At 32.3% G+C, this 72,089-nt stretch overlaps 3 protein-coding genes and 1 pseudogene across 3 annotated transcripts; 2 read left to right on the forward strand and 2 right to left on the reverse strand.

Annotated features, from left to right (window-relative positions):
• Positions 1-12,059: 12,059 nt before the first annotated feature.
• LOC108462333 (L-type lectin-domain containing receptor kinase IX.1-like) lies at positions 12,060-14,497 on the reverse strand. The gene has a single exon (XM_017762295.2). It carries the CDS (start codon positions 14,270-14,272, stop codon positions 12,227-12,229), a length of 2,046 nt encoding a protein of 681 aa, XP_017617784.2. The 5' UTR covers positions 14,273-14,497; the 3' UTR covers positions 12,060-12,226.
• Positions 14,498-19,198: 4,701 nt separating this feature from the next.
• Positions 19,199-49,678, reverse strand: LOC108462334 (L-type lectin-domain containing receptor kinase IX.1-like; annotated as a pseudogene).
• LOC108462335 (MADS-box transcription factor 23-like) lies at positions 49,451-57,620 on the forward strand. Its single transcript, XM_017762298.2, has 7 exons — positions 49,451-50,013; positions 54,645-54,726; positions 55,227-55,288; positions 55,722-55,821; positions 55,916-55,957; positions 57,186-57,273; positions 57,457-57,620. Exons 1-7 carry the CDS (start codon positions 49,832-49,834, stop codon positions 57,618-57,620), a joined length of 720 nt encoding a protein of 239 aa, XP_017617787.1. The 5' UTR covers positions 49,451-49,831.
• A 4,296-nt stretch (positions 57,621-61,916) lies between these two features.
• Positions 61,917-65,137, forward strand: LOC108461992 (uncharacterized). The gene is made up of 8 exons (XM_017762003.2): positions 61,917-62,237; positions 62,322-62,429; positions 62,523-62,676; positions 62,993-63,172; positions 63,422-63,556; positions 64,204-64,286; positions 64,398-64,497; positions 64,603-65,137. The coding sequence occupies exons 1-8, from the start codon at positions 61,984-61,986 to the stop codon at positions 64,678-64,680; spliced, it is 1,092 nt and encodes a 363-aa protein (XP_017617492.1). The 5' UTR covers positions 61,917-61,983; the 3' UTR covers positions 64,681-65,137.
• The last annotated feature ends 6,952 nt before the right edge of the window (positions 65,138-72,089 follow it).

The following is a 72,089-nucleotide window of genomic DNA, read 5'->3' on the forward strand; positions in this document are numbered from 1 at the left end:
AGTCTACAGATCTAAACCCCTAAGCAGTAGGGAAACAGATTAATGATGACAAGCCTTAACCCCCTAGGCAGTAGGGTAACAAGTTGAGAATCAAATATCTTCTCCCTGAAATGGCGTTGGAGCAGCTAAAAGCCACAGCAGATCTCCTTGAAGTTTTAGTGGATTAATCGAAGCTACAGCAGATCTCCTTGAAGTTTCAGTGGAACTGATTGAAGTCACGTGTCTTATCTCCATGGAGTTGCAGCGGAGCAGATCAAAACCAACCTTACCTTCTTGAAGTTGCAGTAGAGCAGTGAAGCGAAGCGAAGCAACAAGATTGGAATAAAGCTACCTGGAGAAAAGGAACGCTAAACAAGTCCAGACACAGTGAGACAAAATTGGTCTTTCTTAAGTCTTTGCTCTGTTCTCGTTACACGACAACAAGCAAAGAGGGGCAGCTGTACAAGCCCAATTTTGGACCCAAACCCAAGCCCACTAAATACCCATTGAACCCACTAAACCTAAAACCCAAATAACCTACCCAAAACCCAATTTCAAAGGAAACCCTAGGCCAATACATTAAATAAAAATAAAGGAAAACCTAAAACCCTAGCCGTCAGCACATGCTCCCCACCCCATCCACCACCGACGCCTGCAAGTGGCCTCTGCTCCACCACCGTTCACCTACAAAAATTTAATAAAGAAAAGGCAGAAAGCAATGGATGGTGGTAGTGTAAACAGCTATATAAGCCCGAACATACAATGTAAAAAAGGGGGCTCTCTTTTTTCTTTTTCTTTTTTTGATTCAAAAAACAAAGAACATCAATAAAAATACAAGGGAATAGCATCGTCAAAAAAGAGGCTTCAATATACTAAATCATCAGCAAGAAACATCAAAGGCCGAATCGAAGGTCTTGTGCCTTTTTATCTTTTTTTTTACTATATAATCTATATTCTATTAAAAACAACACATATATTACATATATATACATTAAAAAAAAACTACATTTTTACCCTTTTTTGGAATTTCGGCCACCGTGTACGGTGGCCGGAGGCGGCGGCGCACGGTGGAGCCACGGTGGGGGGTGGCCGAATCCCTTGGCCGGTTCTGGGTCTTCCCTAGAGAGAAAAATCCCCCTTTTCCCTTTTTTTTTCTCAAATGCAGGAAGAATGAAATTTTCAAAAAAATTTTGGCTTTTATAGGCCTTTGAAACGACAACGTTTTGGGGAGCCCTCCCCAGACGCAAAACGACGTCGTTTTGGGGAGGGAACCCGACAAACCGACCCGAAATGGCCTGGGATCCGCGTGTTTTTTGACCAAGGGTCTATTTGCACCCTTGGTCCTTTCGCTCTTTGAGGCTACTCCAATGCGGTCCTTTTTGCTTCTTTAATTTAGCCACGATTTGTTTATTCTTTTGCAATTTAACCCTCGAACCCCATAACTGACAAACCAACGAACGGCGCCGCTTAGAAAGGGTGGATTATTTGCTCCTTCAGGCTCTCCTGTTTGCTCGCTTGTTCAAATCAGCCCCCTTCTCCTTTTATTTATTTTAAAATTCGCCTCTAAGATTCTGCTTTCAACCCAATTTCGTCCTACCTTTATTTAATACTTATGTATATATGGTATACAGTATTTTTAATAGTTTAATATTATTTTTTTTTTATTAATGTATTTTTATGTTATATATATATTCATTTGATGTATATACATTGCACTACATAAATACGTATTAGCATTATTATGTACATTTGTTCCTTTTAAGTATTATAAATATGTATATGTATACTTTATGCATATTATGTATATATTTTTATATTTTTATAAATATTATATGTATATATATATTTTTAATATATTATGTACATACTATCATGTACTCATTTTAACATAAATGTATGTATCTAGGTAATATCATTAATATTTATTTTAAACATTATCATCATTTTTAGCATGTATATACTATGTAAATATTTTAAATATTGCATTTTATTATGTATACATATACGGATATATTTTTTATATATTATGTATATATATATATATTAATATTGTATTTTTATTGTTATACATATACCTTAATACTATATCATTTATATATTTTCATTTCTCATGTTATCTTACGGTTATGTTTTAAACTATATCTTGTATATTAATATCATGCACATCATTTTTCATTATGTTTATATATATATATATATATATATATATATATATATATATATTGTAAATATCATATTATTCATATTTTTATAACTATTATGTGCTTATTTCACATATGTATTCCGTACATATATTTTTAATGTTATATATACTTTTATTTCTATCATTACGTATATATTTTAATACCATATATATTATTATCATTCTATGTCATTATTATTTATATTATTATTTTTGTTATCGTTTTCGTTATCATTGTCATTTTTATTTTGGCATGTTTTATTTATTTTTATTCGATCATTTGCCTTATGCTCGTGTTTTATGTTTTTATATTGCTAGCCTTGTTTTCATCTTTTTATAATCGCTATATCATTGTTATTGATCTTTGTCGCACTTATTATTGTGTATTAGCACCATGATTTGGTTTTATGTTCTACAATAAATCACATCATATTTTTCACTCAATACCTTAAAATAATTCCTTCATAAAAGTGATATTCCGTATTTGGTAATTTGAGACAATCGTGCCCTAACTTACTGGGTTTCGATTTTTCTCATTTAACCTAAATAACGGAATACTCTTTTAAATCGCTATACGAGTTTTGAAAAATGCTTATTCTCGAAGATGCGAAGTGTTATGCCCTAACTTACTGGGTATGACATTTTGTCACCTCGAAATAAGAATTTGTTTTAAAATAAAGGCGATATTCGGCGTTTGAGAATTCGAGAAAACGTACCTTAACTTACTGGGTTTCGATTTCTCTCGTTTGCTCTAAATAATCGAATACCCTTTTAATAAAGTAAAATATGCAAATTTTATATAAAAGGCAAGCTCGCTTTCGAAAATTCAAGATGTCGTGTCCTAACTTACTGGATGTGACATTTCATATTTTGAGACGAGAAGGTCTTTAACACTTGAGCTTTTTATAAAGAAGGATCGTATTTCAAAATTCTTTCAAGTTTTTAAATTTTCGACACTAAGACACTAATTAATCAACTAGGTACCAATTTTGGGCGTGTCGAGGGTGCTAATCCTTCCTCGTGCGTAACCGACTCCCGAACTCATTTTCTGAATTTCGTAGACCAAAAGTTATCGTTTTAGTAAATCTTAACTTTTATTAAAATGATTAATTTAAGGTGATCCAATCACACCTCATCAAAAAGGGATTGGTGGCGACTCCCGTTCTTTCATTTTCAAAATCCGAGTCGATTCCCATTTTTCAAAAAAATGGTTACGACAACTAGTAATTCTTTTTTTCCCATTTTGGTCAAATTTTCACTTTACTCATATTTTTCAAAATTTATGATTTGATCCTTTCCTCATGTTTTCACTTCTAAATTTTTTTCATAAATTCTCTTATTTAAAATCACTTTATTTTCATAAAAATTCTTTTAATTGGCTCATTTTTCAATTTTCTCAGAAATTTAACATATTCACTATTAGAATAGTGCCATGTGTCTAATTAGAAAATTTTGAGATGGTACATATCTACTTGATTTTAGTGAGAAATCAAGGTGGGTTGAAGAAATTTGAGGTTGATCGCCAATATACACTTGGACCTAAAAAAAATGAAGAAATTAGTCCAAAAGTGAATTTTGTTATACTAATTCATATTCCAAGTCATTCTCCCGTTAAATAATCAAAATTACCTCATATTTCTTAATTTGGTGGAATTACATTTTAGTTCTCTAACTTTTTAAAATTTAAGATTTGGTTCTTTATCCACATTTACACATTCATAATTTTTATATTGATTTTCATTTCCAATATAAATTTAATTCCTTATGAATTCTCTTTATCTTACTCATTTTCATATTTCTTTAAAAATTCATTAAACACGATCACATATCAATATCAAATGTTGTATAGGAAATTTTGGGGAGTTACATGTTTCTCAACCAATAATTGGTTTGTTTCCTACTTCATAACCTGTTAACACTACTAGGATTGCAACCTCTAGCAACTCTGGAATCACGGAGAAAAGTGTTAGGGTCTATCTTTAGCTCTTATAATCTGTACATGAAGTTTTTCAACTAGCGAGATAAACTTACCACGGATGATTTTCCATTGAACCCCGAGGAGACCATGTCTTGCTTGATCGCCAATATACCCTTGGAGCGAAAGGATGTTGGTGCTCCATATCTGCCAATAAATCTAATGGGTTCTGTAATGACTCAAAATTCAGGGGCATCGGAAAAGTATAATATTGGGCCTCCTTCTTAACAAAATGGGTTCGTAAATAATTATTAGAAATATTTATGAGTCTAGTGGTGTGTTTATAATTAAGTTAATTTAGTTTAATTAAGGGTAATTAGGAAAAAAAGACTAAATTGAATAAGGGGTAAAAGTTGAATTATAGATTAATTTAGCTTAATTAAGGGTAATTAAGAAAAAAAGACTAAATTGAATAAGGGGTAAAAGTTGAATTATAGATTAATAGAAAAGTAAAAGGACCAAAATGGAAAATATGCCATTTAGCATAAGTTGAGACGGCATATTAAGTAAAAATCTAAGATTTTTACTTAGTTTTTAATTATAACATATATATTAGTAATAAATTATATTAAATTAATTTAAAATAATTAGATTTTTATATGATAAATATAATATGATTTTGACAAGTGGACGGTGATAAAAATATGCAAATGTAATAATAATATGTATTCAATTGTAACAAAAATATTTAATTACTTTTCATTTAAGCAAATAGATATTTTTATTATTATTATTATTATTATTATTATTATTATTATTATTATTATTATTATTATTATTATCAAATAAATTTAATTATGACAAATGTAAGGTGGAAATAAAATTCATGTGTAATAATATGTATAATAAAATTGTAATACATGTAATTTTTGTTAAAATATATATTTATTATTTATTTATTGTTATTAAGTAAATAATTATTATATAAGATTTTATATGAAAAACTAATTTAAAAGGTGACAAATGTAATATAAATATTTGTTAATAAATAGATATATGTATACTTGTTATAAAATAATTTATTTACTTAATATTAAAGTAATAGATAATTAGATTAAATTTTATTATTGCTAATTAAATAATAAAATTATAAGATTGATGTGTGAAAAATAAAATAAATGATGACAATTGTATGGTATTGATGGTGTACATTTGTATATATATATGATTAAATACTTAATAGATATTTAGAATAAATATGTTATAATATATGTTAAGTAAATAAATAAAATAAAGTGTGTATATATATATATATATATAGTAATAAAAAAACAAAAGAAAAGAAACAGAGAAAGAAGAAACAGGGAACAGACGAAAAGAAAGAAAGGAAAGGGAAAGAAAAAAGAGAGGAAGAATTAGGATTTAGAAGTTTCAAGTTTAATTGCTAAGTTAAATTAAGTCCTTTTCTCTTAAATTTGATATTTTAAAAGCTTTAAAATAAGGTTTTACTGAAATTAAGTTGATATTTTAAGAGTTCATAAGTTTTCAAGTATAGTTTATGTTAAACAAAAAGATGAATTAGGGATTTAATTGAATGAATTTTAAGTTAGAATTGATTAAGGGATTAAATTATAAAAGAAGCTATAAGTTTTATGTTAGAGGGACTAAATTGAAAGAAACTTGAGATTAGGGTTTTATTATAAATATTTGATGGTTAGGGTGAATATGATAGGAAATTGAATAGAAATGAAGTATGAATTGAGTTATAAAAGTAAATGAGTTAAATAGGATCAAATTGAAATCATGGTTTGAATTAAATAGAAATTCAATTATTTATTGTGAATTTATGCTGTAATTAATAGTATAATTATTTTAATTTCCGTAGCTAGCAAAGAACTTGAGGCATTGGCATCGAAAGGAAAGAAAAAATTTGACGAGGAGTAACCGAGTAAATTTGGGTTTGTATTACTATATATAATTCAAATCTATTTATTATTAATTGTTATATTTTAATTAAAATGCATGGTAGATAAATTTAGGAAAGTAATTGAAATAATGATATTGATTTGAATGAAATTGATTTAAAAGTGTTTATGGCTATTGAAATTAAATGTGAACAAATTGGAAATTAAAAGTGATTTGAATTGAATCAAAATGAATTGAATGAAGAAAATATGTGATTATTTGAAATGTATATTGATTGAAAAGTAATTAGTGATTTAAATTTGATTGGAAAATGAATTAAAATATGAATTGAATAAAAGTGAATTAAATTATGAACATGTGTGAATATATGAATTATGTATTGATTGAAAAGTGGTTTGAATTGAATCAAGTATGATTATTTGTGAATATATATCAAAAATATGTATTGGTATTGAATTGTATATTGATTAGAAAGTGGAAAGTGAATTTGAATTGGATTATGATTGAATTGTTGAATTGAAAGAGAATTTGGGATTTAAAGTGAAGTTGAATTGAATAAGAAATATGTATTAGTATTGAATCGTATTTTGATTGGTGAATGGAAAGTGTATTTGATTTTGAAAGTGGATTTTTGAAATAAAAGTGAAATTGTGATTTAAGTGGAATTGATGTGAATATTGATTGAAAAAGAGAGAGTGAATTAAGTACCCTATTAACTAGTCGGGCTAAGTTGGATATAGTTGGCATGCCATAGGATTGGAAGTGTTCAAGAATACTTCGACCTCGAGTCGATGAGACTCTGGGTGTCACTATTGTACTTGGGATAGATTCGATGAGGTACTGGGTACCACTTTACTTCGGCTAGGCCGATGAGACACTGGGTGTCAAACTTTGCTTCGAACTATCCGACGAGGCACTGGGTGCCATTCTGGTGTGTTTGGTTGGATCCGTGTATCCGCCAAAGCCCGGGTTTGTTAATAGGGTGAATAACTGAAATAAGAAAATTAAATAAATTTGATTAATCGTACTATTAAAAGTATGAGAAAGAAATTATGAGTTGAATTGTGAAATGAATTGAGATGTGAAATTTGAAGCATGAACATAAGATTCATGAATTTGCTAAAACATCAAATTATTAATATTGAAATCAGTTGAATAAATGAAATGAGAAAATCGAATGAATTTGATCGACTGAACTATTGAAAGTATGAGAAAGTGAAATTATGAATTAAAATATGAATTGAAATTGAGATATCGAAATAAGAGGTGAAAATGAAATGAATAGGAAATAATGAAATAGTGTATGAGTTAATTGAATATAATCATATGAATTAATTATAATTAATTTTATTGAAAAATGTTGGTTTAAATAATTATTAAAAGACTAATGTTACTGAATAATTGATATTATTACTAAATGATTATATTAAAATACTGAACAACTAATTGTTATTGATTGATTATGAATAGAAACGTGTAGCACCCCAAACCCGGCCCAGACATTATGGTCGGATTCGACATGCCACATCGAAGCATTCAAAACATTTTATATTATTGATCCAGAAAAACTTACTTAGTGTTTTAAAAGAAGATTATAGGTTAAAGTGGATGGAAGCTGTGCACCAGGTAGGAAACCGGAAAAGAGGTGGTGAGTCCATCGGACTGCTTAAGTACCAAGCTCCCTTCGGATCCAATCCTAGACATGCATACCGCCATTGCCACACCTTAAAGTCATGGATATTTCTAGGAAACCGATTTTGATTAAGTCATTTTTAGGAAAAGTGATTAATTTTGGAAAATACTTTCATTGCGGAAGCTTTGCTTGTTGTCGTATTATTTGGAAATCAATTGTTGTTTTTGAAAACGCGCCCTAAAGCTATTCAATTTCAACAGTTAAAATAAGTAATACCTATCTTAGTAATACATATTAAAACCATCAAAAATAATTAAGCGGCCTTATTACATTTAAAAAACCCAAAACTTCAAACGTAAATAAAAGGATGTCCAGTTCACCAGAAGAAAACCAAACTTTCAGAACGGGTGGCCACTCCGAGTTCCCTCACAGCTCCAAGCCCACTATGGTTGGGGATTTCCTGCGTGGATGAAAATAAAAAGGGTGAATTTGGGGAAACTCGGTGTGTAAGGAAAACCCATTCAAAGCCCAAGTCAGCTCAAGCCTATTGGGCCTAAGCCCATTCAGTAACAAGTGGTCTTGGGCGAGGCGCTTTCAGATTACAATAAACTAGGCCTTAGCCCTTATTCAGATAATGTATGGCCCATAGGCCCATTTCAAAATACATGCAACATCAATAACATATGCAAGCCCATTTGGGAGACTACTCAACCCACCAACCACTACACTCCACCCGCACCAGCCATACACTCTATGTGGGGAATAATTCAACCCACCCATTAACACTCCACGATTCTTGACCTTGTCTGCTGAAGTTATCGAAGAATTGAGGCAAAGCCTCCAAGATGTGGACAAGCCACTTTCAGTACTTCCTCCGTCAATATCCCAATCCCATGCATCGATAATAACAACATGGCATGCAGTAAATAACAACAATCAAACATGCATTTAGGTCAATTTAACCCTAGGGGTATTTGGTAATTTTGCACCTAGGGGTATAATGATAATTTTCCATACATAGGGGTATTATAGTAATTTAGCTGTTTTAGGGTTTTTCATGCATATTTCTACTTTTCACGTACTAACGTAATCACGCATCGAGGGTTCTTACCGAATTGGGCAGATTGGCCCATCATTCCAATTTTGGCCTATTAAGCCCAAAAATATCGAGGGCACGTAAATCATGCACTTTGCAGTCCAAATTTTACAGCTTACCAAAAACATTAATCGATTTACCTCACGAGCATTCGCTTTTCGCAAATCTACAAAATACCGGTTTTCGGCATTTCGCTTTTCGACTTTTGCCGATCCAGACTAAGAAAGAGGGTGTTAGTTACACACATTTGCGATGATATCTTGTGAGATCCACACACGAACCGCCTACAATTGGATTACTAACACGTTAATCTAACTATTCAAATACAAACTACGATTAACCCCTTACAATATTCGCCAACCACACTTACAGATCATAGTAAGCTTATAAGAAATCAATAAGCAACTCATTAACAAATTTTTGTCAATGTTTACCACATAATCATAATTTCACTGCAAGCTGTCTTCCTGAGCAACAGTCACTAAATTATTTATAACTGGAGCTACGAAACTCCAAATCAAGTTCCGTTAATTTTCCTGAAAATAGACTCATATATCTTCTATCCATAAAATTTTCAGAATTTTTGGTTTAGCCAATCAATACCAGAGTTTTCTCAAAGTTTCCCATGTTTCACTGTTTGACTAATCTGACCACTCTTCATTACGAATCAAATTTCTCATTGTACAGAATTCAAAATATGTTCTTGTTTATTTCATTAGAAACTAGACTCAATAAGCTTTAATTACATAATTTATTCAGCTTCTAATTCATCTCCCACAATTTTTGGTGATTTTCCAAAGTCACGTTACTGCTGCTGTCCCCAGCAGATTTATTACCAAATCACTCTTTCACACATACCTTGCATGCATGTTATTTAAACATGTATATCACCAATCAATCATCACATATCTATGATTTTACTTAATAATAATCTCCATTTCATCATTTTAAAGCACAACATGTTAGCTGATTTTTCCCTTTAACATCTAAGGCACATGCATGCTCATTTGTTTGGCTCAACTTCACCTATCTTCCATTTTTTTCATCAAAAGAACATGAAACAACAACCATTTCCTTCATTTTAATTCATGACTAAATGCTCACAACACAACTAAAAACCAAAATATGCTTCAAGAGTTAAGGTAGAATCAAGAAGAACTCATGAACATCAAGATAGAAGCCAACTACCATGAACTTACCTTCAATTTTCTTCCCCAAGTGACCGAACACTCAAGAGCTTTCTCCTCTCCTTTCTCTTCTCTAACTTAGCTATGATGAACAAAGATGGATAAAACTTTGTTCTTTTCACCCCTTTTTCTTTTAATAAAACTTCATATTTCATCCATTTAATTCTTTAATACAAAAGATATGAAATTATTATCATGAAACATTTACCTAACCCATTATCATGAAACATTTACCTAACCCATTATCATGGAACATTTACCTAACCTATTATCAATTTGTATCAATTTGTACTATAAATTATGGATATCAAGTGTACATTTTGTCTACAACAACATGATGGCTGGCCACTTCATGTAAAATGGGAGGTTTGTCATGCAAATCCTCCTATTTTGCACTCCTATTTATTTGGTCAATTCAATTTAGCCTATAGTATTTTCAAACATCTTCACATAGGTCCTATTTCATAATTTCACTTGCAAATGACGAAATTAAAGCATGAAATTTTGCCAACATTCACAGAATTCCCCAAAATTGGGGCGTTACAAAACGAATATTTTATTGAGAATAAGTTATTGAATTGAGATATAGAAATGAAATTTATGAAATAATGATTTATGAGATGGTTATTGATGAAATGCATGAAATGAATATTGATGTAGTAAGAAGATATATAAATTAAAATGAAGAAAAGCTATTTAAAATACATATTATTAAATTAAAAATTAAGTTTAAATGTATGAAAGATTTATTAAAGGTAAAATAGTGGTAAGATTTAATATATATATATATATATATATATATATATATTTTGTTTTACCTTAAGTATTTGAATTATAGTAATACCCTTGTGTGTATACTCATGTCAGACGGTTTGTTTTCGTGAGCAGATTAGGTGCAGGAATTTTTTTTGAAGAGTTGAATTTTAAAATTGCAAGCTTTCATCTCATTACATCTTTAAGCAATAATAGGGTATGTTTTAAAATTTTGAATAGAATGGCATGTACTTAAGAAAAATATTAAGTATGTTTCAAGTGTCCGTTTTTATGTTCTAATATATTAGTGATTAGCCAAGAATTACTTTGGCACCAAATGTGATATTCTTATATCAGATTCCTTGAGTCGAACATGGCATAAGGATGTTACAGAACTGTTTGAGAGAAAGTGTGCTAACCTTTATGAAGATGGCTAAGATCTGGTAGCATTGTCAGACTAAGGCTAAAAACTTGCTGCATGAAAGTAATGCGTTGAAGGCTTGTGCAGGAGTTGAAGCATATTTTGATTTCATGAATACCTCCAGCGAAGCATAGGAGAAATTTAGAGAGCAATTTCATGATAAAGTAATTCTTCCTCCTGCTACTTTGCAAGTTGAATTAGGAGAAGTATCGATGCTGAGGATGAAGGATTTTCATCCAACTAGGGTGTAACTGAGTTAAGCTGAGCCTGAATACTGTCAAACTTGAACTAGATTAAATATCTATTTTTAAGTTCTAGTTGACTCGAGATATAATTAAGTTATTTGAGTTTGAATTTAATTAAGCTCGTTTACTACTTTTTGCATTAAAATAGTTAATTAATGGAGTTAACTGTCTGTTAATTATTTGAAAAGCATTATAAAAATAACGAACCAAATTACATTAAACTTGAGTCTAATGACCAAAATTTAAATTTAAATTTAAGTATAATAGAAGGACCAAAACTCCAGGAAAAAGTTTTGGTCACTGTTCTAGATGGATAATTTTCAAATTTCCTTTTAAATTTATAATTATCTTGGAATTATAAAATAATTAAATTGTGTGTGAAAAATAAAATTATGTAACAAATATATTTATAAAAAATTAATATAAAAATAAATGAGGTTGTAGTTGAAATGGAAAAATAGAGATGTTAAAAGCTATGTCTGTATTTTTTATTTTTATAAAAAGATATAAAGAGATAAAAATATCTTTAAAATTATATAGTTCATTTTGTAAAATAATGATATTTTAGTCATTATTCAATTAAGTTGGTGTTCATTCAACTATAATTAAATAAACTATCAATTAAGAATGCAATAATCGATAAATACACTAAATTTATATTTGGTGAGACTTAAATTAATAATATCAACGAAATCTTTTATCATTATATTAACATCTTAGTATAACGAAATTGATAATATAAGGGGAAAATAAACATTCCAAGAAACTCTTTTTGGGTTTTATTAGTACATGGATGAAATTTGTGACATTTATATTGAAAATGTTGCGAAAATGAGTGTTGACAAGCAGAGTTAATGGAGTTATTCAAGTCCCCTATCTATACATATATTTAACGAGGGATTGTAATAGTTAAACATGAAAAACATGGCTCACTTGCTCTAACTTCAGAAGTATTTGGTGCATGATATGTCGGAATGGGCCTTGAACTTGGAAGTTCCGGCAACGGTGCCTCAAAGTTAAGAACCTGAATAGCTTGCCTTATTGACGGTCTTGAACTCGGGTCAGGATGAACACACCACAATCCGACGATCAACAAGCATTCGATCTGTTTATCGTCGAACTCCATGCATAGTTTCTGGTCCGCAACATCAAGCAGCCTTTGGTTTCCATATGAATCCCACACCCAGGCCACCAACCATGCCTTGGACTCTTCATATTCAGGCTCTGTTGATCGTCTACCGCACGCGATTTCGAGTGCCACAATGCCGAAGCTATAGACATCTGATTCCTTACTAACTTTTCCTGAAGAAATGCACTCCGGTGCCATATAACCGATGGTTCCGGCTAATCGAGTAGTTTGTGAACCTTTTGCATGATCAACTAGCCTAGCTAACCCGAAATCCCCGAGTTTAGCATTGAAATTTGAATCCAACATGATGTTGCTGGCTTTGATATCCCTATGTAGCACGCAATGATCGCCTTCTTCATGTAGATACAATAGAGCCGACGCCAAGTCCTGCACGATTTTGCATCTCACTTCCCAGTTCAGTAAGCTTTTGCCTTTGAAAAGATGGGAATCTAGGCTACCATTAGCCATGAACTCGTAAACGAGTAGGAGCTCGCGTTTTTCGTGACACCAGCCAATAAGCTTGACCAGATTCTTGTGTCTCAATCGGCTAATGATCTTCACTTCGGATGCATATTCCTTGATTCCTTGTTTAGAGGCCTTTGAAATCCTTTTAACAGCAACATGGGTATCCCAGTCCCTCAAGTACCCTCTATAAACTGCACCAAAACCTCCCTCTCCTAGCTTTTCACCTTTGAACATATTTGTCACTTTTGCTAATTCTTCCAGGGAAAATTTCCTCGGCGCCACTCCATGTTGAAAGTCGCTGTCGTGAAAGAACATATCCGATTCGTTATTGTGATTGTCTACGTTGGTGTCGTCCTCTCGTCTTAATCTCCTTAAAAAGAACCACAAGGACACACCGAGGCCAAAAATCAAACCACTAACTCCAACAATTAACCCCACCACTAACAAACCTAGGCCAAGAATCAAACCAGAAGCTCCAACAACTAGCCCCACCGCTAATCGTCTAATGTTTTTCCTACTTTTCGGGTGTTCTGAAGGAAAGGAATGTGGTGCAGGAGCAGCGCTTGGCGAGATTGCTCCGATGATTACATGATTGTCATGGTCTCCATTGGAGTTGTCCTTGTTTCTTTTTCTCCTTAAACAGAAGCAACATCCCAAACATAGGACAACAATCAAAGCACAAGCTCCGACAATTAACCCCACCACTAGTCCCATCAGGTCATTCCGATCAAAGGAATCTGATTCAGCAGCAGGGCTTGGCGAGATCGCTCCGATGAGTGACCAATTCTCTGGATGCTTAGCTGGAGGGTCATAGTTACAAACAATAAAAGTTCCCCCGTTATTACATCTCACTTTTGCACATCCGAGACGAATTGAATATTTCCAAATCACTTGAGTATAATAGGCACAGTCATAGCCTGGACTACAGCTATTTGATTCAAAGTCATAGTAGTGCTTCTCATCAATCCACAATTTCACAGCATCGGATCCAGAAAGGTCATTCTTGCTCCATGCAAGATTCTCACCGTAAGGCCCTCTAGACTCCACAAGCTCACACTGCGATATCCTCTGTTTGGCATGGTCTGCTGCGTACCTTGCCACCACATCGTCCCAAGTGAGGGGGCCAACACCGACTGCTGCACGAGCTGCGTTGTGTACATGCAAGTAGTCTTGAGGTGATGAACCATCCGCTGTGGAACTAGGGCTCGGTGCAGCTGCCACCGTCACGTTGGATTGGTTCGAACCTGGTTGATTGGCTCCCAGGGAACCATGTGTTTCCATACGGCCCAACAGAGCCAAGACGAACAAACAAATTGTTACCGAATTCTTGCATAATTTCATTTGCAAAAGAGGGATCAATTAAGCTCATCAAATTATCTATCACAAATGTAAAGTTACAGTAAGACCCAGCAAAAAGTCCACAACACAGCTCAGCCAAACCAGTGGCTTAAATTAAGAGCAATACCATGCGGCATTCGTTACCTTATCTTTCACGTCACCCAACACAAGGACACTTCAGAGCTTGTCTTCGGTAAGCAATTTTAAAACTCTTATCAGTATTTATCTCCATAATGGATTTATAAAAAGTGATGATTAGTCAATAAATTTGATTTTAGAAAATTGTGAAGTTAATGTTTCTAGTTTTTTTTTTAATTAGATTTTTAATTTTACGAAAATGGAAAAGTTAGTTCTATGAAATAGTACTAATTACTTTTATAATTATATAATTGGTTCAACAATTTATACGAAAGGTGTATAAAAAACAAATTATATGAAAGAAACTATAAAAATCAGCAATTCAATTATTTATGTGCAGCAAATTAGTAGTGATACTAGAATTAGATTAGATTAGTCGATTAAATCAGTTTGACTAGTGGCATAAAATTGAATATAGATCAAACCGATAGTGATAAAAAAACCAAAATTGGGATAAAAACCAACGATTGAATCAATTTATAAAATTTATACTAATTTTTAATTGTTTATTTTATTATTATTGAATTGACAATCAAACCGATCAAATTGAGAATTGATCGTCTAATTGATTCCACCATTAATTTTAAAGCTTTGCAACTTAATAAAAGTCAATAGTAATTATTTATTTTTAGATTTTAAAATTCAGGTATAACTATTAATATAATTAAGATTATTTTATTTATTTGAATTCCATTATGTCTTTTTTAGTTATATTTTATGTTTTTATTTCAAAATGACACACCAATAAATTTAACAGAGAAGTTTTAACAATGTTAACAATTAAAATTAAATTTTGAAATATGAAAAAATAGAATAAATTTCAAAAATAAAAATATAAAAAGGACATCTTTTTGACCTAATTTTTTCCGTCTAGAAATTCTGAAATTTCCAAGAAAGGAGGAGGAAGAGTGGAGGTGAGCAAGTCAAGCATCGTGGTCTTTACACAACTAAGTAATAAATAATGAATGGCCTCTCTTTTGTTTGTGTTTTGAAGGAAGCCTCTCAAATCAGGCTATGTTTGAAACACGTCTGATCTGACCCGTAATTGTATAATATTCCACATGCGGAATTTTCTTGGAAAAAAAAGGTTAATTTTATAAATATGTTGGAAAAATAAATTATTTGAGAAAATATATTGTTTTTTAATTTATCGATTTACACTATTTTTAGAGAGAGAAAGGAAAACATGTCTTATAGGACAAATTTTCACTAAAAATATATAATTTAGTTTTGTTGGTCTAGTTGTAATATCCTGATTTTGGGCCTAGTCGGAATAGCGGTTTCGTGGCCACAAAATCCCAGATAGAAATAATTATTTTATGATTATTTTAAGGTTTATGATATGATTGCATGATTGTGTGAAAATTTCGTGAAGAAATTTTATGCATAAAGTGCTTAAATTGAAATTAGGGACTAAATCGAATAATTTGCAAAACTTGCATTCTAGAAGTTTCTAGTATGAAATTGTTTTGAAATATTAATTAGGAGGTCTTAAATAGAAATTTTACCAATTTCTAAGTCTATGGACAAAAATTGGACATGGATGGAATTTTTGGAAAGTTTAGTAGTAAGGGCATTTTGGTCATTTAGGGGTAAAATGAATTAAAATACAAAATTAAAAGCCAATTTTGCTCATCTTCAACCCCATGGCCGAATATAGCAAGGAGAAACCATGGCTAGGGTTTTTCAAGCTTCCAAGCTCGATTGTAAGTCCGTTCTAGCCTCGTTTTTAATGATTTTTACGCTTTTGGAGTCCCTAGAGCTCGATTAAGCTTATGCTAGCAATAATTTAACCTAGGGTTTATATTTGGAAAAATACCCATAGGTGAAATTTGTGTATTTTGGTGTTTTATGATAGAATATGAGGTTTTAAATTATGTTAGACAACTTGTGCTACTCGATTTTAAGCGAAAACTAGCAAAAGGGCTTAATCGGTAAAAATACCTAATAGTCATAAGTACATGTTAGAGTGAGAATTTGATGTTTCCATAGAAGGGAAAAATGATCAGCATGTCATAAAACATAAGAAAATAGGTTGAAGTTTAATTTACGAGCTTTGGGGCAAAAGTGTAAAGATGCAAAAGTTTAGGGGCAAAACTGTAATTTTACCAAAATATGATTTTGGGTCAATTTGAATAATGTGAGTCCTAATTAGACTATATTTTAAATGATAGAGCAAGGAAAACTGAAATTCGGGCTAAAATGGAAAAATACCAAGTTGTGGATGAAATGGTAAAAGTAGCCATTTTCGCATACGAGGTAAGTTCATGTGTAAATAATGTAGCATAATTGTTATTTTTAAGTTATTGATGTTAATTATATGATATGCTGATTTTTTTTATCGTGAAATATTATGATTTGTGGTTAATGTTGAGTAATATGCAAATTATGTTTACTACTTGATAAATATGAATTGCTACCGAGTATCGGTTCCGATATTCCATGGAAGACGGCAATGTGAGATTGAGGAAAAAAGCCGGTTTGAACCTTAGGAATAAATTAGGATACAAGTGACATGTCACTAGGATGGTTGAGCATCCGAACTCGTTGAGTTGAGTCCGAGTTCACTTATGGATGCGAACGCCCGAGCTCGTTGAGTTGAGTCCGAGTTCACTTAGGGGCGGGTTACATGATTTCTTGATTACATATAAGGCACTTATGTGCAAATTATCCGTATCCGAGTTGTATTCGATGTGTTCAACGGGTGAAATTTCTAGTGAAATGAAAGAACACTTAAGATGCAAGCGACGTTTTGGTAAGTGTTGTGAAATGGACACTTGGACAGGTATGTTCTTAACCCTCGGGTTGATAATAGATACAACAACGATAAGGTAGTAAGATGATGAATGATGTTTAGAAATATGATATATGTTTTGGTGATACCATGCTAAAGTTGTTTGGTATATTTGTATTGTTATGTTACTTGTTATTTACATATGAACTTGCTAAGCATTTATGCTTACTCCTCCTCTTTATTTATTGTAGTTTTGAACAAGCCAGCTCGGGAATCAAGACGGGTCAAGGTTCGATCACACTATCCAAAGGACTTTCATCCGCTAAATGGCTTGTAAAACTTAAGTATGGCATGTATAGCAATATATTTATTTTGTGTAAATAATTTTATGATATGGCCATGATTGGTTGAGAAAATGTTTGATATTGATAAGTCATGGTGATGGTTAAATTTAGATCATGTTTGATATCATGGAAGTTTAATAGGTTATCTAGTTCATAACAACTCATGAAAAGATGAAATTTGCCTTAAAACAGAATATTGCTGCAGCAATGACATGAATTTGAAAATTCACTAAAAATAGTATAAATGGAATTAAATGATGAGAAAGTTATGAAATTGAAGCTTAATGAGTTTATTTTCATATGGATAAAAAAAAAATAGCATATAAATTGTACTTTATGAGATATTTGAAACCTTGTGAAACAGGGCCAGAGTGATTTCTGGATCCTCTGTTCTGACTTTAAAAATTCATAATAAATTGTAAAAAAATAATTATAAGTCATTCTTTATATTTACAGATTCTTATCGAGTCTAGTTTTAAGAGAAACAAACCTCGTAGTCATTGAAATTCTGTATAGAGAGATATCTGATTCGTAATACACAGATGTCAGAGCAGTCGAACCCTGAAACAGGGGAGACTTTAACTAATAAACTGTACTAATTGGCCCAACCAAAAATTCTAGAAAAAAATTAGTAAATAGATATATGAGTCTAGATTTAGGGAAAATTTACGGATCTTGATTTCGAGTTTCATAACTCGAGATATGATTTTTCTTGTAACTGTGACGCGAGTAGCTAGAAAGCTGTGAATGTAGAAACAAAAGATTTGAAGTTCTTAATTTGATAAATTATGTTCGGTAACTCCTCAAGCTCGACTCCGGCGACGGTTTCGGGCGTGGGGGCTTTACACTAGTAGTTAAATATTAGTGCTTTTTTTCTTAAGATTTTGACTCCTCTCTTACTAAGTCTGATTCCTTTTTAAGTATTTTAATATGTATTTTTTGTTTCAAGTTTTTTTATTTTTAATTAATAAATCTTTTATATGTGTAAAATTAAAATCTAATTAAAATTAACAAATATTATTATTTTTAGTAAATATAATTTTATATGTGTAATATTTATTTTTTCGCCTATATTATGAGGATATGGTGATTTATAATATTATAAGATCAAATAAATATTACACATATAAAAATTATATTTACTAAAAATAATGATATTTGCAATAATTATTTGATTTTATAAATAAAAGAGTTATTAATTAAAAGATGAATTAAAACTTAAAAACTTGAAAACAATATATTTATTAATTTTAAATATTAATTAAATAATAATAATAAGCTTGAAATAATATGAAATAAAAATTACATATTAAAATGCTTATAAGAGGAATTAAACTTAGGACTAAAGGATGAAATCATAATTATCTAACCATCCAACCAAAACAACTAATATATTTAAAGTATTAATCAAAAACATAAAAAGCTTAAAATTACAACATGAAATAAAAATTATATAAGAAATATTAAAATTTTATAGAATATTAAAATTACAATAAAAATTTGAATCTAAATTATTTTTAGAGGAGGTAAACACACAACTTGAGATTCATTCTCGATGAAATATTTTAACTCGAGACAATGCCACGTGTTTTTTTTTTACCCAAGAAGGAAATATTTTTCTTTAATTAGTATGATAGGTTAGATTTGTGGCATATTTCCATTGAAATATTGAGAGAATAAATTGATCCAGAAAAAATATGGAAAATATTATATTTAACGAGGGACGGTAATAGTTAAAGATGAAAAACATGGCTCACTTGCTTTAACTCCAGAAGCAATTGGTGCATGATATGTGGGAATGGGCCTGGAACCTGGAAGTTCCGGCAACGGTGCCTCGAAGTTAAGAACCTGAATCACTTGCCTTATCGACGGTCTCGAACTTGGGTCAGGATGGACACACCACAATCCAGCAATCAACAAGCATTCGATCTGTTTATCGTCGAACTCCATGCATAGTTTCTGGTCCGCAACATCAAGCAGCCTTTGGTTTCCATATGAATCCCACACCCAGGCTACCAATGATGCCTTGGACCTCTTCATATTCAGGCTCTATCGATCGTCTACCGCATGCGATTTCAAGTGCCACGATCCCAAAGCTATAAACGTCCGATTCCTTACTAACTTTTCCTGAAGAAACACACTCCGGTGCCATATAACCCATGGTTCCGGCTAATCGAGTAGTTTGTGAACCTTTTGCATGATCAACTAGCCTAGCTAACCCGAAATCTCCAAGTTTAGCATTGAAATTTGAATTCAACATGATGTTGCTGGTTTTGATATCCCTGTGTAGCACACAATGATCGCCTTCATCGTGTAGATACAATAGAGCCGACGCCAAGTCCTGCACGATTTTGTATCTCACTTCCCAGTTCAGTAAGCTTTTGCCTTTGAAAAGATGAGAATCTAGACTGCCGTTAGCCATGAACTCGTAAACGAGTAGGAGCTCGCGTTTTTCGTGGCACCAGCCGATAAGCTTGACCAGATTCTTGTGTCTCAATCGGCTAATGATCTTCACTTCGGATGCATATTCCTTGATTCCTTGTTTAGAGGCCTTCGAAATCCTTTTAACAGCAACATAGGTATCCAAGTCCCTTAAGTGCCCTCTATAAACTGCACCAAAACCCCCCTCTCCTAGTTTTTCACCTTTGAAATTATTTGTCACCTTAGCTAATTCTACTAGGGAAAATTTCCTTGGTGCCATTCCGGATCGAAACTCGCCGCCGCTAAAGAACACATCAGATATGTGATCGTGATTGTCTATGTTGACGTTGTCCTTGTGTCTTTTTGTTCTTGAAAAGAACCAGAAGAATAAACCTAGGCCAAAAATCAAACCACAAGCTCCAACAATTAACCCCACCCCTAATCCTCCCATGTTCCTCTTTGGGTGTTCCGAAGGAAATAAGTATGGTGCAGGAGCAGCGCTTGGTGAGATCGCTCTGCTGATTGATTGATTCACATCGATTGGAAGCTTACCGAAGTATGGTGCAGGAGCAGCGCTTGGTGAGATTGCTCTGCTGATTGATTGATTCACATCGATTGGACGCTGACCGACAAAATTACCTGGAGGGTCATAGTTACAAACAATAAAAGTTCCCCCGTTATTGCATCTCGCTTTTGCACATCCGAGACGAACTGAATTGCGCCAAATCACTTGAGTATAATGGCCACATACGTGGCTTGAATTACATATGTCGTAACCATTTTTTGAAAAAAAACGGGAATCGACTCGGATTTTAAAAAAACGAAAATTAGAAGTCGCCACCGATCCTTTTTTGGTGAGGTGTGATCGGGTCACCCTAAATTAATCATTTTAGTAAAAGTTAAGATTTACTAAAACAATAATTTTTTTTTTTTTGGTCTACGAAAATCAAAAAACGAGTTCGGGAGTCGGTTACGCACGAGGAAGGATTTGCACCCTCAATACGCCCAAAATTGGTACCTAGTTGATTAATTAGTGTCTTAGTGTAGAAGATTTAAAAACTTGAAAGAATTTAAAATACGATCTCTCTTTGTAAAACATCAAAATGTTAAAGACATTCTCGTCTCGAGGCAACGATACGTCATATCCAGTGAATTAAGATAAGGCATCTCGAACTTTTGAGAACGAGCTCGCCTTTTATTTCAAAATCGATGTATTTTAACCTCTTTTAAAAGGATATTCGGTTGGTTAGGGTGGTCGAGGAAAATCGAAACCCAGTAAGTTAGGGCACGTTTTGCTCAAATTTCCGAACCCCGAACATTGCCTTTATTTGCAAAAGATCTTATTTCAAGATATCAAAATGTCATACCCGGTAAGTTAGGGCACGATGATCTCGAATCACCAAATACGGAATATCACTTTTATGAAAGAATTATTTTAAAATATTGAGTAAAAACATAATATGATTCATAGTAATATATAAAGAGCAGATCATGATATTAATAATAATGTATAATAATGAATGACAATAACAAGCAATTATAAAAAGATGACATAAAAGCAAGGTTAATAATACGTAAATATAGACTAATGCGTGAGGGAAGTGAAATGGTCGAATACGCAAGCAAATAGATAAATAAATAAATAATGGCAAAATGAAATGACAATTATGGCGATGATAAGGATATAGAAGTATATACATATATGTATTAGGGTGCATACATAATAATAGAAGTAATAAGAAACATATGGGAAAAGTATATATGTACATAAATATAATACAATATTAAAAATGCATATGCATGGCGTACATATAAAAACATATACGTGATATAATAAAATATATAGTATATATATATACATGTTAGTAATAATAATAATGATGAAAGCAATAATGCAATAGTGACGACAATACAAGATATAGTAACGATAGTAACAAAGACAAAGATAATGATAATCTGAAAAAATATTACATAAACATATATTGAAAATAGACATACATATGACTAATAATACGAGCGATATATGCATACTTTATATAAAGGGTATATGTCCATGTATAAAATATAATAGGGTGAGAATAGATATAACAATAATATGATATAAAGCATATATATATTTATGTTATGATATTAAAAGACGATATATATTAGGAATAATAATAATGATAATAATACTATATAGATATGGTAATGTATAACACAATTATTAAAGATATATACGTAACGTATAGAAGAACGTAATATTAAAAGGATATATATATGATACACATATTAAATAATAATAATGTTAGAAAACAATTATTAAAGGTATTACCTAAAAATACATACGTATGTTAAAATAAAATAAATATATGGTAATATTAACAGATATGTGCGAATATATATTTGGATATTATACATAATATATAAAAGAATTTTATATCTATATATATATATATGGTATTAAAAGGAGAAATATGCATAATATATATGTACAGATGTATAAAATATAGACACAAGATAGTATTAACACATATATACATAACATGGAGCATAATACCTATATATTAAAAGAATACCTAGGTTATATACAAACATATTAATAAGAATTATAATACTAAAACTATTAATAATATCTTTATAACACATATTTATAAGTATCAAATAAAAATGATAATAATGATCAATTAATAAAGATACAACCATAATAAAATGCAATAAATAATATCACAATTAAATTAGCATAATGAGGAAAAAAGAAAGGACGAAATCGAACTAAAAAATGGAATCTTGAGGCTGATTTAAAATAAATGAAGAAAAAGGGGATTAATTTGGATACGCGAGCAAACAGGAGGGACCAAAGGGAAAATATCCTTCCCTAAAACACGACGCTTTATACAGACTAAAATGAAATAGAAGTAAAGTTATAGGGCAAAATTAAAGAAAAGGAAATAGCGAGACCCTATTGAACTAAGTCTCAGAGGCGGAAGGACCGAGGCACAAATAACCCTCACCAAAAACACGCGGATCCCGGGCATAGGCGGGTCAGTGTTCGGTCTTGAGTCAAACGACGCCGTTTTGGCGCTCAAATCAAGGCCCAAAATGACGTCGATTGTCCCTTTATAAATACCAAAATCTTGGCAAAAAAATCATTTCTCCAGCCTCTTTTAAAAAATCTCTTCTCTCCTCCGGCTAAACCCGTAAACCGCCAAGGAGGCCACCAACGCCCACCGTCAGCGCCATCAGTAGCTCAGCTGGCTCCGGCCACAGTGCACGGTGGTAAAATCGCCTTTGGGGTAATTTTTTCTCTTTTTCTTATTATTTTTTCTTATGTTTTTTATTTATATGTATAAATGAGGGAATGAGTCTAAGAACAAGAAAATGAAGCTAAATCACCTTGGATTCGCTACTTTCGTTCTCCGATCTCTGATATTGGACTCTTTTCCTGCTTTTGATATTGCTAGTGTCTATATTCTATTTTTTGTATATTGGAAAACTAATATTGCTTTTTATTTCACAAGTGCCGATCCCCTTACAAAGGTTTTGATTTTGCTCTTTTATAGCCATTTACATGTTTATTTACCATTTTTTTCTTCTTTGTATGGCAGACAAACGGCGGTGGTAGTGCCACTAGCATGAAGCGATGGTTGAGTTAGAGACCCTAGGTGCGGCGCACCTAGGGTTTGAAACTTTTATTATTGCTTTGGGCCACATTATTTTGGGTTGTAATGGGTTTTGGGCCCAAAAATTGGGCTTGTACAGCTGCCCCTCTTTGCTTGTTGTCGTGTAACGAGAACAGAGCAAAGACTTAAGAAAGACCAATTTTTGCCCGGTCTCATCGTGTCTAGACTTGTTTAGCGCCCCTTTTTCCGGTAGCTTTATTCCACTCTTGTTGCTTCGCTTCGTTTCACTATTCCACTGCAACTTCAAGAAGGCAAGGTTTGTTTTAATCTGCCCTACTGCAACTCTATGGAGATAAGACATGTGACTTCAATCAATTCCGTTGAAACTTCAAGGAGATTTGCTGTGGCTTTTAGCTGCTCCAACACTATTTCAGGGAGAAGATATTTGATTTTCAGCCTGTTAAGGCTTGTCGTCTTTGATCTATTTCCCTACTGCTTAGGGTTTTAGATCTGTAAACTCAACCTGTTACCCTACTGCTTGGGGGTTTAAGGTTCTTCGTCTTCGGTTTGCTCTACTACTGCTTAGGGAGATCAGATCTGCAATTCAACCTGTTACCCTACTGCTTAGGGGTTTAAGGTTCTTCGTCTTCGATCTGGTCCACTACTGCTTAGGGGGTTAAGATCTGTAAATCTTCAGCCTGTTACCCTACTGCTTAGGGGTTTAAGGCTTGTAAATTTAGCTTGTTACCCTACTGCTTAGGGGGTTAAAGCCCATCATCTTTGATCTGCTTCCTCTCGCAACTCTAGAGAGGTGAGATCTGTGATTTTCAACCTATTACCCTACTCGCTTAGGGGTTAAGGCCCATCTTCTTTGATCTGTTTCCCTACTGCTTAGGGTGATGAGATCTACAAATTCACTGATTCTAGGGACATGACCTTTAGAATCAGTTCCATGTATTTATGCTTATGTCAAAGAATTGGGATGTTATGATCAAAATGAATCAAATGTTCCTAATTAGATGCACTTATGAATGATCTATGAATGTATGAGCGCAGCATGTTGTGAGCGTGAATCCCTGTTTAGGTTGCCATTGCTCTTTGTTCATCAAGGTTCCTTCACTGAAATGGTATCATGTCTTCTTGTTCAGCTTAAATTTTGAATAGAAAACCCGAAGAGGTAGTCCCAATTTAAACTCTTTCTTCTCGAGATGCTTCCAATCTTTGAGTTTGGTTAGTTCTAAATAATAGTCCTGTTTGTGTTCTGTACTATTTAGAAACTTTCGAGTAATATGCGAACTCTTTTTGTGAAAATGGCTTTAGTCCATTAATCATCATTTCAATGCAAAATGCTTGAAAAGATCATGACAAAACCGAAATTTATCGAAACAACATTTGAAGGGAATATATTAATTACAGTCAACAAACATTTTTGGAATACAAAATGGATAAAAGGGAATAGGTGCCCAGATATCGCAGCGTGAGTTTCTCTCAGATCGACTTCTTGAAGGCTCCTTTTTTGCCCAATATGCGCTTAGGGATCTAGAGTACTCTTGCGATGCCCCAAGATGTAACATCTCTCCTCCTTGTTAATTTAGGTACCATAAGACCATCGCATGCCCCACCTTTGATCAAAATTTGAATTGCCCTTTATGGGTTTTCAATTCAAAATCCCTTTGGTCTCAAGATGCTCTTTGCGAGTTTTCACCCTGGCCTCTCTCCTTTTTTTTTTTTTTTTTTTTAGGCGAAGTATTTCTTAACCGAATCCGAATTCACGGGATAGGATAAGGTCTTGCCATCCATTTCAGCCAATATCAATGCTCCGCCAGAAAAGGCTTTCTTCACCACATAAGGCCCTTCCCAATTCGGCATCCATTTTCCTCTCAAGTCTTTTTGTATGGGCAGGATCTTTTTCAAGATTAGGTCTCCTCGTGGAATTCTCTCGACGAACCTTTTGTCGAAGCTCGCATCATTCGCTTTTGGTACATCGACCATGGTGAATAGCCCGTAGCCTCTTTTCTTCAATCAAATTCAACCGATCGATCGGATCGGATCCATTCTCGCTTCATCCAACTTTACCTCGACAAAACTCTAAGGAAAGGATCTCGACCTCGATAGGTAAAATTGCCTCCATTCCATAAACTAATGAGAAAGGCGTTGCCCAAGAGAAGTTCGATAGACGCTCGATAAGCATAGAGGGCAAATGGTAGCTTCTCATGCCAATCTTTATAAGTTTCATCATCTTTCCTACAATCTTCTTGATGTTCTTATTGGTCGCTTCGATCGCACTGCTCATCTTCAGCGATACGGTGACGAGTTGTGGTGTCGATCTTGAACCGACCGCAGACATCCGCTATCGTGCTATTATTTAAATTCAATGCGTTGTCGATATGATCCTTTCTCGCATTCCATATCGACAGATGATTTCCTTTTAGGAACTTGCTAATCGCCGATTTAGTGACATTGGCGTATGAAGAGGCCTCCACCCATTTGGTGAAATAATCGATGACCACAAAGATGAAACGATGCCCATTTGAAGCTTTTGGCAAATTGGCCCAATCACATCCATGCCCCACATCGAGAAAGGCCATGGCGAGGTCATGACATGCAGATATGAGGGAGGCACATTAATCTTGTCTCCATAGATTTGGCACTTATGATATCTTTTGGCGTAGTTAATACAGTCTCCTTTCATGGTGGACCAATAATAACCGAACCTCATAATTTGCCCGCCATTGTAAAACCATTAGCGTGTGTCCCGCAGATGCCCTCATGGACTTCTTCCAAGATTTTCTTAGCCTCAATGGCGTCTACACACCTTAATAGTACCGATCCTTCCTTCTTTTGTACAGGATCTCCCATCTAAGACATAGTCACCGCCGCCTTCTCAACGTTCTTCCGTCATTCTCGGTAGCTTGGTTAGGGTACTCACGATTCTTCACATATCGTAGGATGTCGTGGTACCAAGGGTGATCATCATTTTCTCTTCTTCTTCAAGGTTGTAACAATGAGCCGGGCCTCGTAAATGCTTATTTGGATTGGTTTCACATCTTCCGTTGGTTCACCTTGATCACGAAGCCAAAGTTGCTAGGGCGTCGACCATCCGATTTTCTTCTCGTGGGAGGTAGTAGAAGACAATATCATCGAACTCTAATTAACTCAAGGATTAACCTCCGTAATTGATCAATTTGGGGTCTCTTGTCTCCCATTCACCTTTGAGTTGATAAATCACTAGGCGTAATCTCCATATACCTCTAACACATTGATTTTACGCTCTATGGCCGCACGTATTCCCATGATGCATGCCTCAGATTCTCGCCATATTGTTCGTGCAGTCAAAATCTAATTTACTAGTGAATGGATAATGATCTCCACTCGGGGACACCAGAATCGCCTGATTCCGCTACCCATGGCATTTGATGCTCCGTCAAAGTTTAGCTTCAGGGTGACCCTCTTGAGGGTCTTCTTCGATGGTTGCTATGCACATTAGATCTTCATTTGGGAAATCAAAGTTCGAGGCTCGTAGTCCTCTAGGGCTCACTGGCTAAGAAATCTGCTATTGCACTCCCTTTACTACTTTCGGTTCACATAGACTATATCGAATTCGAAAGTAGAATTTACCATCGGGCCATTCTCCTGCTCAAGGCGCTTGACTCCATCAAGTACTTCAGAGGATCCATTTTAGAGATCAGCCAAGTTGTATGGTACAACATGTATTGTCTCGATCTTGGTTGTCCAAATCAAGGCACAGCACAACTTTTCAATGAACGAGTATCTCGTCTCACACTCAGTAAACTTTTTACTGAGGTAATATATCGCTTTTTCTTTCCTTCCCGATTCATCGTGTTGGCCAAGTACTCATCCCATAGAATTTTCAAATACCGTCAAATCTGATCAATGGCTTATCCGGATTAGGTGGTGTCAATACTGGGGCATTGGACAAATATTGCTTAACCTTGTCGAAAGTCTTCTGGCATTCCTCGTCCCAACCACCAGGGTTGTGTTTCTTAAGGAGACGGAATATGGGGTCACATTTTTCAGTTAGTTGTAAAATAAACCGAGCGATGTAATTTAATCTTCCTAGGAATCCTCAGACTTCCTTTTGAGTGCGTGGTGGAGGTAATTCTTGTATGGCTTTGACTTTATCTCGGTCAATCTCAATCCTTTTTCACTAACTATGAATCCAAGTAGTTTTCGGCACGGCTCCAAAGGTACACTTCGCTGGATTGAGTTTTAGCTGGAATTTTCTCAACCTCAAAAATAATTTCCTCAAGACTTGCACATGCTCCTCTTCAGTCCGAGATTTGGCGATCATGTCGTCAACATAGACTTCAATTTCTTTATGCATCATATCATGAAATAGGGTTACCATGGCTCTCGATATGTTGCTCCGCATTTTCAATCCGAACGGCATTACTTTATAGCGAAGGTTCCCACATGGTCACAAATGTGGTTTTATTCATGTCTTCGTGGATGCATTTTGATCCGATTGTACCTCGAGAAACCATCCATGAAGGAGAAAAGTGAGTAACTTTCTTTGTGTTGTCCACTAAGGTGTCGATATGAGGCAATGGGAAATTATCTTTCGGTGGCCTTGTTTAAGTCTCTGTAGTCTACACACATCCGTATTTTCCCATCTTTTTTAGGGACGGGACGATGTTGGCTACCCATTCGAGTACTTAACTACTTGTAAGAAACCAGATCAAATTGCTTCTTGACCTCCTCTTTTATTTTTAATGAACATCGGGCCGCATCCTTCAAGTTTTTCTCGAATCGGCTTGCATTCTTCTTTGATGGGGAGCCGTGTACCACAAGGTCAAGATTTAGCCCTGCATATCCCGATATGACCATGCAAAGACATCCTTGAACTCTTGGAGTAACTCAATAAGGTCCCGCTTTGTCTCTGTGGTGATGCAAGTTCCAATCTTTACTTCTCTTCTTTCTAGTTCATCTCCCAAGTTCACGACTTCTACGGTCTCTTCGTGGGGTAGAATCTGTTTCTCCTTGCGCTCTACCATCCTCGACAAATCGGGGATAAGTTACAATCATCGTCATCTCCAAAATCCTCGGATCCTCTAGACACATATCGCTCAAAGGGAGACTCGAATTAATAGCAAGGTCACTCACATCGTTGATATCTGGAGACCTGTTTTGGGCAGAAAGGAAGATGCAAAGAACAAAAGAATCTAAGAACAATGGCATGTACGGTATGATTATGAATGAAAGAATATTTGCACTGAATAAGACGAAAGGATGCATTTCATTGAAATAACGATTTCGAACATAGACCTATTTCACAAAAAGACACTTATTACTCCTAGGCCTAGGGTAATAAGCGTGTTTTGGGCATTACTCTGTGTTAGTTTTAAAGACTACAGGAATCTCTTCCGCAGTCTAATTATTCAAAACACTTTCTGGCTCATAAGGGCGAATGCCAGTCCCATCCTCTTCTCCAGTTCCTCCTTCGAACGTGGCATTAATGCTGAAGTTTTCCCTCATTTCTTCGGTGGACTCTTGGCCTGCCAATCTTCCTTCGGCATAAATAGTTCCTCCTGACACAAATGTTCTGGATATATGGGGAAAGGTCATTGGCTTCCATTTAACCTCTTCCCCGTTCAAACGCGCTCTTCTCCTTTCTCGTTTCTTCTCTTGCTCCTCTTTCTTTTGTCTTGCATCTGGCTTGAATCCTAAGCCAAAGCGGTCCCGTTTGTCTGTGAGCATAGGTACTTTGACCCTTCCTTGTAGGCTTCTTCCAAGTCCTTTTCCTGGCAAGGCTCCCTTCCCAACCATCAGTTGTAGTCCCATTCTTGTGGTTTTGGAAAGTCTGGGTGTTGGGACTTTATTTCCTTCGACAACAAAGGTCGCATTTACGAATTCCAACGATCGAAAAGAACATTCTATGGCTTCATCATCTGTCCCCACATATGGTGCGTTGCTGGTAACAGATGCAATGATGTCTTCCTCCGCATTTATGGTCACCAATCGACCTTCCGTTATAAGTTTAAGCTTCTGATGTAATGATGACGACACTGCCCCTGCCGAGTGGATCCAAGGTCTTCCCAATAGGCAATTGTAAGAGGGTTTAATGTCCATTACTAAGAAGTCTATCTCAGACGTGCTAGGACCGATTTGAAGGGTAATTCAATCCTCCCATTACGTTTCTTTCAGTACCGTCAAACGCCCTTACTACATTTTGGCATGTCTTCATATGGGAACTATCCACGGGCAACCTATTCGGTGTGGATAGGGTAAGACGTTTAGTGCTGATCCATTATCGATCAAGACCCATGTAATGTGTATCCCTTGCAACGCGTGGTAATGTGCGTGGCCTTTGTGGACCCCATGCCTCCTAGTGGTATTTCGTCGTCGTTAAAGAAAATAAAATTGTCGTCACGATATTGTTGACCAAAGCGGTCCGCTTTGTTGACAGAGATGTCATGCGCGACGATGTCTCGTTCAAGACTTTCATTAACGCATCTCCGATGCGTTTCGAGCTCAAGAGTAAGGCCAAGACCGAAATGCCACCGGTTGCTTATGTAGTCGTTCAACGACGCAGACTCACTGTGTTTTAAAATTTTAAGAATTTCGCTTCATTCTCGATTCATCGACTCATTAACTGGCGATTCGAACTCGACCATCTTTTCTTTCCTTTGCTCTACTGTCGGGACCTTTTCTTTGGCAATTTTGGTTCTTGTGCCTTCGAACATAACGTCTCCCATGCGTGTAAAAACCTACATCTTGGTTTTCTTGTGAAGCATCGGCGGGCTCTTCTTTCCCGGATCGTCACATTGCAACAGTAATTCCATGGTACCCTCTTGCTATCTTTATAAGGAAAGCAACGGCTTCGGATCATGACTTTGGGTGCGACTTGGGTCCCATCTTCATTAGTTCTTAAGCGTGATATGATAACCAATGGGTGGTTGATTTCGCAAGCGCTTTCGTCAACCCTTCTTCGGAGGCACATACGCCTCGCTTCTTCCGGTTCCCGACATATTCAAGAATTCCAGCTCCTTATTATCCATCAATCCTTGTACTAAAGCCCTGAATTGGTGCATTTACGGATCTCATGGTCCTCTTGATCGTGGAACTCACAATAATTCTTCGCTTCGAGGCTTAACCCCGAATTCGCACCATCAAACCTCTTTCCCCATTTTCTTCCATACTTCTTTCAACGGGTATTCACTACGCAACATTCATCTTAATTTCCTTCCCGAACTCTCGATTATGGCATTTATACCCTTATCCCCATGATTCGGTAATGGGTTTTCGCACTAGGTGTATCATCAAATTTCACGATGCCCATGTTGATGAGTCTTTCAACTAGCTTCTTGAAAGTGGTGCGCTTTTCTATCGAGTGCCTGTGGCTCTCGCATGGTATTCGCATTGGGCGTTTATGCTGTACCACTTGGGGAATGGGGTTGCATTGGCTTTAGATAGAAGGCGACACTACATGGGCATCGAATAAGCTCGTACAATTCCTTGTAGGACATCGAGATAGGAGTAAACCGGACTCTTTCCGTGTTAGGCCTTGGGTTGAAGTCCCGTCTTGCGGAGCCCTGATGGCTGGTAGTCACCACCTTTGGTTGGCTCATGGTGACTGGCTTATTATACATACTCATGTTGTTCACATCGTTCTCTTTCCTTCGGGGTTGATCTCTTAGCACTTTCCTCGCTTCAATCCTTCCACATCTTATCGCGTTTCTATCATTTCTCCGACATTACTATGTCCGGAAGCTTTAGTAGCGCCCCTAGCATGTGGTTAATGAATGGAGCCTTCAACAGTATTGATAAAGAGCATGGTCGTTTCTTTCTCCGTAAGAGGTGGTTGAACTTGCGTTGCTACCTCTCTCCATCTTTGGGCGTATTGCCTAAAACTCTCATTTTCTTTCTTCTCCATGTTTCGTAATGTGACTCTATCGGGGCCATGTCATCACGTGATATGATCGCTTCATGAAGGCTCGTGCTAAATCCTCCATGAGCTGATCTGTTGACTGACTCACCTGGTTGTACCACCTAGAAGCGGCCCCAACCAGACTTTCCTGGAAACAGTGGATCAATAGTTGGTCATTATTGACATAGCCTGCCATTCGTCTGCAGAACATAGTGATGTGAGCCTCGGGACAGCTAGTCCCGTTGTATTTCTCAAATTCTGGGGTCTTGAACTTGGGAGGAGTACCAGGTCTCGAACCAAACTTAATTCCTTAGCGTCGATTCCACCACGATAGTCGGTGTTTTCCATTTCTTTAAATTTTTCTTCCAACCATCTACATCTTTCCTCAAGCTCTCTCGGGAGTTCTACCCTTGTCTTTTCTGCTTCTATTACTTCATCGAGATTGAGGACCACGTGGTTGGTCGGATTGTCCCTGATTGGAGCCCGAACCGGTCGATAATTCATCCGTGCCGAGACACCGGTTTGAAATAGTTGAGGCCTGATTGTGACTGATGGCCTTCTTGGGTACACATCAGGTTGTGTCTGAACGTCTGCTGGGACAAACTCTGGAGGGTAGACGGGATCTTCGTTGTCATCTCCATTATTGATTATGGGGCTTTTCCCTTTTTCTAATCCACCAGCCAATAGACGCGTTAATTGATCCATCATACTCCTTTGGGACTCCAGCATCTGGTCCCTTACATCTTGCTGGATTTTGGCCAGCTGTTCTTGCATACGTATTTGTAGTTGATCCTGCATCTCTTTTTGCATTTGTTCCAATCTTTCTAACCTTTGATCCATTGCTTTTGTTTTCCCTCTTGTACCGTAACGATGTTCCAGGGTAACTGCCATGATTTTTAGGGTTTCTTGTAAGTTTTAGTGCGTATGATGCAATGCTGATGCATGAATGCAATGAATGAGATGGATGCAAAAACAGCGTTGATTCCAATTCGATTTCATTAGAGTAACTTTTCTAGAAAACAAGTTTCTTTACATAAAATAGATTACATATAAGGCTTGGCCCTGATACTTAAGGCCTTAACCTGTCTAAGAAGCCAAGCTAGCTTTTGGCCTCGGTCCGACTCTGACTCGTATTTTAAACTCAGCACATCGGCTTGTACTGCTAACGTTTGCAAGTGGTCAGCCACTTCTCGTACTTGAGTCAAAGCCTCACCCATGATGTAGTCTCTGCTCCTGACTTGGTCTTGGGATTGATGAAGTTGCTTCTTCCATCGCTCGTTATTTACTTCGAGGAGTTCTATCTCAAGTTCACGATTTTGCGTATTGCTTTTGAGTTCTTCTATATTCTTTTAAATTCTTCGATTACGCTCGACTAGCTTTCAACTCGATTGCGTAATTACGCGAGCGATCTTGGTTCAATAACCTTTCTAACTCGATATCCGGATCTTTAACCCTTCTTTCTCATTCGACTTTCTATCAAACTTCTTTTCGAGTACCTTCTCGAGCTTGAGCATCGCAAAATTTTTCCTCCCACCGGTTGGCTTTGCTTTGCTCTTCTTTAACTTCATGTCGCCATTGTTCGGATGTTTTTCCTAACCCAATGGTTCTCATTGATCTGCTGCACTTCTTATAGTCCGTTTTAAACCTGTCTAAGTCCTCTTGACCTTGTTTTTCCCTTTTCCGAGTCTTTCACTTCTAGTTTCGGGCATCGACGCCTAACCCTAATCGCATCTTTTCTTCTTCCAAATGCTTGATCCTTTTTCTAGCTCGCACTCTTTCTCTCGAAATCTTGCTCGATGATTTCCAGCTCGGATGGGATTACTTTCAAGTGCTCTTCTATTGACCGAGGATTCCTTGATCCGATGTAGGGATGTTGTCGTTAATCCTCCGATTTCACCATCGGTCGTACTCGGGAGTAGTCATGGGATTGGCAGCAAACTTCTTTATTTTACGAGTTTGGTTCCTGCATTTGATATCTCGCGAACTTTCTTTTGTAATTATTCCCGTGAACGTGAACTCGCACTTTGGGCTAACCCGTATGTTGGTGGTGTAAACCGTCGGATCTGTATTGTCGCAATGCAAGCAGAGGAGCGATCCGACGGCTCCCCATACTCCTAACAAGGAACCCAATCAAAATCTCCGTGATCGATATAATATTTCATCGGGGACCATCCACGGGCTCTCCATTCAACATCTTCTTCTCGCAGATTTTGAGAAGCTGTCATCCAATTTTCTTCATTACATCATCTCGCCTCGGTGTAGCCACTAACTCTTTCATGGAGAGTAATTTTCGAGAAGATACGATATGAGACCTTTTCCACTTTCCAAAAATGGTGTGGAACCAGGATAGCAAGAGTGTGCACATCCAATAAATCTCCTTCACCGCTTCTTCTACAAGCATTTAATGATCTGAAAGTTTCCGCCAAGATTGCGGTGCAGTGTGGTTCCTTTACCCAACTTATCAAAAGGTCAACAACAACCTCGTCTACATGCCCCAAAGCCTTGGGAAGATGACCATCCATAGATGCTCAAGGCGAAGACATCTACCCTTTTCTTCACGTCGGGTGCGCTAAGATTAGATCCTCAGTTCCTCCATGGGATGCATTTACAATCTCCTTTTGTTTGATCCGGTTGTCACCCATCGCTCGCTCATCCCGTGATGTTCATCGCTTTTTGAAAATCTTTGGGACGCTTGGTGTCCGGTATAAATTCATCTATCTCAATCTTTGGGCAACGGAGCAAGGTCGTATTCTTCTATAGTAGGTACCAAATCTACCTTCCCGAAAGTGAAGCAAGCGTAAGCGTAATTCCAATATTGGGTAAGGGCTCAAACAGTGCTCGTCTACCTTGACATCAAGCGATAAGGTAAATCACCGTAATGACAATAGAATAACTGCTTGACCTCGTCGTCCCATTGGTTCCATATTTCTTTCAACTCTTGGAGATTATTCGGTTACGCTGATCCGAGTGAGATTCCATAGCTCGACACATACCCTTGGTAAGATCTGTCACCTTTCTCTTGTTGTGTTGTCTCACCCATATCCGGACAATAGCGTTGTCTTCTACTTTATCAAAAACCCTTTTCCATGATAAGCTATCTATTTAGGAACCGAACACGAATCAACACCTTTTATGATGAAAATGCCATGCAAATACAAATGAAAGTAAAACAAAGCAAGTCGGTGTTTATGCACGTTCAAAGCAAACGAAGAATAATAAATATAGCACTTGCTCAGTAACCACTAGGGTTTTGAGTGGCTCTACCTAGGTGGGTTCTTAAGGCTCGCTACATGGGGTTTGATTCTAGAATAAGGGTACTGAACCAGCAGATTCCTCGATCTTCACCCATTATAGGCTCATATGCATCGAGTTCGGTTGGGGAATACATTTCCCTATGGCTGCACGGAGATGAAAATCTCACGAAGACGTAGGTACGGATGTATCCCAAAAGCGATCCACTATCCTGCACGGAGGTGAAAAACTCACGAAGGAGTAGTTTCTCACTCTCACTTAAAGGGGTGTGACCACAGCGGCCATGCAATGCAATATGCAAAACTATTTAAAGACTCGAAACAACGCAGCAGGTATTGTACCACAAAAATAGCTGATGAAATGTAATGAAAGGATCGTATTTCAAAACCAAATTTTCAATTTTCGATAAAAAAGACAAGAGTTAATCAACTTGCGGCTTGACTCTCTCATTCGCTTCCCCAGTAGAGTCGCCAAGCTGTCGTAACCATTTTTTTGAAAAATGGGAATCGACTCGGATTTTGAAAATGAAAAAACAGGAGTCGCCACCAATCCTTTTTTGATGAGGTGTGATTGGATCACCTTAAATTAATCATTTTAATAAAAGTTAAGATTTACTAAAACGATAACTTTTGGTCTACGAAATTCAGAAAACGAGTTCGGGAGTCGGTTACGCACGAGGAAGGATTAGCGCCCTCGACACGCCCAAAATTGGTACCTAGTTGATTAATTAGTGTCTTAGTGTCGAAAATTTAAAAATTTGAAAGAATTTTGAAATACGATCCTTCTTTATAAAAAGCTCAAGTGTTAAAGACCTTCTCGTCTCAAAATATGAAATGTCACATCCACTAAGTTAGGACACGACATCTTGAATTTTCGAAAGCGAGCTTGCCTTTTATATAAAATTTGCGTATTTTACTTTATTAAAAGGGTACTCGATTATTTAGAGTAAACGAGAGAAATCGAAACTCAGTAAGTTAAGGTACGTTTTCTCGAATTCTCAAACGCCGAATATCGCCTTTATTTTAAAACAAATTCTTATTTCGAGGTGACAAAATGTCATACCCAGTAAGTTAGTGCATAACACTTCGCATCTTCGAGAATAAGCATTTTTCAAAACTCGTATAGCGATTTAAAAGAGTATTCCGTTATTTAGGTTAAATGAGAAAAATCGAAACCCAATAAGTTAGGGCACGATTGTCTCAAATTACCAAATACGGAATATCACTTTTATGAAGGAATTATTTTAAGGTATTGAGTGAAAAATATGATGTGATTTATTGTAGAACATAAAACCAAATCTCACGAAGATGAAAATCTCACGAAGACATAGGTACGGATGTATCCCGAAAGCAATCCACTATCCTGCACGGAGGTGAAAACCTCACGAAGGAATAGTTTCAAGGCCCCACTTAAGAGGGTGTGACCACAACGATCATGCAATGCAATATGCAACACTATTTAAAGAATCGGACCAACGTAGCAAGTATTATTTAGACCACAAAAATAGCTGATGAAATGCAATGAAAGGATCGTATTTCAAAACCAAATTTTCAATTTTCGATAAAAAGACAAGAGTTAATCAACTTGTGGCTTGACTCTCTCATCCCAATCCCCAGTGGAGTCGCTAAGTCGTCAGAACCATTTTTTGAAAAAAACGGGAATCGACTCGGATTTAAAAAAAACGAAAATTAGAAGTCGCCACCGATCTTTTTTTGGTGAGGTGTGATCGGGTCACCCTAAATTAATCATTTTAGTAAAAGTTAAGATTTACTAAAACAATAATTTTTTTTTTTTTGGTCTACGAAAATCAGAAAACGAGTTCGGGAGTCGGTTACGCACGAGGAAGGATTTGCACCCTCAATACGCCCAAAATTGGTACCTAGTTGATTAATTAGTGTCTTAGTGTAGAAGATTTGAAAACTTGAAAGAATTTAAAATACGATCTCTCTTTGTAAAACATCAAAATATTAAAGACATTCTCGTCTCGAGGCAACGATACGTCATATCCAGTGAATTAAGATAAGGCATCTCGAACTTTTGAGAACGAGCTCGCCTTTTATTTCAAAATCGATGTATTTTAACCTCTTTTAAAAGGATATTCGGTTGGTTAGGTGGTCGAGGAAAATCGAAACCCAAGAAGTTAGGCACGCTTTTGCTCAAATTTCCGAACCCGAACATTGCCTTTATTTGCAAAAGATCTTATTTCAAGATATCAAAATGTCATACCCGTAAGTTAGGGCACCACATCTCAAGTTCAAAATAAGCATTTTAGACTTGTATAATAATTTAAAAGAGTATTCGTTATTTAAATTAAATAAGAAAAATCGAAACCCAAGAAGTTAGGGCACGATGATCTCGAATCACCAAATACGGAATATCACTTTTATGAAAGAATTATTTTAAAATATTGAGTAAAAACATAATATGATTCATAGTAATATATAAAGAATGATCATGATATTAATAATAATGTATAATAATGAATGACAATAACAAGCAATTATAAAAAGATGACATAAAAGCAAGGTTAATAATACGTAAATATAGACTAATGCGTGAGGAAGTGAAATGGTCGAATACGCAAGCAAATAGATAAATAAATAAATAATGGCAAAATGAAATGACAATTATGGCGATGATAAGGATATAGAAGTATATACATATATGTATTAGGTGCATACATAATAATAGAAGTAATAAGAAACATATGGGAAAAGTATATATGTACATAAATATAATACAATATTAAAAATGCATATGCATGGCGTATATATAAAAACATATACGTGATATAATAAAATATATAGTATATATATATACATGTTAGTAATAATAATAATGATGAAAGCAATAATGCAATAGTGACGACAATACAAGATATAGTAACGATAGTAACAATACAAAGATAATGATAATCTGAAAAAATATTACATAAACATATATTGAAAATAGACATACATATGACTAATAATATGAGCGATATATGCATACTTTATATAAAGGGTATATGTCCATGTATAAAATATAATAGGGTGAGAATAGATATAACAATAATATGATATAAAGCATATATATATTTATGTTATGATATTAAAAGACGATATATATTAGGAATAATAATAATGATAATAATACTATATAGATATGGTAATGTATAACACAATTATTAAAGATATATACGTAACATTATAGAAGAACGTAATATTAAAAGGATATATATATGATACACATATTAAATAATAATAATGTTAGAAAACAATTATTAAAGGTATTACCTAAAATACATACGTATGTTAAAATAAAATAAATATATGGTAATATTAAAAAGATGTGCGAATATATATTTGGATATTATACTTAATATATAAAAGAATATATATATCTATATATATATATATATGGTATTAAAAGGAGAAATATGCATAATATATATGTATGTATGTATAAAATATAGACACAAGATAGTATTAACACATATATACATAACATGGAGCATAATACCTATATATTAAAAGAATACCTAGGTTATATACAAACATATTAATAAGAATTATAATACTAAAACTATTAATAATATCTTTATAACACATATTTATAAGTATCAAATAAAAATGATAATAATGATCAATTAATAAAGATACAACCATAATAAAATGCAATAAATAATATCACAATTAAATTAGCATAATGAGGAAAAAGAAAGGACTAAATCGAACTAAAAATGGAATCTTGAGGTCGATTTAAAATAAATGAAGAAAAAGGGATTAATTTGGATACGCGAGCAAGCAGGAGGGACCAAAGGGAAAATATCCTTCCCTAAAACACGACGTTTTATACAGACTAAAATGAAATAGAAGTAAAGTTATAGGGCAAAATTAAAGAAAAAGGAAATAGCGAGACCCTATTGAACTAAGTCTCGAGGCGGAAGGACCGAGGCACAAATAACCCTCGGTCAAAAACACGCGGATCCCGGCATAGGCGGGTCGTGTTCGGTCTTGGTTAAACGACGCCGTTTTACGCTCAAATCAAGGCCCAAACGACGTCAGATTGTCCCTTTATAAATACCAAAATCTTGGCAAAAAATCATTTCTCCAGCCTCTTTTAAAAAAATCTCTTCTCTCCTCCGGCTAAACCTAAACCGCCAAGGAGGCCTACCAACTACCACCGTCAGCCATCAGTAGTTCGCTGGCCCGCCCACGTGTACTGGTGGCGAAAATCGCTTTTAGGGTAATTTTTTCTTTTTCTTATTATTTTTCCTTATGTTTTTATTTATATGTATAAATGAGGGAATGAGTCTAAGAACAAAATGAAAATGAAGCTAAATCACCTTGGATTCGCTACTTTCGTTCTCCGATCTCTGATATTGGACTCTTTTCCTGCTTTTGATATTGCTAGTGTCTATATTCTGTTTTTTGTATATTGGAAAACTAATATTGCTTTTTATTTCACAAGTGCCGATCCCCTTACAAAGGTTTTGATTTTGCTCTTTTATAGCCATTTACATGTTTATTTACCATTTTTTTCTTCTTTGTATGGCAGACAAACGGCGGTGGTAGTGCCACTAGCATGAAGCAGTGGTTGGAGCCAGGAGACCCTAGGTGCGGCGCACCTAGGGTTTGAAACTTTTATTATTGCTTTGGGCCACATTATTTTGGGTTGTAATGGGTTTTGGGCCCAAAAATTGGGCTTGTACAACATAAATTGGATTTCAAATTATAATAGTCCTTCTCATCAATCCACAATCTCACAGCATCGCGTCCAGAGAGATCACCGCTACTCCATGCAAGATTCTCACCATAAGGCCCTCCTGAATGCACGAGGTCACAGTCTGATATCCTCTTTTCGGCATAGTCTGCTGCGTACCTAGCCACCACATTGCTCCAAGTGATGGGGCCAACACCAACCGCCGCACGAGCTGCGTTGTGTACATTCAAGAAGTCTTGAGGTGACGAACCATTCTCCGCAGAAGCAGGGTTTGGCGCAGCTGCCACCGTGACATATTGGATCGAACCTGGTTGAGTGGCTCTATGGAACCATGTGTTCCCATACGGCTGAACAGAGCCAAGACGACCAAACTAAAGGCTACTGAAATCTTGCATAACTCCATATGATATCCGAAAGAGGCCCTTTGCTGCCTGCTCAATTAGCTCATCAATTATAGATCACAAATGTCGAGTTACAGGTGGGCCTAACCGTCAACTAAACGATATGTGGCTTAAATTATGCGCAATACAGCGGGGCTGATTACCCCAACTTTCACGTCAACGAACAAAGCGAGACTCTATTGAGAGAGCTAGTGAACTGTTAGGGACAAAAATGAAAGACTGATTATGTATGAAGCATGGACAATATGAGTACGGTAGGATATGGACATTGTGATACGATAATTTTTAGAAAATGAAGACACGGCAGGATATGACAATAAAAAAATATTTTTATATATATTTTTATATTAAAATACTTAATGTAAAAGAAAATATTGATTTTTTCTTTTTTTTGAATAGAAGCTGAAATTTTATTCAAAAGTCAAATAAAGCCCAAAATAAAAAAGTCATTAAAAGGCCCGAAAACAAGCTTATAACCAGCTAAATAAGAGAGGGTGCTCTAGAAATTAACTTCCTAGTTTCAGTCGAAAAAATCTAAAGGCACAGCTCCTGAAAAGCAACAAGTTCTTGGAAAAACCCCTCTGTGCTTATTTCTTCTTCAATTCCAAGTTTTCAACAGACCCTTCTACTACCTCTGTCTCTTCCTACCCCCAAAACTTATACATCCATCTAGTGACTAAGACCTCTTCTATCCCTCTCCACCTCTCTTCTTACAAACTTTAGGGACACCATCTCGTAAACACCACTGTTCTCCGAACTTCAAGCCCTCAAAAGCGAAGTTTCATCAAAATTCCAGCCGTCGTCCGTCAGCCACCATCTACTTTTCTTGCGTCTGTCACGTGTCCGTTTTTAGACACCCATGTTGTGACCGTGTCGAGACCTCGTCTGACCTCCTTTTTTTTTATGTATTCCAGCGTGCTCCGTACGTATCTGGCGTGTCCGACGAGTATCCGTGTTGGACACACGTACGACACCGGTACGAGGAGTGATGAACCGTGTCCGTGCTTCCCAGCTGAGTGACTATAGAGTCAAAAGATATATACCATTAAAAGATTGATGGAATAAAATTTGCATGGGAGCTTGGCTATCATAAAATACAGGTGGAATGCGACGATGTTGTTGTCGTCTTGCTGATTAACTTGCGCAGGAAACAATGGGAGGTCCGAGTGATCTATGTATATGGCGAGGCCAACATGGCAGCAGATCAGATCGGATGGCCAAACTCTCTGCTGAAGCACATCCTGGGCTTACCAAATATCAAATTCCACACCAAGACATGTTCACCAGCTGTTGCTTAGTGATCGTTTAGGGGCAACTCGTATATGAGACTGTCCAGCTTAGCTATTTATGTCCTAGAGTATAATGGACATATGTACAGTGGATTTCAAATTATAATAGTCCTTTTTATTAATCCACATTCTCACAGCATCATATTCAAAAAGTTGAAAAGCAAATTCTATTTTTATTAGATAATTGAATTTAAATGAGTGAATTTCAGTATTTTTTTTTTCAATCAAGCTTTAATAGTGTAATTTAAACTTAAAATGCTAATGAGGCTTTTTGATAGTGTTAGCAAATATAATTTGACCTTAAATTACTAAAATTCATAATTAATTGAAAATTTGAGGTCGTATTTCTAAAATCTGAAATAACATGTATTAATACGGTATCGATTTTTAAATCTTACAATGATGCTATAATTTTTCATGTATACAAATTCAATAATTATCTTTTTTTATTATTTTTAAAAGATAATTTTATAGGTACTCAATCACACTCTTAATAAGACCTTAATCTTTAAAAATAATATTTTTCCCATAACTTTGCAAATATCATCTAGCTAATTTCTCGGTAAAAATGGGTTTTGACAACGAGAAAGGATTATATGAAATTATAATTTCATGTCACCCTTATCCCTTTCTAATAGGAGAATGACAAATCAGATTTTTCTTCCTGATTTTTAGCATTTTCAGTTGAATTTGAATTTTTTTCAGAGAAAAATGCTGAAAATCAAGAGGAAAAATCTGATTTATCATCCTCCTACGTCGAATCATTGTTTCATACAATCCATTCTTTTCGACAACATACACGGTTGGTTTATATAATTTTACATTTAACCATTAATAATTATTACCATTTTATGAAAATTAATTACTATTATTTAATTCAAATAACAAATAAATTTATGTTAAAAGATTTTTGAAAGCATTTTTAGCAAGTATTATTGAATGTCTAATACTTAGCATTACAATATTTACGAAAGACATACTGAGGATTACAATTTTATACAAAATCATTCAAATACAGGAATATATCAACTTTTCAAAAAAAATCATTTTTAGAATTATTTTTATAAAATATTTTATATTAAACAAATAGACCTTAAATTTTTTGTTAATTTTTTTCAAATATCTCATCAATCAGAAAAAGATAAAAGACCTCTCTAATCCTCTCAATTTTGAAATTAAGAAAATTAGTCTCCTTCAAAAAAATTCGAAGCAATTTAATTTCTATCAATTTGAAAATGAGCAACTAAGGATAATTAATCGCAAAGTTAGTATCTTCTATCAACTGTACATAATTTTGATTAGTATAATAACAAATTTAGCATTCAATATTTACATATTTTGTCATTTTTCCTTTAATTCTAAAAAATTCAACAAATTCAGCCTCAACATTTACACAAATGTTGCAAGGTAAACTTGTTAAATTAGGATCAAATTGACAAAATTTGTAAACTTTGAAAGCTAAATTGTTATTACACCAATCAAAATCATGTACAATTGACAAAAGACAATAACATCGTGATTAGTTGTCCTTAGTTACTCACTTTTAAAATTGATAAAGACTAAATTACTTTGATTTTTTCAGAGAAACCAGTTTACTCAATTTCAAAATTAAAGAGACTGAGAAATCTTTTTCCGCATCAACCTTTAAACTTAAATTATATATATAGATATAACTTAAATTGAATACTTAAACCTTGGACAGATAATATATATACTAAATTTTTAAAAAAAGCCATTTTAAAAAAAATTATGGAAATAGGCTGATTTTTTAAAAATTTACGGGAATTGGCCGATTTAAAGAAGCAATCCCACATTGTCTATGAACAAACTGTAAACTTATTTATGAGTCTATATATACACATATATCATATATCACATTACTTAAGAAAATAAGGGAAATAAGGCTTTAGGTTTATATAAAGATTTATTTTCTAAGTTTTATTTCCACATTAATAATAGGTGACAGAAAAATTTGGTGCTGCCACTTTTAGTGTTGAATGTTGATGTGGCAAAAATGATTTCTAATTGGAAACGTTTTACTAAAATTGGCTCATTCTCATAAATTTTTAAAAATTTAACTTATTTTTGTAAATTTAAAAATAGTTTTTGAATTTATTCATATATATATATATATATATGAATTTCCACTTATCTCTTCTTTAAAAAAAAAACTTAATTTACACTTATCTGTTATATAAAAATAAAAAATAATTTGTACTTATCAGTTATCAGCTCCATGTATGTGTGTGTATATGCGCGAAAAATTGTACTTATCAGCAATATAGAGGACAGTGGTTCAAAATTAAAAAAGAAAAAGTCATATATGCCAAATTTTGCTATCAGTCCCTGTACTATAGGTAAAATATGAGTTTAATCTTTATACTCTAATTTGCTCCATTTTAATCTCATTGCTTTTCCAAATCAAACAATTTTAGCACTGTACTTTTTTATTTTGATATTTCAATCTTGAATTAAATAATACCAATTAAATCTGTTAGATTAAATTCTGCTATTGGTCTTGTAAGTTTTTTAGATTTAGTCTTGATCCTCCAATTTGATCAGTTCTAATCCTTATGTTTTTGAATTTTTATATTTTAATATTAACTCGAACAACATCAATTAAGTTATATAATGTGGCTTTTTGTGAATATTATGTAAAAGTAGCAAGCTAACATGGTGATACACATATGATAATATGTTTGATTATTTTAGAAATTTAACTTAAAAATTTCATAATTATCACTCAATTAAAACTGAAGTTTAAAAAACTGAAAATACAGGGAATAAAAATGAATAAATTAAAGTTTAACAACTAAATTTGTAATTTACATATAGTATAATGACTACTAGCAAATTTGGCATATATATATGTATGGGAATGGGAGCAAGAAGCTCCTTTTCTCTCCTTTGTAGATAAACATTTTATTGACAATTGTAGTTTATTCGTACATGTTTTACACTTTTTATTAAATCCCAAAACTATACATGAATTATGATTTAATATGCAATTGTATATATAAACTTTGATTTTTGCAATTTCATACATGAAATTTTGATTTGATTCAAATCCTGTAAATTATTAACACAATTATTGATATAACATCATTTTATGTTTATATATTGCATATATAAATAATTATATTAATCCAATATAAAAATAAATTTATGTATTTATTTCTTTAAATGTGTATGATTAAATTAAAATTAAAGTTTTAAGTACACATTTGAACTACAATTAGATTTTCACGTGTATAATTACACCAAATTAAAATTCATATATACAATTGCACATTAAATCAAAATTAATGTATAAATTTAAAATTTATCTCTTAAATTTCATGTCCAACATAAAACAATCAACATTAATTAGGAATTTATGATAGTTGGTATCACGAAAACGCTACTTACTATATAATATCACTAATATGGTTTCTAATCAAGTTTCACATTGAGTTATTTATTTATTGACTAAATTATAGACTAAATGATTTATAATTTATAATTTGCTCAAAGTTTTGTACTCTTCGTATTTAGAATTTAATCTTTATACTTTTATTTTTAATAATCTAGTTCCTCTACTTTTTGAATTTAAAATTTAGGTCCATTTGTTAATCTTGTTAAAATTCTTAAAAATATATAATTTTGTAACAGATCTAAATTTAATAAAGAATTTTAATGGAGCTAATAATTCTTAAAAATCACATTTATCATTTTAATTAGAATAAAGTATTTAGACTGACTAATGAGATTATAAAAGTTGAAGTACCAAATTATATCAAAATTAAAGTATAAACAAAATATAGAGATCAAATTGAAATTTAACCATTCTTATAATCTAAAAAATAGAGGATTAGAATTAAAATTTACCCATTATGTCCTCATGTAGAAAAAAAAATAGACAGGTATTCCTGTGAAAGGCTCTGGCTTTCCTTAATTTATATATTAGAGAAGATATAAAACATTAAAACGAATATATATATATAAGAGTATTTGATGCAACTCTTTTAACTCTACACGTAAGTGTTTTCTTTGTCTATTTTTTACTTTTAAATTAAAATTTAAAAACTTAATTTGTAGAGTTAAAAATTAGATTTGATGGTGTGTTTGATGATAATTTTATTTAAAAATCTATAAAATAAAATTTATATATAAATTTGTCAATTTTGATTTAAACTCGAAAATCTAACTTGATCAAATTAAACTTAAATTTAACTTAACATGATTTGATCATAAAATTAATAATTTAATGAATTTGATATTAACTTGAATTGATCAAATCTGAATTAACTTAAGCCTAAAATAATATAAACCCAAAATATTCTTAATAAATAAGAACACATGATTTTGGTTCCATTTGTTTGATTGAAAATGATTTACGGAAAATGATTTACTTTTCTAGAAAAGCTAATATTTTCTCGGTGTTTGGATGAATCAGATAAAAGATTTTTCGTTGTTTGGTAGATTTCTTTAAAATATTTCATAAAAGTTGTTTTCAATTAAACAAAAATACATTTGAGATTTTCTTTTTTTCATTGTTTAATTGAATTTATTTTTATCTATAATTTTATATTTTAAATTGTTTTCGCATATATTAAAAATATTATGTTAAATTCAGATTCATTACAACGTCATTTTTAATTACATGACTACTAAGTGAGTATTTTTATTTAAAATGTGGCATTAACAAAATTAACAAAAAAATTAACGATGGCAATAATTGGGCTTGATTTTTAAATTTGAAAAGTAAAGGACTAAATTCTTGAAAATAAAAGTACAAAGACTAAATTACAAATCTGTGAAGTGTACATAGACTTATGATATATTTTAACCTTTATACTACAAAATATTTATTATTAATATATTTATAATTATAATAAATATTTATTATTAAAATATTAATATTGAATATTTTAATAATATGTGAATAATATTATTTAAAATTATTATGTAACGCCCTAATTTTCTTATTTCTGCTTCTGTAAAATTTTTACACAGATGACTATATGTTTCAGTGGTTAAGTATTTTAGGTGTCATTGAGAGGTCATGGGTTCAAGCCTTACCTTTAGTAATTTTTGTTATTTTTGGATTTAAGCCTTATCTTTATTCAGTGAGCTTATATTTAATTGTCTGTAATTCTATATTAGAATGAGTCTACTGGTTTGAGTGGTAAGGAATTTGGTGTGTTGGAGGTCTTATGTTTGAATCATTGCGTTAGCATGGAGTTTTGATGGAATTTAAATGCTGAAGTGATTGAAATTAAGGGGTTAGTGGGAAGTTAGGGCATATCAAAATTGATTTTTATTTTTTGTTATTTTCCTAAAATTCCCTTGGCTTTTGACGTTCTTCCTTTCTTTTCCAAAAAACAAAATCTTTATTTTCTGTTCTTGTTATTTTCTTCTCTTGCTGGCAAAGTAAACTTTTGTTCCGTTCTTCCTTCTATTATTAATCCTTGCTATTGGGGCGTTACGAATCCTTTTTTTTGGGGTAATCAGTAAGTGGGTTTCCGTTTATATTCTTCTAATCATTATTCTCAGAAGGATGAATCGTTGTTGTATTTTGTGGTGTAGGTGAAGTCGACAAACTCTGATTTTCCTTTCAGTTGTTGGATCGGTGTTAACGGTGTTTTTCATCCTCGGTAAGTCAAGTTTTGGTCGACAAATTAGTAAATGTAGTCGCTAAATCGGTGTTTGGTATGCTGTTTTTTTAGGTCTTGGAAGGCTCGGGATAGTATTCGCATCAAAACACTACTAGGTGTGTACCCGTAATGCAGAAAATGAGTCTTCGGCAAAAGTCAAAAAAGAAACTGTCGGCGCTACACAGGCATGTGGTCGCCCATTGTGCGAGACACGATCGTGTGGTGGCTCGAGTGTGGTCATGTAGGCCACACGGGCATGTCACACAGGAGTGTGGATTTTGGGCCAGGCCGTGTGGGTCACACGGGCAAAGGCCAATCTGGGCATATGGTACGGGCGTGTGAGCCCATAATTTTTGAAATTTTCCCTAGGGTCGCATGGGTTGCTTTGATCGACTGTGGGTCTACGATAGGGCCAGTAAGGGATAACTATACCCTAAATTGTATTCTAAAACATTCTAATAGACTGAACTCTGTAAGATACTAATATACTAAATGTATGCCTGAATATATTGATGTATGTGTATTTGATATATGTATTAAGCATGATGAGCATGCTATATCTGTATCTGATTTCTGTATTTGTTATTGGGGTGGGAATTTATGTGCATAAAGGAAGTATCTGATAAGCGTTAATAGCCTATATTCTGGCAGCTTGGCTGCATATACATTCCGATATATGTCTTAAAGGCACAATGTAGTGTGTAGGGATGTGTGGGTGTTTAAAACCTCACATGGTGTGATGGGATGGTCGAAGATGGTGTGTAGAGGATAAGGGTATGACTTATGCATATTTGTATCTGTAATATGAATATGGATTTGATTCTGAACCTGGAACTGTATCTATTTCTGACTGTGTGCCTAAATCTGTATGCTTGTATGTTTGATTTCTGAGGGTTGCACACTAAGTTTACGTAAACTCACATATGTTGTCTGTTTTGTTCAGATAATCCACAGACCTCGGCGAATAGGTGCGGTGGAGCCTTGCGGTGACCACTAGTCCACGAATTGAGTTAATTAAGGGTTTCAGTTTATTTTCTTTAAAGGTTAATTTCGGGAGTTTTGTATCATTTGGACTCTCTGGATTGTTCAAGTTTTTATTTGGTTTGTTATGCTTTTACTTTTACGGCAATGTTTGACTAAAATTATGGTTTTATGAAATCAAAGGTTTTTTCGAAAGTACGATCTAGATTTTTCAAAATATAACTGTTTTAAAAGGTCCGCTGCAAATATTGTTTTGGTAAATGAATTTATTAAATAACGTTATCAGTGATAATTATAAAACTTGGTTGATTTATCGAAACAACACTGTTTTCAAAACTCATTCCTTGTGACGCCATTAGATTCGGCCATAACGTCTATTTTGGGTTTGGGGTGTTATATATTATTTTTAAAATTTATTATTAAAATAAAATTGAAATATTAAATAATTTATTAAAATAATAAATTATATTTATTATATTAATAATTTATTATATGACTAAATATAAATAATTATATATATATGTTTAATAATATTGAAAATATAATATTTTAAATATTTTAAAAATAAAAATAAAATTTATTATCAATATACTACTATTAAGCTTGATTTAAGTTAATTTTTATATAAAAATAAAATTATCTATATATGAGTTCTTTTCCGGAAAATGACTTACGCTTTTCAAAAAGGTAAGTCATTTTACAGGAAAAATAGCTTATTTTACCTTATCCAGTAAGTCATTTTCCGTTGACCAAACTATTTTCTGTGGAACAAACATAGGAAAATGCCGAAAACATTTTCCGTAAAACCTTTTACATGTAAACAAACAGATCCTTTATGTGAAAAATCCTTTCAGGAAAAAACCACGGGCAGAGGAAAAGAAATTCACTGATATTGAAAAACGAATGATATAAGAGAAGTTTTGACTATATCTATTTAAGTGTTGAAAAATCCTATTCTAATTAAAATCAAATAGAAGAAGTATAGTTGTATACGAACTCGCATTGTGCATTATGGTCCGTACTCCAGTCTAGTTTTGTGTTTAATAGGTATCTGTTATTTCTTCAACAAATGATGAGATTTAGGTCACACAATCTCTAACATAAATAACTTTAACTTGGGGTACTCGAAAGCAAATTAACCTAAAACTTTTAAGAATTATATTGACTTCATGTGAAACCAACTCCAGCCGTCCAATTTGTTAATGGTACTAATGCATATAGATATAAAAATATGTTAAATACAACTATAACACCGAGGAAAAAAACACCAAGATGGTACGGATATGATAAAAAAAATTTTAGAAAATTAAATTAATAAAACGGACCTCGATTTTATTAACAGAGTTGTTTTCACTCTCAAAGTCAGTCCAAGGATTCTCTTATCTAACTCTCTCGAATACCAATTTCATTCTACTCGCTCTTTTTAGCCGACACTTGTCCTGTTCAGCACAACTTTGTTACGTTGATGGACACAGATGTCTGTTCAGTGAAGCGAGTAATGAATAACAACTTTAGGGAATAGGGGCACCGTGACCTATAATGTGGAAAACTGCTAAGCGGATTTCGGCTCCATGTTTTTGGGTTAGAAAACCACTTCTGGGTTTCCATTTAGAGTATAAATCAAGATTTTCCTCTTTCACTTGCAAAGGAAAAAGAAGATTTGAGTCTCTGTATATCATTCACCTTTCATCCATCATTATTAGCTTCAAACAAGTAAGCTTAATTATCTTTTTTTTTTTTTAATTCCTACTGCAAATCATATATGTTACCTGTTTACGCATCTTTGGTGATGGATGGAGTGAGAGATGTTAAATTCCAGAAACATAAAACAAGGTTAAATGTTTGAATATGGTTGCTAGAAGGGTGACGATACAGCTTGTTGCTTACTTAAAAGCATCGGAAAGGAGTATAAGCTCCGACATCTCAAATTCACGTCTGTCTTGCAACAACTTGAGAACCTCCAGACAATCTCTCAGCTCGATCCATGCGTAAACAACCGCTAAACAGGATGGCACCCATGCTTACTACTTAATATGTGTATATATTTTATGACTTTGCTGAGAATTTCTTTTCTTGATCGATGCAGGTAAAGAGAAGCAAAAAGGGGGAAAACCCTAATTTTCTTTTTTTGTTTAATATTTTATTTAAAGAGAATAAATTAAGGGGGTTATAATGGGAAGAGGGAAAATAGAGATAAAAAAGATAGAGAAATCATCAAGCAGGCAAGTGACCTTCTCAAAGAGAAGAAATGGATTATTGAAGAAAGCTAAAGAGTTAGCCATCCTTTGCGATGCTGAAGTTGGGTTGATTATCTTCTCCAGCACTGCCAAGCTTCATCATTTTGCCAGCTCTAGGTCAGTTCTCTTTTTTCTTTTTCTTTGTTTCATTCTTTTGTTAATTTTAATTTATTATTTTGGTATCATTTTTCTGAAATATGGGCAGCGACGAATAATGATAAACAAAATTCGATTTGACTTAAAAAAAATTTAAAAAAAATTTAAATTTCGAATTAAACCAATTGAGTTATTCGAATTAATTGAGTTATTCGAGTCAACTCAAATCTTTTTTTCAAATTTCGAGTTCGAATTTGAATAGCTCGAACAATTCGAATAAATTGAATACCAAACTATAATATTTTACATTTTTACCCTAAACTCCCAAACCTCTTTACTTTCCCCAAAACGTTTATTTATTCCCACTTTTCCCCCAAAACTTTTACTCCTCTCTCATCTCACCCCATTCTACCCCAAACTTATCCCCTTAAATTTTACTCTCGGCCTTTACTTTCCCCCAAAATTTTACTTATCACCTTTTACCTCTAAATCAAATATTAAAATCATCCAAAAAATCTCTAAAACTAAATAGTAATAATTTTATTTATATATACTATTTATATTATTAAATTAAATTTCACATTTTTTACTATTTATATTTGTTTAATCATATTGAATCTTTATAATTTTTATTAAAATTGATTTATTCGTGTTAAAATTTTATATTGGTATCAATTCCACATTTTATCTTTAAGATAACTTTTATTAAAAAATCACATTTTTACATTTATTATATTTTTAAATTTCAAAATACATAGTGACAAGAATCGAAGATAATTGAAACAACTAAGCAAACAAATAAATTAACCAATGTATAAAAGATTAATAAATAAATTATGAGGAATAAAGTTAATAACAAATTTGATTATGGTCAGTGGTAGTGATTATAAGGACCCAAAATCATTTTTTTAATTTAATTTGAACAAATATATTTGATTTAATTCGATTCGATTCGAATTCCATCTCACTTGACTCGATTCAAGAAAATTTCAAATCAAGTTAGGATGATAAAATAGGATTCATCAACTTGATTAACTCAAAATTTTTTCATTCGATTGGATCGAACGCTCACCCTTAATGGCGAATCCCGGGGAATGTCTTAGTAATGATAAAATTGTACTTTTGTCTCTCTAAAAATGATAAAATTTTGATTTAATCCTTTAAAAATTATTAAGATATAGGCTATTAAAATGGTAAAAGTGCATTTTTACTATCATAAAAATATACAATTTAATTCCGACCCCTCAAAAAAATTATCTAGCTTTGCCTCTGGATATGAGGGTTGTTTATAATTACAAATATAGGGAATCGTTTAGTTACTTTCATTCACTTGTCATGTGTGTAAAAAATTAACAATTTAACTATTACAATTTATATCAATATAAATCAAACTTGTCATGTGTGTAAAAGTATTTAATCAATCGATATCTTAATAGAACATGAAATATAACAGTTGAATTATTAAATTATTTATCCTATAAAAGCTATAAAATTAATTTAAGACATTGAATTTATATATAGTATAAGTAAATAATGTTAATAATAGTGAGGATAAATCCGTACATTATTAATAAGAGAATAACTTATATTAGGGAATATCTAAGGTGTTAATAATATAGTACTAAGTTAATATTAATTAATAATATTTTTTTGTTGAATAACAGTATAAGATTTTAAAAACCTTAAAATGAAATAAGAATAAATTTATTTATTAAGGTAAACTTTATTAATTAATAAATTAATAAATTATTTTTCAGTTATTATCATTATAAATAATTAATAAATTTTATTCAAACATAATATTTTATTATTCTGAGAAGATATAATTTATTTTGGTCTAAGTAAAAAATAAACAAATTATTTAAAGGTATGAATTTAATTTATCATGATAAATGCTTCAAATAGTGACCTAATTGCATAATCAACAAAACGTGAGGGACCGAATCTTGAATTAGCCCATGGTGCGAATATATCGATGGATACATTTCTTTTATATAAGCGATCCGCTTATACCGTGTAAAAACTAAAGTAATTTAACACAGTTCCATAACTTTAATGATCCAACAATTGAATTTATTAATATAATTTTACTTGTCATGCATGTAAAATTTTGAATTGATCAAATATCTCTGTCATATCAATCTAAAATAATGTATATATTAATATATATTCAATAGTGAAATCTTTTTTACATAAAACAAATAGTTAGAAATTTAAATTTACATCAAATTTAACATGCATGATTTATATGAATAGACCATGAAATATAATGGTTGGATCGTTAAATATTAATCATATAAATAATTATATAAGTGTGTAAAACTACTTTAAAAATGAATTCCAACCATATATATATATATATATATATATATAATCATGCACTACTAGATGAATATAGCAACACTCATAAATAAATAAATCAAATTTTTTATGAAATTAATATATAAGCAATTTTCTTTAAAAATATTCACTTAAATTTATTTTTCTATGCAAATGTAATATAAAAATATAAGATGATCATCAACGAAAAAGTTTTAATTAAATAGCTAGATTTTATCTAGGAATATTTATATGATTTTTTAAAATTAGATTATTAATAATTATATGAATAATTGAGTTCAAAAGCTTAAATAGTACTCATTATAATATTTATTATGAATTATAAAAAGTTTCCATGTGGATTTGGATAGGCGGTGCATTTATCTGTGGTTAGTGTAAAAACAACGGTGGCGGTGAAACTAAATATTGTAATGATACTGTAACATAAGATAAAAAGTACGCTAAATGCACCGCACCCCACCGCCCATCCAAACCCACCTTTAATTAGGTTGTAGGTATTTTCTCCAAATTTTCAAATGTATATATTAATGATTTAGATAATATTCGAATTCAAATGTTTTAATTATTATTGACAATCAATGTTTCTGAAATCGATCAATGGTTAAACCGATCACATCATCGATTCTTGATTCAATCGATCTATCCAGATCAAATTAAATAGATTATTAATTTTTTATAAAAAATTTAAAATTAGTGATAATTATGTCGCACTATGAATAAGTTTGTCAAATAACATATTTCAATTAATATGAAGTTGCATAATAAATCATTTTACATAAGTAAATTGAAAATAAATTAAGAGTACATAAATATTTAAGAAATAGATATATATCTCATTCCATATATTTTATTAAGTTTGAGAGCATGTGGCAAAGGGAATAATTTTTAGCAATCATTACCAGATATGTCATCCCAAAGATCTCATTCACAATTAGCTATGAAAAAAGTTTCTCATTCTTGTATTTTTTGTTTTGAAGGTTTTAGCTCAAGAGCTCTTACAAACTTTTATTCACCAAACACTACAATTAGAGAGTTCGACTACCCAATCTTCCATTTGTGCTCAAATCAGCTAAAAAGGCCCAAAACTCTATTTATAAAATACCCCCTAAAAAATATTATTTATTTATGAAGTAATATTAGATGCACCATTTATGAATAACAACACAATCATTATTAGATAAAATAGAAAATAGAAGAAATTTATAAATAAATACTAAAAATTTTATTTAAACATAATTAAATATTAATTATAACTATTGCATTTTTATTTTAGGTTTAGATTTTATGATTTATAAATTAGGGTTTACTTTGAGTTTACATTTAAATCAAATTATGTGTACCAAAAAATAAAGTTATTAATATTTATTTATAAGTTTTTGATCATCTTTTGTTTTCATCAATAATGATATCTCGTGTTGTTGTTCAGTAACGACACACGAGATTAATATACTAATGGTGCATCGAATATTCACCCTTTATTTATTTGTTTATGTTACCTTTTTTTAACACTTTTTCATAAGTCATGTATTTATCAACCATGTTATTGGTGTAATGATAAAAGATTTCATCTAACACAAAATCGAGGGTTCCAACTAAATACTAAATGTGTTCATGGGTCAGGGCGGACCTAACCAAAATTTTAAGCTCGTTTGCCTGATTAGGCCCAAAAAATGGCCTAAATTTTGTCCAAGCCCAACTCTGATAAAAATGTTAAAACTCGCTCTGGCCGCCTATATTAATTTTTTATATAATTTTAAAAAATATAATACATCAAAAATACTAAAACATTAAAAAAATGTTTCTCAAAAATTAAAAATAAATTTAAAAATATATGTATACTTGAATAATACTAAAAAGGTACAACTTAATTAACAAGAAAATGCTTCTAAAATAGGGACAAAATTAACAATAAAATAATAGTTATACAATATCCAAATAATAATAATAAAATAGTAACAATATAATAGTGAAATGACAAAATAGTGAAAAAATAAGAAAATAGCAACAAAATAATTTAAAAAGAAGCAAAAAAAAAGAAGAAGTAAAAAACAACAATTTTTTTGCATATTCGTACCGAGCTAGGGCCAAAAAAACTTTACCCAAGGCCTGACCCATTTTTTAAAAGGGTCTTATTTCTATTTCCCAAACGTATTTTTTGAACCTATATATTTACTCAAAACCTTCTTACTTTTCAGACAGGCCTTCAAATTAGACTAAATAGCCCAACTCATAAACAGTTCTAGTTCCAACCTCGAAATTCCTTCCTGTCGCCTGATATAAAAAAATAGTCATTAATGCATATTTTATATCAGCATGAAATCTGTCATAGAACGTTACAACAAGTATAGAGAGGAATATCATCATCAACTACTTGATCCTGCTTCTGAGTTGAAGGTAATTATTTCTCCACCATTTGCTTTTATTTCATAAATTTTCCTGTTTTTGGTTCAGTGTGTATGAATGTATGTGTAGCATTTTTTGCTACTTTTTCCCTTTCGGTTGGTTTTCCATAGGTACAAAACACGTAAATTATCTTAAAAACTAGATTAAGCTTTCAAATGAGATTAAGATATTATTTAAATTTGATTCGATGATAAAATGTTAAGGGATGAGAAATAATCTTTCTTTCGGAAAACAATAATTAAAATTATTGAGAACCAATTGATTACTAGATGAAAGGTATTTTGAATTTTTTTTTTTAAAAGAGTTAATCCTCAACAAATTTGAACATATAACTTAAAATAAAATATTTTAATCAGAAAAACATGAACCCAAATCGAATCTAAAAAATTAAAATTCGAATTAATTTGATCTAAAACCAATTTACAATAAAATGCTCCACATTCAAGAATATAATTTTTTTGATTTAATATCTGATTTTGTGCTTGATATAGTTTTGGGAAAAGGAGGTAGCAAGCTTGAGGCAACAACTAAATGACTTGCAAGAATACCACAGGTACTCAATCTCCCATTATTCATACATAAAAATAAAAATATTTAAAGTTGTGTTTGAATGAAAATTTTATGTAATTTCGACACTGCAATAACTTAATTTTCTTTTTCAAATTTCACTTAAATAGGTGGTTTTTCATAATTTTATTCAATTTTATATACATGATTCTATCATAAAATAAAAAACTTAAACTTCATAAAATATTTTATTTAATTATAATATATATTTTAGATTTTGAACAATTTTGCCAGTCACGGTCTCATTGACATTTAAAAGAATTTAAAATGCTATGTTGCTTTATGAAAATTCATAAAAAGATAACTAGTTAACTTAATCTACCATCATCATCGACTTGATCGAACTGACTTAACCTATTCCACAAACTTGACCAATTTAGAATATCTTACACAACATTTTCCACTGTGATGAATTGCAGGCAGCTGATGGGGGAAGAACTATCTGGTTTAAGCATCAAAGATCTACGGAATCTAGAAAACCAACTTGAAATGAGCTTGAAAAGTGTTCGCATGAGAAAGGTAAAATTAACTTTAAAACCTTGGTGAAATTTATGTTTACAACATTCAAGGATTCAACAATGCAATTTTCTCTCTGTTATTGTTTTGTTTTTAGGACCAAATTCTTACAAATCAAATCGAAGAGCTAAGTCTTAAGGTTAGAAAAATTTTTGCTGCATTTTCATGTTTTTTCGCTGATTTTCATCTATAGAGATTTTCTCTGGTTTGATTTTGGTTTCAGTCCATTTACTGAAATCACTCTAATTTGGGGTAATTTGATCAATGATGTTATTAATAGATTCAAATTGAAAACACCATTAATTGTTGTTATTAAAGTGATGACGGGGTTTATGTTTGATCCAAATTGAAAACGAATTAATACCGAGTTATTTTATTGACTGAACATTCTAGTTCTATTCCTTTTACTATACTAAATTTTAGGGTTTACTCTTTTTACTTTAAATTAACATATCATGGTCTTGTTTTTATATTACTATTAAACTTTCGGTAATGCAAAGTAGATAATTCCATATTGGTTGAAGAAAATCTTTCAAGAGAGTTTAAATATAGCTTTGCCTCTTATCTTTATTGAGTAATTAGGAGCTAAGACCTAACACACATGCGTTGCTACTTGGTTTTGTGTTCGTGTTTTTGAATAATTTTTGTTTCTTTTATCATTTTTTTTTTGTTTTCAGAATATTTTTTCGGTTGAGGAAAATCCTTTGTTATTTTTAAAAATTGACACAGCTATTTTACTATTTTGACCTTTCAGAAAACAATAGAAATACATGTCATTCTTCTCATTTTTCACAACAACAAAATCAACAATTTCTCTGCCTTTCTTAGCTCGCTTATTTTCTATTCAGAAAACTTTTCCGGTCAAATTTCCAACCAAGTTTTCAACTTTAGTTTCTAGTCTTCTGTTCTGAATACTTTTGAGAAGAGCAATATCATTTGTGTTCCACCTTCTTTATTCGGGTGTACAAATATTGAAACACTGTGTTAATCTTGGGGAGCGACGTCCACTGCACATTTACACCGTTCAAGTCAAATTTATTTCTAAGGCAGTAATTCTTCCACAGCACAATGATTATTTTATTTATTTACACTCAAATTGTTTATATTATTAGTGCTAACTATTTTGTTTTGCTGTAGTATATTTCCAACAAAAATGTCCAAATTGAAAATGATGTTTAATTCCTTGTTCAGGTAGTTTGAAAATCTAATTAATCATTTTCAACCAAAAATCAAAATATAATCCGAATACTTAAATTTGTTTCTTAAAAAAAAAATTCCATATTCTCTTTATCCGTTACTATCAATAATATTATAAGTAAAACACTAAATTTATAATTAAACAGATTTTCTTGTTTATTGAATTTCAGGGACACCACATTCATAAAGAGAATCTAGAACTACAGAAGAAGCTAGACCTTATTTGCCAAGAAAATACTGAACTTCAAAGGAAGGTATTCACTAAATATTTGAAGCAGTGGTTAGAGCTCGCGTTAGATACTTAAATATCACCCCTTGTTCCCCCCGCCCAATACTTTATTGATAAAAGAAAATTCTTGTAACTCCTAGCAAATTAATAATTTTCCTACTGATATAATACTAAGCAACACAAATTTTTGGGGGTGACACAGGTTGATGGAAATGGAACAGCAGAAGCAAATAAAGGCAGCAAAAGCTCATCCCAGAGTTATGGTTTCAACAATGGACATGATGAGTTGCAGGCACCTATTGTCGATCTCCGGTTAAGCCAGCCTCAACAACTTCCCGACGCAGACACATCGTATAGAAACCTAAGACTGTTTTGAAAACCAGGTAAAATTTTATAGAATGTCCCTGTACTATGCATTTTTAGCATATCTAATCCCTCTACTATAATTTGATTGTTTTTAGTCCCTCTATTTGGAAAGCGTATTTTCAATCCTGAGGTCAAATTTTTCGTGAACTCTGTCAGATAATTTAATATGGCTTTTTTTAAAAAAAATATGTGATAGATGTAACATATACACTTTTGGCATTTTTGTACATTTGGACAAATGCCATGTCATCATATATTTTACGTCACGATTTGGCTCCTGAATTATACTTTGGTATTTATATTTTTTTGTCTCATTTTGGTATATGAACTATTATTTTTGTCTTATTTTACCCAAAAAAATTATCCGGGTACAATAAGAACGTAACACTTTTTTTATTTTGGAGGTAAACTAAAACGAAAATGATAGTTCATATATTGAAACAAGACAAAAAAAAGTTTAAGTACCAAAATAAGAATATGGGTTCAAGGGTTAAATAGTGACTTAAGCAAGAGATATATGTTACATCAAATTATTTGACATAATTAATGAAAACAAAATAGAGAGACCAGAAATGATCAAATTATAGGAGAGAGATTAAGTCCGCATAGCAAAGGGACTTTATATAGAATTTGACCATAAATAGCTAGAGCATATAGAAAACAAGAAAGCAAAGCATTTCAACATCCAACCCTAAGGATAAACTTTGGGTGGACATATCATCAATGCTCCAACGACGACTTGCCCACGCATGGCTAAAATTAAGCTTCAATGGGTGAGCTTTTTCATATTCCAGATACTATATAAAGTATGTTCCAAGTTATAAATTACTGTAAAAATAAAGAGGGAAACAAGTCTTATAGGATATAAATTTAGGTAATAAAGAGAATATAACTGATGTTACTCAGCTCTGCCTTGTAGACAGAAATTGACTAGCTGCAAATAGCAGTTGCATGCTTTATTTTTTGTTATCCACTTTACACTTCCGTGGGTGATTGAAAAAAGGGCAAATAGAAAAGGTATATGAATGAACATTTCGTTTCATCGGTATTTGTGTCGATACAAAATATGAATGGAGGAGAAGAAAAGTGTTTCGCACGGTGGTGCTGAGGGGTGAGAGAGGTGGTTTTGGAGTTGTGAGGTTAATTTGGCAAAATTTCGATATGTGAAGGGGTCTCTTCGTGGTGAGTATGATAATGATGAGGTATATATGTATCCTAGATATGTCCCCTTGATATAGGTTTCAAGTAACGAAAAGCAACTAGCTAAGTTAGGGAAGCTGCTCCTTGCTATCTCTTTAGGCGAAGTAGCTCCTTTGGACGAGTTAGTTTCCCCTAACAAATTGTGTTAACTATATCGGTGAAAATTTCAACAATTACTCGAAATCATATAGTTCTCACGGATAAATGACACGATGCATGAGGATAAGAGGGGGTGTGTAATAGAGATATTTATGTATTGGAGTTGAGTTTATGCATGCTATTAATATTATATTTAAATATTGTTCAAGTATAATCCAATTTGGAATATAAACTTTAAATTTTGTTCAAATTCATCCATTTTATAAACGACTAATCTAAGTCTATTTAAACCCACTCATTTCTTTTAAATATAATTAATTTTAATTAATATTTAATAATATTATATATATCTTCAATTACAATTATATATATTTATTAAATATAAACATATACAACTTAACTTGTCTTTTATATTTACATTATAATTAGTTTATTTAATTCTTCATATAATATAATTACATAATATATAAATAAATATATATCACAAACTTGAAAACTAATCATGTAACACCTTACACTCCAAGAAGTGTTATATGTAATAGCACACAAACATCAAATATAAATCTCTTATCTACTAAAAGCAAATTTGCTTATACAAAAATTTTAAGAGCTCTTTTATTTTGTGGCATGTCAATTATACTTTAATATTTTTCTAAATCGTTTAATGAAGTTCTTAAATAATATCTAATGTAAAATGGTAGAGAAAAAAATAAAAAATTCAAGTTGTCCCTTCTACATGGGTTGATGTGAAATGAATAAATGGAGAAGAAAGTGATAAAATCAAGTTTTTAAAAATTGAAACAAAGAAGAAATGTTCACAAATCATACTTACCAAGTCAAAAATAGATGAGATTGAACCATGAAATTGAAGAAAGGTTTGAAGGGAGTTTGAGGGAGAAATGGAGAGAATTTTGTTTGAGCAAATTTGCTTCTTTCATGAATGGGGAATTGGACTAATCGATCCTACCAATTGAAATTGGCTAATGGTCTATTTGCTGTAGTACCCTTGGTCAAAATACCCATTTAACCCCTCACATGTTTCTAAATCACATCAAAACTCTTAAAGACATTTGAACATCAAATTTTAATTCTCTTACAAAATAGTTCATACATAAATTTCTACTTTCTGAATTCTAACTAATTTTATGCTATTTAATAATGAAAATTAAATTATAACAAGTTATAAAAACAACTTGACATTCATTCTCGAAAGTCTTCCGATTTAACTTCCTGAAACATCTTAGATTTTCAATTTTTTGTCACTTTAAGAATTTTTTAACACCGAAAAGTTTCGGGTCGTTACAGACTAGGTCAAGTTAAACTCAAAGTTTGAATATTAGAGTCAAAACCTAACCTAACCCATATTTTAAATAGGACTAACTTTTGCCTAACCACATTTTTCAAGCTTAATAGTTTTGTTCTACCATTCCAAATTTCAAGCAAGAATATGGGCTTGAACAAATTACTTATCCCTTGACCAGATCTAGTGGGCTTTTTTACACAAATAATATAAATAAATAATTACGAAAATGGGACAAGTAAAAAATTAATTACGAAAATAGATAAACTAAAATTATCCAAGAAAATATGGGTATATCGGGGAATAAAAAAATATTTTTTAATTGTGGCGTTGGTCTATCAAGCAACAAGAACGAAAAAAAAAAGACTGGAAACAAAGAAAAAAAAACTGAAGTTAAAAAAATAGCCATAGAAAAAGAAGAAGAGTAAAAACTCCATATCTGCAAAATTGGTTCCTTAATCTTTTATAAGAAAAGAAAAAAAGAAAACTAAAAGCATTGGTTCTTCACTTTTTGTTGTTATCCCTACTTTGTTTCTCTCCTCTAACTTTTCAAATATTGATAAAACTAAATATCCTCAAATGTTGAGAAAGATGAAACATTTTTCAAAGATAAAAGGAAGAAAGGTTGATAAAAATATAGAATAGTATAGGGCCGAGGCTTTTAAAACTTTTAATTAAAAGTAGTTTCGGTTCACTAGCCAATTAATTTAAAGTTACCTTGGGAATAAAATGTCTGTAACGGGATTTGGTTTTTAAGTTTCGCTAGGTTTAATTAAATTTTTTAATTATTTTAGAAATTTTAATTAATTTTTTCAAAATTGAGGTTTAATGAAAATTTTCAAAAAGTGTAATTAGAATTTTAAATAATTGAAAAGATTATAAAGGATTTAATTAAAATTTTTAAAAATTTGAAAGATTTAGATAAAGTTTTGGAAAAATTGAAAGCTTAATGACAATTTCGAAAAAAATTGAAAAGCCTAATAACAATTTCAAATTTTAGAAGGGGCAACGCCCCCTCTTAATTTTCGCCCTTGACAGATAGCCATCTGTACACCTCTCTTTCGCTCTTTGTACTCTCAAACTTTTTTATATTAAGTTTTTAGCTTTTTCTTTCAAAGATATAAAGGGTGAGTTTGGGTGGTTAGTTAGGTGTGGAGTATTAAATTAGTTTAGTTTTTTTTTTAATGTTATAATATTTAATTTTATTATTATTATTATTTTTACATTAATAGTAAATAAACTAATCATTCATTGAAACCCTCGCTAAATTTAAGTATTAGAAAATATTTTAAAATAAAGTATGGACGCTTTTTAACTCACCCTTACTTTGCAAGAATCCACCTCAACCAAACCTTATCAGTCATCTCAAGGAAGCATCTATCCATTCCCCATACGTAAAACTCGAAATTTTGTCATTTAAAAGATAAAATTATGATTATTAAAAAAATATTTTCTACTAATTTGTCATTTAGAAAATATTCTAACCTAATCTCAAAATTTGGATTTTCTTTTTCTTTTTCATCAGCCAACTAATGAAATTATTTAATGGTATTACTGATCGGTAGTAAAACATAATATTAATAATAGTAGAAAGAGTGAATCATGGCATATTAAAATATAAGGGCTAAATCCTTAAGTTGACTATATTACAGGGACACAATAAAAATTTGACCAATAATATTTTTACTCCAAAATGAGAATTGGGGGCTAGGATTAAAACATATTAAAATTTAGAGCCCACGAAAATCTGTGAAGTTCAGTTCCCTTACCAAACATGGCTCGCTGGATTGGCGGAAAATGTAGGCCGATTTCACTGCGAACTCCGTGTCCATGGCGGCCTCGGACCTTCCGATCAAACGCCGCGCTAGAAGCCATAGCCACAGCAGCCGAAGAGAAAGTCCGAACCGTGGCGCTATACAATTACCCCTCATTTTCCGGCGCGATCTCCGCTCTCTTCGCTCACCTCTACCACTCCCGCCTTAATCTCCCTTGCCTCATCTTGCCTTTCTCCTCCGTTGAACCACTCAGGTTCTTTAACCTAAAAAATTTTCAAACTCCAAGGTTTAAATTTTTCAAATTTCAGTTTACTTATCGTTTCTTTCATTTTCACAGGGTCGAAGATTTTTGTGTTGAAGCAGAGGGACTAGACACGTGTTATCTCCTCGACTTCATCGGTCCCAAGGGATTTGCATCAAAGCTTTCACAGCAAGCAATGTGCGAGTAAGTGGAATTCCGTTTTTTTTTTTTTTTTTACTTTCGTAATCGTTTCGTTTTAGAAACTGGATGACACTACGATTATTTGAAATTTTGTAGAGTGATAGCATTTGATCATCGGAAATCGGCACTTACAAAAATTAACTGTTGTGGAGATCCGAGAGTTACATTCAATGTTAATCTTGAGAAGAGTAGCTCTGCTGCTGTATATGAGTATTTTTCTAATAAGCTTGCCAGTATGATGTTTCCTGATGTAAGTGTGTGTGTGTGTATTGTTAAGTCTTGTATTGTTCATCATGGTTTGCTTTTGAAGTTGGTATGATTACCTAGGTGTATTGATGGAAAATACTAACGGTGTCAATGATTGGGCTAGGATTTCTAAACCAAAGTAGTAAGAGGATATAATTTTTTAAATATAGAGACTAAATCTCAAGGCTTGGACTGGAGGCATATTTTGACCTTTGTTTGCTTTGCTTTGCTAGAATGATTTGATTTTGTGCATTTATGTGTGTGTATATGTATAACCTAGAGATCAAATGATTTTTCTTTGTTTTCCTAATTTGAATTAGGTGGGGGCTGCAAATTTGTTGAACTCGGAAGACCAAGTTCGCCTGGAAAAAGTTCTGAAGTATATTGAAGATGCAGATCTTCGTAGATGGAGCTTACCAGAAATTAAAGCTTTTACAATTGGACTCAGTGAATGGCGCTCCAAGTTTAATTGCATCACTAATCCATACATGTATGAGCAGGTTCATTGTTCAGAAATTGATCCTTTTCCTTTGATATTTCTCGGGCTATAATTCATGAGATGAATTCAAACCTTGAAGTTATCTCACTATGCTTTTCTAGATGAAGAAATGGTGTTAAAATTTTCTTAAATTTCCCTAATTGTTTACCCTGTAGCTAATAACTTCTTAGTTGCTAAAACATAGACTAACATGTTGCATCCTCTTCATGGTTTTTCTTTTTAATGCTGAAGGCCTTTGTTTCTGTCGCAGTTACTTGGGATCAGTTCTAGTGACTTGATCGCCAAGGGAAATCTGGATATTTCCTCTCACCAAATAGCTGCAAACAAGTTTCTGGATAAGACATTTAAAGTTCGCTTGGGCAGAGGATTGTATGGGGAGTGCCTGGTAATGTCATATCAAAGGTTTCAGATAAATCATCCCCGAAATAGATATCCTTTCTTTGTCATGAGTGGTTTACTTTTGAGATTAGTATCCCATTCATTACTTTCTGAATTTCGGATATGATCATATGAATCACATGGAGTCGTTTTATCCATTTGACTTATATGTTGTGTCTCTCTTCCCCCAATATTTTGTCAGGAGTAGTTTACCTTTTAGATTTAGGATCCCAATGATCACTCTTTGAGTTACAGATATGATCATACAAATTGCATGGAGTTCGTTTTTCTTTTTTCTATTTGGCTTATGGTGGTGTCTCTCTTCACTAAACCTTTGTCTTGAGTGGTTTATCTTTTAGATTTAGGATCCATTCATCACTTTCTGAATTATGGATACGATCACACAAATAGTATAGAGTCCATTTTATCCATTTGACTTAAATCTCTCTTCCCCAAATCTTTGTCACGAGTGGTTTACCTTTTAGATTTAGGATCCCATTGATTGCTTTCTGAGTTATGGATACAATCTTACAAATCGCATGGAGTTTGTTTTATCCATTTGATCTCCTTTGGCCTTACTCTTCGTACCTTCCCATTTTCTCTTTTCATTTTCGTAATGTTCTTCAATTAAGTTGTCTTTTACTCTGGTTTTAGGGAGTCAGAGCCGATGGAAACTCTGATTTAAGCGATGAAATTGGCAAGCAACTAAGTCTAAAAAGTGCCAAAGCCGGTCTAAGGTAAACACATTTGTATGAGATCTTTAAATGTGGTATCATTCTCTTTTCCAAGCAAGATGTGATCATTGTAATTGGCTATTTGTCTTACAATGTATGCATTTCTGATGTTAGGCCCATAGGAGCTGTTATATGCTATAACATCAGAAGGAAAAATCTTAAGATGTGCCTAAGAAGCACGGATACTGCAACCGATACATCTGAAGTTGCAAAGGTTGGCATCATAAATTAGTGCATTCATAAGTTCATATTTTATTGTAGAATGAAATATTTTGTGATAAACCTTGAAAATGATTTCTTTCCCTTTGTGAACTTGAAGGCATACGGTGGTGGCGGCTGTCCGAGTTCCAGCTCTTTTATAATAAGAATGGACGAGTATAACCAGTGGCGATCCTGAAACGTTTGAAGGTATTAAGTATTTCACTCAGGCTCTAACTTGACAATTACACAATGTAATAAAATTCACTAGGTAAATCAGTGCCTATTGGGTCGAGTGATAAAGAATTCGATACCTCTTAAGTTAGGTTTCGGGTTTGCATCTTATAGATGGAGAAAACAGAAAACAGTGCTGTGAGAGATTTATCTCTCATTTAAGGGTCTAATTCAGCTCGACTTTGGATTTAGTCGAGCTTGAAGTGGTTACCGAATACCGAATGGTCACGGACCAAAAAAATTCAATAGGTAAACCATATGATATAGGGCTTCTTTAGTATTGTTTTTGTCTCTTTAAAAGTGCTTTTTGAACCACAAACAAAAGCGGATTTAAAGTGCTTGTGGTTGCAAAAATCACTTCTGAGTGTATGATTACTTTTATATTCATCAAGTAATCACATATTTGCATAGTATGTATAAAATTATATTTTAGATTTTATTTTAAATATAAAACATTATTCACTTGTAATATATTCACAAATTGTAAAATCATTAAAATAAAAGTATTTGTAGGATTTAATAATATTTTTTGAATAAAATTTAAAAATTAGTTTTTATAAATTTCCAGAGCTAATTTTCATATTTATGTATTTTTTAATATTATTTATTTACTTTGTAAAACATTACAAATAAGAATAACCTAATAATACCATCTTTTAACATGATATGCTTTTTATACATTATATATACTTACAAAATTTTTTACAGTAATATTAAATAGCATTTCTAAAACACTTTCTTACTGGACTACTTTTTCGAATAGAATTTTTTCCAATTGCAACGCGATGCTAAAATAAATAATTAATATAGTTGACATGAACAATTTTTTTTCATGAATTGTGATTAGTTAAAAAATAATTTTGGTGAAAAATTATTTTCCTATTACTTTTTTTATTTTATATTTTTAGTTTAAAAGTTTTGACGAACATCCCATTATCTTATTTTCTTAAAAAATTATTATGTAATTTGTCCTCAATAGATTTTTCTTAACTTACAAATAAATTAGTAAAATAAAAAAATACATACTTAATTACATTTTAAGAAATTAAAAAATATTTTAATCTCACAAAACACTCTCGTAACTTGCATTTATCTTATAAATGAGTATAAAATGAGTATTTAGAGTTTTATATTTGAAGAAATTCATGAGGGATTTATATTTTATAGTTATTTATATATTATTAATATATGAAATATATTATGAAAGAGTGAAATAATAATATTTTTATTAGTTCGGAAATAAATCGATATATTACTGACCTTTTGCAAATAAGTAACTCACCATGGTGGTGAAATGGAATGAAATGGTGATTTTAATATTGTAATAAGATTTTGCAACTAATATAGTATTGTAATATTAAAATTTTCGGTATTACAATTTTGCAAATGAATGTTGATTCCAATAAAATTATCATAGTAATTTCAATATCGTACCTAGATTTTGTAATTACAAATGAATGGGGATTTTAATACAATGTTAAAATTTTGTAGCCAATACAATTGCGATGGTAATTTCAATACAGTATTAAGATTTTGCAATACAATGTAAATTAAGATTTTGGTGAAATGGTGATTCCAATACAATACTAAGATTTTACAATTAGTATAATATTAAAATTTTGTAAATGAAGGGTGATTTCATTACAATACTAAGATTTTGCAATTAACATAGTTACTATAGTGATTTTAATACAGTATTTAGATTTTACAAATGAATAGTAATTTTAATATAGTGTAAATTAAGATTTTACAAATTAACGGTGATTCCAATATAGTGTACTTAGGCACTAAAATGTTAAGATTTAAGTGACTCACTATGGTGATGATTAGAGGTGATTATGGGCTGGGCCGGGTTGGGTCCAGACAAAATTTTAAGCCCGGCCCAAAATATGGGCTTAAAATTTTGTCCAAGCCCGGCCTGAAATAAAATTGCTAAGCCCGAGCCCGGCCCGACCCATATTAATTTTTTTTTGCTTATTTCATTAAATAAAAATTTTAAAAATATAATAAATCAAATATATTTAAAAATATAAACACAAATATTAAAACAAATAAAAATGATATTAAAACAATTCTTAAAACAATATACAAATTGACAATATAATAAAAAATAATTATATTAAAAATTTAAAATAATTAAAAATAAAATAAAAAATATATTAATATATAATTTGTAAGGCATGCCCTGGCAAAAAACTCTTACTCAAGCTCTGGCCCATTTTCTAAACGGGCCTCATTTTTTTGCCCAAGCCTATTTTTCGGACCTATATTTTACCTAAACTCTCTCATTTTTAGGGTGAACTTTCGGGTCGGGCCGGGCCGCCCAACCCATGATCAGCTCTAGTGATGATTCCAATACAGTACTAAAAATTTGCAAATGAACGGTAATTTCAATATAATACACTCAAATCACCAAAAAGTTATAACTTTTCTGAAATGATACTTACGTTATGTTTGGTTTGCCTGCATAGTTAAACCATTCGAGGTATATTCAGTTTTCAACAGCATTTCAAACGTTTGGTTGATTGAATGTGATTCCGCAGAATTACCTGACACGGGACTAAACAACACATTCCTGTAATAACTATTCAGTACACACATGTTTGAATGGTTATCTGCAAATGCTCGAAATGAGGGATTTTTTTTTTACCATATTACCCATGAAAAAATAAATAATCTAAAACCCAGAATTTAAAGAAAAAAACTCAATCAAAACTCCCCAACAGATGAGTCAACTTAAAAACACATAAAAATAGAGAAAAATGGAGGATTCTCTATCTCCTTAGGTCTTAGGTGAGATTTCATATTCCAAATGAAGAGAAGAGGGAGACTGGGAGAGGATGAATGTTGGTTTTCTGTATTCATGGCCAGCAATGGATAGTGATGAAGGCAACAGATGAAGCATGGCTTTGGATTTTTTATTTTCTGGGCTTTTGCACATGGGTGAGATAGAAAGAGGAGTGAATGGGTGAGACTAAGCAAGAGAAGAAAAGAATCATTATCAATTCATGACCAGCAACGGACAAAGATGAAGGCAAGTCAACGGATGAAGGTTGATTTTGGGTTTTTTATTTTCTAGGTTTTTGCGCATGGGTAAGATTGAAGAAAAATGGATGGAATAAGAGGAGAAATTATTATGAATCTGAGAATGAAAAGAAATGTTTTAGTACCCCAAAAGTAAATTAGTATAGATAATATTTTTATAAAAATAAAAATATAATTTAATATAATATAATTTAATATAATATAATTTTTATTTTTATTAAATTATATTTAATAATAATCCTATTAAAATTTAATAACAATAATAACTTACTTAACAAAATTTTGTTTAGGGTGTTCTTACCATTTTAGCTTTTTTGATATGCTATTACAAATTCTATTCCATTTAACTAAACTAAAGAATATTATTACAGTTCTATTCCATTCCACTCAACCAAACAATTAAATTACTAATTATAACTCTATTCCATTACAGCCCTATTTCATTCCACTGAATCGAACGTAATGTCATGTTATAATCTTTTTGAGGCTATGACATTTTTTAAACAACACTTAGTCATCTTTTCATGGTGATTTCCTTTTTGAAACGAAACTTAGTGTTTGATCTTTCTGAAACGACACTTAATCACATTTTCGTGGTGTTTATATGTGCTTTAGAATCAAATACAAAATATATACAATACAATCCTTCTTCTTCTTTTCTCTCTTCTAAGTGATTTTTGGTCTTATTCAATTTTAAATGTGCAATTGCTCCATTCAATAGTCTAAGAAGAATTACTTCGTTCGAGAAAAATACATTATATTATATATTGAGAATAGTATTTCTTTATCGCAATTAGATTTGTCTAAAGATTGGTTGAGTAGCTCGCTTGGCCCTAGTGGCTTGGATAAGAATTTTCGCACTTTAAGTCAACCCTACATGAATTTAATTTAAATAATAAAAAATATTTTTAAAATTTAAATTTAATTATAAAATATATAATTATATCAATTAAAAATATAATTTCTAATAATTTATTATTTTTTGAATAATGAAATAAGCTTTTTAAACAAGTCGAGCAGACTTAAAAATGAGTCTGAACTTGAAAATATTTTTGAAACTAAACCTCGACCCGACCTATGAACACTTTTAATTGCAATGTATCATGGGAATATTATTATTATTTTTTATTGTCCTGCATACACCGGGGAAATAACAATCCTTAGAAAAATTGTGTGGAGTGCCTGTCAAATTCTTTTTTGGATCCAAAATTTTTATACAAAAATAATAAATTGAAAATAACTATTTATATATAGGTTTAATTTACGATTTGGTTATTAAAGTATACCTGTTTTTTATTTTAATATCTAAATTTTTTGTCCTAATTTGTTACTTAAAGTATGCTTTTATTATATTTTTAGTCTATTTTACATATATTAAAAAAATTATTATAGCTAACCACAAAGCGCCATTTACCGTCTTTATGTAAAAAATAAATATTTTTTATTAAATGTATATACATATTAATAAATATAAAAAGAAAATAAATATATAGAAAATTCAGAAAAAAATATAAAAACCTAGAAAAAATATAAATTATAAAAATAAAATTTACAAAAATATGATAATTGAAAATAAATTAGTAGAATTAATAATATTATTACAAAAATGTAAAAATTGTAAAAATTATAAAAATAATTGTAAAAAGTTTTAAAATAATTTTTATAAAGTTATAAAATTTATAATTATAAAATTCTAAGGTGTTTAGATTTAATTTTATTTTTCAATTACTTGAAATTTAAATACCTTTTAAGATTTTATAATAGCTATCACTTTTATATATTATTTTGACATTTTAAAATTTATAATTATATATTTTAGAGTTTTATAAAAATATTTATAAATTTTAAAAAAAAATTATATATTATATATAATTATTTTACATTTTAAATCAATAATATATATATATAATACTAAAAAAGCACATGTGACATGTTCTAATATTTAAATTTAGAATATGTAGATGGTCAACGTTGGCCATTGATCGGTCAAAGTTGAAAGCATTTTTAATATTTATATATTTAATATTTTTATTTTAATTTAAATTTAATATTTTTATTTTAAATGAACCTAATTTTATGTGACAAATTTTTTTGTCAAAATATATCACGTGGTACTTTTTCGTTGACTAGAGTTGTCTAACAATTTTTTTAATGTCCGTTATAAAATGGACCAAAAATAAAGAAAATTGCTACTTTACTACTAAATTGGGACAAAAAATATTATATGAGAGCAAAATAATAATCTTTTAAAAAATAGTTGGTTTCAAACCAACCACTACTTTACTTACCTTTGCACATTCGCATCCAACTAAGATATTGGCATTCGTACTAAGACTTTGACATCTTTGCAACTTATGTCAACATTCGTACTAAGGGTGGATTTAGATGAGTGGTGCATTTTGTAACAGCCCGGTTTATACCCTAGTCGGAATAGTGGTCTCTGGACCACAAATTCGAGTCAAAAAGAATATTTTAATATTATTTTCGATGCTTATAATATGTGAATTAGTATGTGTAAAAGTTTCGTATGAAAATTTTATCATTCGTGTGCTTAAAGGACCTAATTGCATAAAATGTAAAAGTTGCCTGTTATATGTTATAAATACCTATTTGATATGGCTTATTAATTGTGAGGTCCTTATGTGGTTATTTGCTTGGTTATAATTAAATGACATTAGTGGGCATTAGTTGGTGGAATTTTAATGTTATTAATCAAGGGCAAAATTGGTATTTATCATATTATGTTAATTAAATTAAAACAAAGCATGAAATTGTCCATTATCATCTATCTATTACCGAAATTAAAGAAAGAAAAGAAAGCTTCTATGGTGTTTTAGGGTTTGACTATTTCCAAGATTGATTAAAGGTCCGTTTTCGTTCAGTTTTTGATAATTTCTACGTTTTTGTGATCGTTGCTCTGTATACTATCATGCCCATATATGAATTTTGGAAATTGTTAATGATTTTGAGTTGAGCCATTGTTGATAATGTGAGTTTTATGAAGTTTGATGATAGTAAATAGAAGATATGTGTTAGATTACTATGTTTTGTATTGAGATTTTTGATGAATTTGAGTATTTTAGACTAAATTATGAAAATGAGAAATTAAGGGACTAAAGTAACACCCCTAGCCCGTATCCATCACCGGAATAGGGTTACGAGGTATTACCAGACTTATACACTAGCATTTATACAGAACCGAGTCATAAATTTACTTTCCAAATCAAAACTTTTGAAATTTCACCATAATGTTCCTAATATAAGCCTACAAGGGCCCATTACATGCTTTAAAAATGATTCGGAACTAAACCGGTAACTTTGAAAATTTTTCTTTAAGTTAGGGGCATACACCCATGTGGCTCCCGTGGCCATATGGCCAGCCCGTGGGCAATTCTGACTTGCAATTTCTTAAGCATCAAAAGGGCACACGGCCTAAGCACATGCCCATGTGGCTAGACCGTGTGGTAAACTGATATTTCACCATTTTTAAGCCATTTTCACACAATTTTGACACACGACCATGCTTAAAACCCGTGTTCTTCACACGATTAAGACACACGACCGTGTCTTTTGCCCGTGTATTATCTTGACTTTACATTTAAGGATGCAGGGGTCACACGGTCTATCAACATGCCTGTGTGCAAGCCATGTGTCTCACACGGTCTGATCATACGCCCGTGTAGATTCAAAATGAACCTTATAGTTCAATTTACCAACCCTGCAAACCTTAAATAACAAGCAATTTAAAAATACAATCTTTCACCCAGTCCAAAACATGATTAAACATATCTAATACACACTAAAACCACTAGTACAACAATCTATCATATGTATTTTATTTTTAAGAACCATTGAAATTAGATCAAAATGAACTATATTATATCATACACTTTACATTATGAGCCAACTATCAACATTCTTTACTAATATCTTTTATACATAAAATAACATCAAAACAACCTAGGTACATGCCATTCTTTAGGTTAAGAAACATCACCAAGTATTTGAGTTTGGGAGTTGGCTTGGATGCTGAGACGTTAGTTACGTTTGTACCTAACCTGCGCATGGAAACAAACCGTACGTTGAGTATACACTCAGTGGTATTTCTATAAACCGATACTTAATTTATGCATTTATACTTAAACTATAGAATCCAATAAATAAACACATCATAAACATTCAATTAATTGTCTTCGTTTCATAATAACATTTAACATTAGAATCGAAACCAATAAAATATTCAATTCAGTTAGTATCATTCAGTTTTCAGTGTAGTAATTTACCCCTATTAACAGAACTTGGACCTGGACGGATACACGGATCCAACCC

This window comes from Gossypium arboreum, chromosome 13, assembly GCF_025698485.1.
Source record: "Gossypium arboreum isolate Shixiya-1 chromosome 13, ASM2569848v2, whole genome shotgun sequence".
NCBI classification, from domain to species: domain Eukaryota; kingdom Viridiplantae; phylum Streptophyta; class Magnoliopsida; order Malvales; family Malvaceae; genus Gossypium; species Gossypium arboreum.

Coding starts and splice junctions, on each gene's coding strand:
- LOC108462333 (XM_017762295.2), bottom strand. CDS start 14,272: ATGAAATTATGCAAGAATTCGGTAACAATTTGTTTGTTCGTCTTGGCT.
- LOC108462335 (XM_017762298.2), top strand. CDS start 49,832: ATGGGAAGAGGGAAAATAGAGATAAAAAAGATAGAGAAATCATCAAGC. Junction 50,014..54,644: donor CATCATTTTGCCAGCTCTAG/GTCAGTTCTCTT, acceptor ATTTTATATCAG/CATGAAATCTGTCATAGAAC. Junction 55,289..55,721: donor GACTTGCAAGAATACCACAG/GTACTCAATCTC, acceptor GATGAATTGCAG/GCAGCTGATGGGGGAAGAAC.
- LOC108461992 (XM_017762003.2), top strand. CDS start 61,984: ATGGCTCGCTGGATTGGCGGAAAATGTAGGCCGATTTCACTGCGAACT. Junction 62,238..62,321: donor TCCTCCGTTGAACCACTCAG/GTTCTTTAACCT, acceptor TCATTTTCACAG/GGTCGAAGATTTTTGTGTTG. Junction 62,430..62,522: donor TCACAGCAAGCAATGTGCGA/GTAAGTGGAATT, acceptor GAAATTTTGTAG/AGTGATAGCATTTGATCATC.